Here is a 72,089-nt window from a genome sequence, read left to right on the forward strand (position 1 = left end):
GTATTAAATAGATTTCCAATTTTGTCTGGTTCCAATGGTTTCCTTACATCTTTGTTGCTGGATCTAGTGACATTTTGATTTCGTGGTATATTGATGGTTCCTTGTGGCTTGTTAACATCCAATTTATTTGCATTCTGTGCTACATACTTAGAGGCTAGTACATTCGGAGGATCACTGTTTTTTTGGCCAGATTTTGATTTCGAGTTCGCAATGTAGGGACCCTTTGGACAAAAAGAAAACTCCACATCTTGCGTAGCTTCCACTGTGATAGTTGTCTGTATGTCAACATTGATAGCAATGTTGGTATTTCCAGGAAAGTCCTCATATGATGTTGGACATTCAGAATGCTCATTTGAGCTAGAATTCAATGGAAGGCCATTCTGATTGTTACTTGACATGGATAGTTTTCTTTTTTCCTTGTCTTTTATTATGGGGTCCAGAATAATCGTAAGAAATTTTGTTATGTTTTCTTCCTGCTTATCAGTATTCCCTTGAAGTGCTGAAATGAACCCTTTGACAAAGACCATTTTCGAATGCAACATTGCCAAAAGGGTTGATTGATCTTTTAGTTGATCTGCAATGTTCTCATACAGCTTCATAAATCAATCCATTCTCACTGAAAAAGCTGAGGTCATATTAGCATCAAGTAAGGAATTTGGCGAGGGCTGATTCTCCACCTGCGCCACCGCTAAATCCAGTAGGAGGTCCTCGTCTGATAAGGTAGGATTAGCTGGCAGGTCCTCCTCCTTTTGACTTGTAGTCAATCTGCGACATTTACGGGAGGAATGGAGCCGATCCACTGAGTCCCGTGTTGCATTGTGGTTCGCAGATAAGTCGTAAACGGCAAGTTAATGGTCCTGTCTTGTGTCTGTGTATTATTTGGAATGCTGTCATCTACTTGGTTTTTATCAGGAGCCTGGATTGCCCCTGAAGGGATGCCAAGATCTGCACTTTTGTCGTTGTTCCTCCTGCTATTAATTTTTGACACTCCCTTCACCCAAATGTTTTGTTGTCTGGAACTTCCAGAATTGGTCTTTGGACTGTTTTATGTCGAGTGGTGAGGGATTGTTGTTTGTTTTGTTGGAACAGATTGTTGAATTGACTTTGTTTGCATTACTTGCTGCGACTGGGAAATCAAGGGTGCCTTTCCTTGTTGTTTCTGGATGCGGCCACTCATGTGAGGGCTAATCTCCATGGTGTCAACTTGAGTGCCCAAAATGGACTGAAATGTGTGCCGCAAAAAGTGGAATGTTGCTTGCATTGGAGAGAACTAAAGCTAAAGCACTCTTGGTTTCCATGGTGTACGGCCCAACAATGCACCGTGCAAATTGTGGCATGTAATAGGCTTAATTGATCCAAAAGTGTAGGTCTGCAGTGGAGAGTTCAGATGTCCAGTGTCCTCTTGAGACGTCTTGTTGTTGATCAAGTGATCAATAGCCTCTTGGCACATGTTATTATTGGTCAATGTACTTTCTTGGGAATGAAGAGCATTCGGAGGGTCAATAGGTATTGTTAGAATGTCTATGTCCTCCACTCTGGAAGCCAGTATGTCAATATTTTGAGTTTCCTCCGATATGCTTTGCTGGCTGGTTCAAGACGGGTATCATTTTCCAGCTGGTTTTCCAAGATGTTTATTGATGACATTGTTTTCTGACCAATTTGTACACATGTGTCGATAGGGCAGTAAGAGGCAGTCTCTTCTGGTGATGAGTCATGGCTTCCACTCAATTCATCCGGTTAGTCCATGTTTTTGAAGAACAAACTCTGGAGAGAGGAATCAGAGAGCTGTAGAAGAATGTGTCCCCTATGGGACTAAACGGAGCGGATCACATTTTTTTTTTTTTAACCCTGCAGTCTCCGCTACGTCACATATTTATTAAACTGTCCCAGGGGCACACAATTCCAAGAGACTTGCAATCTCTGCTCTCTGCTCCCACAACAATATCAGGAAATTCAAGGGAATTCAAAGGAATCAAGAAGTTATACATTATCAATGGGTATTGCAGAGAATATTGTGAGTGTTATGAATTTTGCAGGGGGTATAGCACATGGTAAAGGTGTGTTTCGCAAACAGAAGCATTAGATTCTGTTTACGAATCACACCATGCGCTATACCATCAAAATGTCGTACGATTCAGTCCCACAGTTTAACCCAATAGAAGAGTAACTGAATTGCAGATTAATTACAAATAGCAAAGTGGTAGCCCCTCTTTTCTCGTTTTTAGTGTGATCTTGGTCTTCCTCACTCCCCTCGTTCCAATTGGAGAGATTGTCAAATAGTGAATAGTCAGACAATCACAAGCACAGCGAGCGGCACAGCACTTGCCAGTGCCGAGTTTGCCGCTAGCCGCTTGCCGATTACTTTCCGTGACACGTGTAGATTCCAAAAGACTCCAAGGAGAAGCACACTGAACTTGTGAGTCTAGTGAGTCTTTGGCAAACGTGGCGGTTGCGGCACAGCGAGATGAGGGAAATGAGGGCGTGCAAAGCGCATTGAACTTTAAATTGTGATCAAGTAAAGTTTGGAGAAAAACCTGAGAAAATAATTGAGGAGCGGCTCCATTAAAGTTGTTGTTTCCCGTACAGTTTCTCGTTCAATCAAGTACAGTCAAGCAATGGAAAGGCTGCTTACTGCCATATGCAGAATGCAGTATCCGCCCGGCAGCCAGCCAGCAACAGCCAGAGAGCCCACAGAAACACAGCAACACACTCCAAGTCACTCTGCGTCGCTCCGCTAGTGCAAGGGGTTTTTGATGGAAGCAGCCCTGCCTCCTGGCAATGGAAAGGAAAAAAAAGACTAGAATAGCAGAGCTCCCACACGGCAATGCACTTCAAGTCACTCTGAGTAAGAACTTCTGCCAAAGACTGGATCAGAACCTGAATTCTCTGATCAGAAGACTCACTGCCACCCGGTACTTGTGGCCCATCACGGCGAAGACCCTGTAAAACCAGCCTTTCTGTGACAAGCCAACGCAAATCATGAAGAAATATAACCCACGACTGCACACTCAACCTGAGAGGATGGAGTAATGAGGCTATGAGGTAATGAGGATAGAGTAATGAGGCCTCGGTATCCAATAATCAACACTGATGGATAAAATCTGTCAACAAGAAGAAGAAAAAAGCCACATGGCGCCCTGCATTTGGGGCCCAATCCTCCAGGCTTAATCTGTGAGTAAAGTGGCTAGGTCTTCCATTCCCCTTCTCAGGCATTTTTGAGTATATCCAGGGGTGAACTGTCCGACAGGGAATTCTGGAGATTTCCCGGCAGGCCTCTGCACCTTGGCCTCTTTTGGGTTTAATCTATTTTATTTTCATATTTTCTCATAAGAAAAGGGTTGGGCTTGCCGAAAATGTGTAGTATGGGGCCACTTTCAAAATTACTCTGGGCTTTTTTTGGTTCCCAGTCTTCCCTTGAGTATATCGTGTTTACAGAAAAGTATTTTGATTGCCTACCTTTTCTTGTTCTCTTTGAAGGAATTGGGACTTCGCAGCTTTGAATTTCGTTGTCACTGTGCATTAGTGCACGTTAATTGATTTATTTCTTGGCCGAACACACGTTTTTTTATAAGGTACGCCCTTTTTATTTGAGTGCAGACAGGTCACATGGGTTTTGAATTGATTGGCTGATCTTACAGTTTCGTTATCATTTATAGAATGCTGTTTATGTGCTGCCTGGATGAGAAATAATTGCGAACTGAGGTGTCCATTTAAGTAACCGTTAGGTAAGGTTCTCTCGTTTGCAACAGTCTAGAATCTAATGCATGAGCACCTTCTCTAGAACCTGGCGGTGTTCACGGCTCGTACAATAATCCTGCGATGATCCATGGTAGGTCACGTTCTTATGTAGGAAAAGCACTAGGGTAGCCCTGGTAAGTTCAACCCTATATGTACCAATGGGATTGGCAGAAGATCTTCTTGGTCTCATTCAGCAACTTAACCATTCATATGCCCTGACTAAATTTGATGGGTCGACATGTTCACATCGATGATTACGCACATGCCCTTGACATTAGGGAAGCCAGATACAATATGCTGCAATGTAAGACCTGAAGCGTTCCCGTTGGTAATCATAACTTCTCTTTTAGTTTCGCTTTTGTTCTTTTGTGTGTTTTTGTTAAGCTAATTATTCTTTTCTTTTTTAATCCTGGTTGACATTGTCTTGCAACTAAATTTAATATGATTGTACAATTGTTTTTGAATATGTTTGGTGTTCACCATGTATGCTTTTGGAATCTTGTTTTTTCACATGATTTATTTGCATCTTTTGAGCAATCCTGAGGAAGGCCTTTGGAGGCTGAAACATGTGTTGGCTGTGTTAACATCTAAATTTGATTAATCACACTTGCTATAAAGTAATTGAGGAAAAATTACGTTCAGTTTGTTGTTGTAGTTATTTAACTTGACTAATAGCCAGAAGGCCTGTGGTACAATGAATCTCTTTATTGTGTCTGATTGGAACGCATTGAGTGATAGACAAACCCTTTCATATGCCTTTGACAACAACCGTACACCAGAAAGCATAATTTATAATCTCAAATAACCATTGACCTAGGCTGCACATTTGTTATTCAGCTTTTAAACGATTTCTATACTCCTCCTTTAAAATGCAAGTTACCATGTTTGGCTAAAGCTCCTTCTTTAAGGTCATGTTTAATTTAAAATGAGTGACTGTGCACTTAGCATCTAACGAGCAAGCCTCCCAAGGTCCATATTTTGTTTCCTTTTTACAAAAATGACATTTTTGTCTCATTCATTTTAGAGCCTGAATACCCTTTTCAAGTTATATCTCGTAAGCAGTGACTAACAATTGCTGTTTATAACCATAAGGCTTTTAAGTTTTCTGCAGACAACAAATGACTTGTATAGACACTTTACAAATAAATAAATAAATAAATAAATAAATAAATAGACGCTTGTACCGCTTATTACCTCCAGTTCATATAGCTACAGTCGGTGAGGTTCTGCAGTGCTACCTCAATCAGAAATTCCATAACTAGGGATCATCATCACACTGCGCTCCTGCCTTAGCTTCACACGTGGCATTGTTCTCCCATAAATATACCGGCATACTAATGTAATCAATAAAGTAATGCCCTAGTAGAGAATCACACGCCAGTTTTGCCAGTTTATCCTCAAGGAACTGACCATTTATCTGATGCAAGGCATTTCTAGGCCTGAAACCTGTCAGGAGTTTCCATACAGCAGAGGTCTCTTAAGCACTCCAGCAAGTCGTAACTGCTAACGCTTCATCACGACTGATAGTATATTCTGCGTGTAATGCATTTGAGGTAGTAATGTAGCACATAATGTTGAAAATGCCAAACAGTAAACTGGGACGTGAAAGGATTGAAGATGAGCTGTTCAGAGATGAAACCTTTGAGTAATGTCTGTACTTCAATAGAATTGGTTTTAGCAGAAGAGGACAAATCTAACAAAAAGTGAAAGCTAAACAGCTCTGGAAAATCCTCATTTGGGGTGGGGGGTCTGAAATCATAGAACATGGCCAACAACTATGTTTGATAGCATCATGGACACTGTTTCCATAGGGAAGCAGTTGTAAGCTTGGAACTTCTACAATACCGCAGGGAGAAGTATTCACTGGACAACCATACAAATAGAACCAGGGCGATGTATAAATCCCAGTGACCCAACACAAGATATACAACTGCATTTGTTGTGTTGTGATGGAAAATGATCCCACGCAAGTGCAGCATTTATGGAGAATCAAGAACAGGAGAAGAACACAGCTAAAAAGGTATCGAAAATGGCACAAACACAAGCAACAAAGTAGCACATTTAATTGGAATCCACGTTATTTAAGAAGAATAAAACATTCACCTGCATGCAATATACTGTACTTACTGCTGCTGTTTTATAGAGTTGGTCCTATAATATTCTTAATACAAAAACTCTTGAACTCGGAAACACAGTGGAATTTTGATTACATGTAGTTAACATGGATGAAGACATATTGCTTTTACAGTTGCCATTATCTACTTCAAAGGTAGTCAGTAAGACAGCTGCTTGTGGGAAAAGATACCACAAAGGACTATAAATGTGGTCCTGCAAGACCTAGAGAAATGCAACATGATTCTACGCCTGACTTCAAAATGGGTCCAGACAGAGGAGACCCTATAAGGACTCCCCTATTTACAGAGCAAGACTACACTTACTCATGATCATGGCTCACTTTGCTACCTGACTACTCTATGCTAATAGTCCACTTGGCACATATTCCAGAGGTGACCCCCTCATGACTTACATAGGTCACTTGGTCGAGGTCATGTGTTTTTAAAAAAAAATACTTCGAATCAAAGCATGACAGACTGAGAAAAACAGTTCTATCAAGAATATGCTTAGGCAAAGAAAAATCTAAATGATTGAGCTTACAATAGTGCCCTGGAAAAGTACCCTATTAGGCAAAACAAACCTCTAAACTAGATCAACTAATCACTGGTGGTCATAAGGTTAGTGCACCCCAAGCTTAGAAGTGGCTAGCAAAACCATTACAGTCACAATAACCAAACTACCTGAGAGTTTATACCAATCAGCCAGCTTGCTCGATCAGTCTTATATACTCTCTCATTCTAGCCCTTCACTATGACTTCCATGGCCAGTTGTGGTCCATCTTGTAGCAATTGAATGTTATCCACCATTCCCTTTCCTTCTAACCCCAAGCTATTCCTTAGTGGTTTGAGCCTCCTCAGTAACAACCTAGCCCAACAACTTCTCTTCACAAAAGGTCTGAAAGCTGATTTATAAACATCCACTCACAATCTATCCATTCCATCTGCAGATCCCTTCATCCCATCTGTAGATCTCACTCTACGTAGTTCTCTTTTCCAGTCAGTGAACCCTCCTCCTCTATCTTCATAATCTACATAACTGTTACCTTTTCCTCAGCCCTACAATTGTGACCCTTGCATATTCTCTCACAACACAACATTCTGCTTCACTCCTCACATGTCTAAAAATAGCTAATCCATGAGCAGTTCTACATCTTCCCAACCCCACCAAAACAAAGCCTTGTCCTGTCCTCCAGCCACTTCAACATTACTTTCAAGTTGGCCTTTAGCTGTTTATACCCTCTCAAATCCTCCATGCCAAATTCCCCACATTCCCAACAAATAAACACAACAATCATCTTCCTTAATGAAAACACAAAACAGCTCATGCCTTTTGGAATGAGGGTACATATTCTATATGAGATATTTGCAGCTACCAACTACACCTCTTCTATTTAGCAAGTACGTTAAAATCACTTCCAAGTCATTGTAGCCCTCCCCTACACTCAACAAAGCCAAGCATTGTGGACACTGAAATTATTATCATTTGCACCCTGTTCCTTAAAAAACAATTTTTCCCACTCCAATAATAACTTTGCAACCTGTATTTCCACAAAAATAACTACCATCAAGAATCAGCTACCTCCAAACGTATGCATCACCTCAATTGGATTCTATCTTACATGCTCACCTCAGCACCCAACTCACCAATGCTTGTTCTCCTGCTCCCTCACCGTCATTCTCCTTGACCTATCCTCTGCTTTTGACACAGTCAAACACCCCATCCTGCTCAATCGTCTCTGAGACAGCCTGGGTATCCCTGCTCAGGTCTTCGCCTTGTTGACCTCCTTTCTCACTGATCGACCCTCACAGGTCCAACTTGGGTCTTTCCTCTTTTCTATCCCTCTCTATACTTGTGATGTTCACCAGGGGTCTAACCTCTCTCCCTGGCTATTTATCCACTACCTGGCACCTCTGGCTCAGCGCATCTCTAACTTCAGCTCTAACTTTCAGTGTTATGCGGATGACACCCAGCTCTCCTTCAGGCTGCCGTCGGCCTCTATTGCTCCTTCTCTCATACCAGACTTTCTGTCTGCTATTCAGGAATGGTGTGCCTCCAACGATCTCTGTCTTAATGCCAGTAAGATTAAGATCCTCCTCATTGGTACTCCTGCTCCCTCCTTCCCCCTTTCACTCTGGCCGCCCACCCTGGTCCCTCTTCCTGCTCCTTCCAGTGAGGCTAAGAACCATGTGGTCATCTTCAACTCAACCCCTCTCCTTCTCTACTCTCCAACATCCCTATGAAGTCACACTATCAGCTGAACCTCCTCAGAGGTATTTTTCCTTTTCCCACCTTCCCCCAGAAGCTCACTCTCTCCAGAACCCTCTTCCTCTCTATGCTAGACTACTGCAACGTCCTCTTTCTAAATTTGCCTGCCTCTATTCTTCACCCTCTAAAACTTATCCAGGACAGGACTTCAAGACCTGTCCTTGGCTGAAGCACAGGGATTGTATCTCTACAGCCCTGATATCTCTCAACTGGCTCCCTGTGGCTGTGAGGATCAAGTTCAAGACCCCCTGCATCGTCCACAAGGCTTTCTGGTGCCAGGGATCACACTACATCCAACTTTCTCTTCCTAGGCATCTTCCTTCTCGTGTCCTCTGCTCATCCACCTCAACTCTCAGAAGCTTCTAGAGGCAGAGAGTGGGGGGTATATCTCTGTTCTCAGCTGGGATCTCCCTCTGGAACAGCCTCCCTGCCTCTCCCAAACCTGAGCAGGACCACTTAAGGTTTCAGAAGCAACTGAAGACCTTCCTTTTAGCTTCCACTTTCTCTCTCCCTTGCTGATGGCCATACCTGCTGAGCATAATGGTTTCCTGGCCACCCAGTGACTTACGGGACAAGGCTCCTGCATGATCGGTTGCCCTTGCACTGCCTCCGGGCCTCCCAACCACTTAAGGGACTGGATCTGCAACTCTGCAGTCCCCTGATTCTCTGCACGTATGAGACACCGCCCGGCTGCACTTACTAGTTACTTGCACTCTCCCCACCCCCCGGGAACTTCTGCCCCCCTGCACTTGCACGATCTGAATGACACAAGGCCTAGTAAGATCATTGTTTTGTCCTCCTTCTGTCATCCCTTCCTTGTCTTGTTGCACCTAGAATCACTTGTGTACAGGCACATTATAAATGACTTATCATGTCATATCATGTCATGATCCACCATCTCTTAATCAATACAATGAGTTCCCTGGATAGCTTCTTTGCCACTTAAATAATCCAACATTAAGATCATCTCGCACCCAAGAAGTACCCAAAGTATTTTCTTCCTATGCTCTAGAACCCACTCCTCTCCTCTGGCAGTAGGATTTCTCAAACTCAACACACCCTCTGCCGATGCAAAACAACAATCCAGTCTCACTCTTTCACTTTTAAAAACAGTCTTTGAGAATCAAGTCTACATCAAGCTCACCATATATGTGCCCTACATTCAACTCACCAAGATGCAGTCAGGCATCTAAAGAAATCACTTCACAAAGCCTTCAGTCTACCAAAACCTCCCTTTCTCCATTCTAATTCTGCTAGACCTACTAGATGGCTCCATCTAAAGAGAACATATCATGCTTCTTGTACTCATGGTTAGATTAGGTACTGTAAGGTCTAACCTCTCTGGGTTTATTTATTTCGTTATTGTTGATTGGTTTTGGCACCAGCTACATTGTGATATTGTATCGTGACATCCAAAAAGGGAAAGGGACAGCAAGACAACTGTCCGATATTTTAATTTGATCATTCAAAGGACTTGATACATACATTCATATCCGACTTGGTGCAATAGAGGCGACAAGAAGGGAAGTGCAGCCATGTTAGGAAAAGTCATGCTCAACAGGGGCTACAAGGCAAAAAATTGACACATCCATATAAAAAACGAATGAGGGAGGCAAGTCAATGGTTTGCCTGCTGCAGACCAGACGTTCTGTGGTGGCAGGGTCAGGCAGCATCCCCACTGGTCGGAGTGGAAGTTCAGCAGTCTCCTGGGCATGCAGGGGACAGGGTAACAGAAGCCAGAGGTCAATGGTCCAGAAACATTCACCATGCTAATTGGGAACATTTATTGTAGATGAACAATAGAGGTACGTTCTCTGAATGTGCTTAGGTAAGACTTAAATAATGTACACTACCAGTTGAATACCCTTCACAACCTAAGGTAACGATAGCTTCAACCAATGGAAGTGACATGTACAGTGACTGCTGATCCAGGGTTATGTTTCCTTATGTACTCCACAGCCTGACTCCTCACTGACCCTTTTTTTTATTTTTTCATCCTAAAATGATGCTTGTAATTCTGCCTCAGAGAGTGAATCCTGTTAATCAGAATCTGTTTCATGATGCTCCATGATGAAAAGTATAGCACATACATGTAACTGTGCTGGGACTGTCTACTGCCACCCCCAGCAGCTGCCCTATAGATTGACAACACAGCAGTTACAGAGAAAAATGTGCATTTCCGAAAACAGCCTACCAGAACACAACGTTTCAACGTCAAGGTGCTGCCCTTAACTGTGGGTGACCCTGATCCAAATGATATCCAACTGTGCATCTCTAAGGCCTGATAGCAGATTAATACATACATATAATAAAGATCAGGTTTGATATAGTGGCCAATGGTAAACAGCAGTATTCTAGCTAAAACCCCTTAGATTCATGTTTTTCCAACCTGCTTTCTAGTTGTGAATTTAACTGTCAGAGTTTTGTGTACCACTGCCTGGAGATGTGTTTCCCCAGAACAAAACAATGGGGCCAGCCCTAGAAGTTCATGTTCCTCTCTGCTGGGAGAGCATGTCACAATCCCAAGAGAACAGGGTATACACCCAGGGACCAGTGCTTCAAAGGACAGCCCTGCCAGACCAATGGCGGGGTCACGCCAGGGTGGTCATTATTGGAGTCTCTTTTATGTATGCCCAAGAGTGGAGTCCAACCATCTTGGAAGTTCTTAGGACACTCACACTTCTCATGCCCACATCCTGCAGATAGAACACCTTGGCCCTGATGTAAGCAGGCAAATGCAGCCAGGATTGAACCCTTATATAAGGCTTGAACTGAACCAATCCGATTTACTAACTATATACTTACTGTATAAGGGGGTGAGACCATCGCCTTAATTGAATCATCTGTGGACACCAGAAGAGGTTTTCACCTGGAACATTGTTAGGGTGCAGGATGCCTGAAGCCCTCAGACATATAGGTGAAGATAGCTACGCCCAAGGAGGAGCAACATCCTATACTGTATGGATGTCCAATATGAGACTTTAGTTGAACATGGGGCGATCTAGATGCTCTTCATGCTACGGGTGAAATATATTGGTGCTCATTTCACTGTCCTTATTCTTACAAAACTTCTTCCAGTTTTAGTACCTTTATTGTGCTTTGTGATGTTTCATCATATTGCTGCATTTCTCGTGTTATGGCAAGTTTGGGGATAGAGGATTTATTTTCCATATCTTGCATGTATATTCATGAAGGGCTAGTGCCCACAGTTAGTCAGATGTAAAGATCGAGTCAGAGTCTACCAAGTCTACGGGAAAGTGAGGCGAGTGAAGAGAGGGTTTTAAGAAATCCTTGGAGTCAATTCAGGTTAATGTGAACATTTGTCTAAGTAATACAATGCTCCTCTTTCTATAAACCTGGTCCACTGATGCTGATACCAAACAGTGATGAATACAAAGCTTTACATTGACCATAAGCACATACATTGCTCTACACAGGCCAAACATGTCTGGGGCTTGTTTTATTTATATGCACAGGGGATGTTATCTGGCGGTTTGGACTGAAATGCCCCATTAGCGATCGCAACAAGCTTGATTTGCATATGATTGTACATCTTCTATAATGACACAGGCAGACTACAACACACTGGACTGGAAAATGCCCAGAGGAAAGACAGTGGTTATGATTAATTCAAAGTTGTCTACTCATCAGTGTTTGGTGTCTATGTTGAGTCTCTCTTGGTGGGGGTTGGCATGCTCAAATCAGGGTGCCTTTGTGACTGCAGCTAGGGAATTAAACTGCACCTTGCAAATGACGGCACACAAGGCTGAAATGTATTCCAAGTTGATTGTACTGTGGTTCAGATAACTAATTTTTCTACCTGTCCTGTTTCGATGGCATACATGTTTTAGTCGCCATTTATTGATTTCCCATTATCATTTGTTATTTCTAGATTTTGTATGTGTTAGACTCTGGAATTCCATTTTTTTATGTTTGAGCCTCTGGAATACTGGTACGCGGTTAGATATCATACACTTGTTTGGTTTAGACATCCTTTTTACATGAATAAAGAAGCATCACCAATTATATTTTGTATGTTTTGTTTTCTTAGACTTTGCCTTGATAGACTCCTGTCCAAAATACATTGGCTTTTGTTCAGTCTGTTTCGTCATTGTTCATCATGCAGATGGGACATTGCCCAGCAGTTCAGGGAGAACTACTCTCACTGGTGGCAAAGCAAGATTGATTTGCATATGGTTCGTACCGTCCTGTGATGTAACAGAGGAACCCCAACAATTAAATTAATGAATTAATGCTGCCCACAACAACAGCCTTGGTTACAATTAATTCAAAGATTTCCATTCACAGCATTTCATAAAATTGTAACATAATCGTTGGCTACTGTATTCAAGACCCTACACATTGGAATCTACAAGTCGCTAATCCACTATCTCCTGTACCACTCAAGTCCATCCCATCAACTATAACCTCATCACCATGATCATCATATCATATACTCACTGTTTCATTGGTTGGCCGGTTTCATGCTGACAGTGATAAAAAGTCTATATGCCATTGGTTGGCACTTCTTAGGGTGGCCTTGCAAGTTGCATCTCTCAGAGACAATCCAATTAACAATGAATGTGAACAGAGATATTAAAACCTGGCTTCAAGAAAGAAGAAATACTCCCATCTCATTTCCCATGCTTGGTTTCCCAATGATCCCAGACCATCCCCTAACCTTGAATAGCTCATTCTGCAAATCTCGTCTCAATACATGTTGCCAATGCATGTGCACAGTCTTCTAACTAGGTAATGGGATGAATAGCTGTTCTGCAGAAAATATTTTCTCGTATTTATTGGTCTCACCTATACATTCTACCATGGGTGCGATGGCACATACTTATCATTGGAGTGCTGTGTATGCAGCTTAGCTTTGTATCTTTGCTAATGTTACTACATGGATCCTCGTGCACCTCTGTGTATTCATCTAGTTACCGCCTGGAACGATAATAATTGTTGCATATCTAGTTTTTGGTCGTGTAAACAGACGATTCTCAAAGCTTCAGCTAACACCATGCTATCCTCCCTTCTTTCCTGACCATAGCTCTCTGGGGCCAGATTACAGAAACTTTTCAACGGTGCAAGTGCAAAGTTTGCACTTTATTAGAACTAGGGCAAAGCCTATTTTTAAAAACACTGGGACACATTAAAAAACCATTCCACCTTAAAAGCATGTTTTCCCTGGTGCTTTTAATATGCTAAACTGCACTTTCCGAGCTGCAATGTGTCCCAGTGTTTTTAAAAATAGGGCAAACAGTGCAGCATCAAATGGGGATCTTGTCTCAAAATGGAAATAACCTTGCTCAATGTTACAAATAAAACCTAAAAGGAACGTTCTGTTATATACCCAGTTCAGTTACACATGCAACCATTCATTGTTTTCTATATCATCTGTGTTTTCAACAAACAGCAACCTAAGGCTCCCTGAAGTGCAGCAAAACGTGTTCCTTGAAGTGTGGCAACACTAACTCCATTATACTTGTGTCCATGATCTACAAAACAACATGGCAGCTTTTCAAACAACTAAAGGCCTAAAAACCTTTACTAAAAGAGTTTTCTTATTTAATATTTACACTGTTGCTTTGGATGTCTGGGAGGCGGGAGGCTGTGTATGATGTTGCATCTACCCTGCCTGCACCATCAGAATAGAGCAAGACAGACAGGGGTGGTCTACTCATGCCCACGACTTCCACAACTATAACCCTGTGTCTTGGGGATTCAGTCTTGACCAGAAAGCCTTAACATTTAAAAGATATACAATTATATATAAAAATAAACTCAATTACCTCTGCAGCATAATAGGGAGTTTGGAGGGCTCATCAGGCTGCAGAGTGTCTCATGTGAGTCATGAAATGCTGGTCTCAGTAAATGGAGTAATGCTGATGGCCCTAATGACAGGACAAATACCACATTACCATGTTTGGAATTTTTTCTGCTCTTGAATGATAGTAGGATCCACCGAACAATAAAGTTTCAGATTATAGCGAATACACTATTTGAAGCATGTATTCAATTATGTTCAACACATCGCTCCAGATAATGAATACAGTACTTCAAGCATGTACAATAAATCAATCCAGAAAACTAAGCCTCTTGCAGAAGCAATCCCTGACATTGTATAACCCCAATAGACTCCCTTCTGCCTCAAAATGTGATGTCCCTTGACAAAGTACGGTAATATTTACAACTGCACTAGAAATACAGTGTACTGTACATAATACACTATTGATTCACTATAACCATTAGCATCTTTTCTGCTTACCGCCTACACAGCCACCAGAAACATGCTTTCTGCAAAAAGCATCACAGCAACAGCAATACAACGAGGCAGGATGGCTGATCTCCCCGTTGGTCTGCCTTCTAACCCACCACCCTAGTCTATCACTCCGCTTCATCCCAGCAGAAATTAAAATATAAAGAAAAAGGTTGAAAAATGACCAAATACTCGAAACGTTTGTCTAGTGCCACATTCCCTTCTATTGAACTGTGACATCATATTTGAGATTGGAAACCTCTGGCTAATATCCTGCAGTATTTATCCTCTAACATAAAGGCGACTGGTGTTACACGACTACAGTAAAGCACTTACCCGATAAGACTGTGTCTAGGATAACCTCAGCTTCATTCACCAATGAAAGAATGAGAGCCATCAATTAAAAAATAAATTTCTCTGGCAGTTGTTTCAAGACAAGAAAGAATAACATTAACCATTACAATACAACAGATAACTGTTCGAACTCCAAATTGACAGGGGTCTAGCATTTTCCATCATGGGTGCTACAGGGGATCTTCTCCAGCAGGTCACCGTAATTCATTCACTAGTGGCACAAAGAGAATAGGGACTCACCCCAACCCGGCATAGGTGTTATTTGGCACGTGTTGGGATATAGTCACTATGTAGAAGGTGTACTGTAAAATCTTTATTTCTTGAGCCTAATTTCTTCCAATTCTGGCTACACATCTATCATCTTTCTATTTTTTCTCACCTTGGCCCTTCTTCCCAATTTTCAGGCAGATTCATGGAATAAATGTGTGCCGAAAATCTCTGCGCAAGCGTTTGAAAGCATGCAAATCGCAGCGCAAGTGCAAAAATCGCAGTGCAAGCATGCAAAATCCGCGCACATCGTTTCATGGAAGTCCGTGCGCGTGTAAAATCCGGGATGCGCGCTAAAATTCTGCGTGGCGCACGCGGGCGCACACGTCATCAAACGGCGTGCGCTATGCGCACAGCGAAAGCGCACATAGCGAGGCGCACACAACAAAAGTAGGCGTAAAATGGGGCGTAACACGTGTGAAAATGTGGGCGTTACAGGGGAAGTACAGGAAGCAAATACGCAGAATGCCCACACGCGCGCCTACAACACGTATTCATGGAATCGAACAGGGCAAACGCGTGTGTCTAAACAGACGTGCTAATCCGGAAACAAGTACGCCAGCAGGAAGCAGGTGTATGCGGACCCGCGCAGCATAAAAGTGCACGCAAACAACAAACAAGCTCAGACTCTACAATGAATATACCGTTCCTCGCAGCAGTGGTCGTGGGACACCGCAGGAGGAGGAGGATAGTCAGGGCCAGAATTTTTACACCGAGGACCAGCCTTTTTGGGATGCCTGATGACCAGGTGTATGGGAGGTACAGGTTTACACCTCACATAATACTGGACCTGGTGAGAGAGTGGGAGGATGACCTCACATCACCTACCCTGTGCCCCCAAGCACTGAGCCCCTTGGAAAAGGTGCTCAATGTACTGCACTTCTTGGGCACTGGTTCATTTCAGCGGACAAGTGCCATAGTGGGGGGGGTTTCACAGGCCATGCAGTCACGCTGCCTGCACCAGGTGTTGGCCATCATGACTGCACGCCCATCAGTCCGCAGGCGCATATACCTGCTCAGAACACCTGCAGAAAGGCAGGCTGCCATCCAGGATTTTTACGGGGTGGCACACTTCCCCAAAGTGCTAGGTGCCATTGATTGCACCCATGTGGCTCGACGTCCTCCCAGGGCAACTGAGCACAGCTATAGAAACCGCAAGCACTGGCATTCCATCAACGTGCAGGTAGTATTTGATGCCAAGGGAATCATCAACTAGTATATGCCAACTATCCAGGGTCCACCCATGCCAGTTTCATCTACAGAATGTCAACCCTAAACCGGGACCTAGAAGCTGGGCGGCATGGCGATACATGGCTGCTTGGTGAGTATAAATGTTGCTACACATGCATGCATGTCAGATACTGAGTAATGTCGCAACCCCACTAATGATACCCATCATCACCTCCCCAGGGGACAGTGCCTACCCTCTGAGCACCCACATGATGACGCCAATTCGGAACCCCACCACACCACCCGAGGTAAGATATAACACAGCCCATATTGCAACCCGGGGCATAGTGGAGCACATATTCGGAGTGCTCAAGTCACGCTTTCGCTCCCTTGACCGCTCTGGTGGGCAGCTGCTATACGCGCCCCCAGTAGTGTGCAGGATCATAGTGGCAGCACGTGTCCTGCACAACGTTGCAACCCGTCGGGGCCTGCCAGTGGATATGGTGGTGCCCCCACATCTCCAACCACATGAACGCTCGCTGTTGTGCATGGGAGGGGAAAGGGCATGTAGTGAGGCAGCCCGTACGCAGCTGGTGGCTAATTACTTCACCTAAAATCACACCCCTGTGGAGTGCACACAGCCCTGGCACAGACCAGCTGAAAATCAATGATGATGACATAAGGGACAGTCAACTGTCACAACCATACCAGCCTGTGATTGGTCACCTGGAAGTGTTACATTGTGTGCATCCCTACCTACCGAATGACAACCAATGCTGTGTCACAAAATGACACACATTTATGCTGCATGAATGACTACCCCCTTGCAAAATACAACATGAAAATAGCACCATGTCACCCAACCCCTCCCCATGTCCACCACCCAACACACCATGGCACGTCATGCAATGTGAAAGCAGACAAAGGAATGCACAACACATGACACAAGTGTCACAAAGTGTACTGTCCCAAATGGAAAGAGGCCACAGACAATATGCTCCCAGTAATCAATAACAAACAGCACACATGACCGAATACTTACCAGCAACACAATACAGCAACACAGCATGAAACATTGCCAAAATATGACAGTACAAACTCAAAGTAGTGCAAGTCTTACAACCTGAATATTCCAGAACATCCACCCCTTCCAACTGCAGATTGTTGCTGTCAGGCAAATATGTCAGTGTACTGCATACAACATGAACTGCATCTGCAAAGGAGACGGCCTTGTGAAGACATGAAGAAGGTACCTGCAAATAAGGAGAAAGACATGGATGCACAAGCACATATCAATACACCATGCAGTGTTCAATACAAAAACAAATCCCACTAGGGATGTCCACACAGTTATGACTACATGGACCAATGTCACTGTGTAAGTCACTGTCACTTGGTCACACCCTTTGCAAGCCCATGGAAACGGGAAGCAGGAGGGGTGTGTGTGTCAGGAACCCAAGCATCTAACCCAAACACAGGACAAGCCTTCATGTGCCCAGCTGGAATACACAGTGGATGCCCACGGGAGCCACACAAGGCAACACACTGTAAAAAAAAACTTCAAAAAAAAATCAAAAATGGCCATGTGGGGGCCGGGGGTGGAGGGGTGGCCACCCAGGAGGTTCGAGGACAGGGTGCACACCAACAGCCACCTGCATGGAGTTTGCGAGAAAAAAAATACCTCAATGAGCTCATGGCCTGCACGGCTACGCTAGTGTGGGAGGAATGCTGCTGTCGCTTTCATCACCCTCTGCTGCTGCATCAGGATGTGGTGGTGCTATGGGAGGCAGCCCACGCAAAGCCCTGGTATGGTCCTCCATGGGAGCAAGCATGCGGGTGTGGAAGGTCTCGTTTTGGAGGATGATAGTACGGAGATCCCCATGCAGCACCTGACGGGTTGCCTGCATTTCTGCACGCATGGCCTCCCGTGGTGCCCGGATCTCCTCCCGAGTTGCCTGCAGCTCAGCTGACAGCGAACGTGTGAGCTGCTCCAGCTGCTGTTCTGACCTTAAATTTCGGGAAGCCTCAAGATCACCCATAGTCTCCCTGAGCTTATGGAGTTCTACCTCAGGGCTTCCCTGTGGCCCTGTGACTCTATAGATATGGCTTCGCACAGAGTCTCCAGTGCCGCCCATCGGTCCCTGTTGGATGCCAACATGTCTTCCCTGTGTGATTGGCAAATGGAGTTTGTTGCCTGCTGCTGACGCTCCATCTGCCTTTCAGGGGGGAGAATGGAAGGGGCCACCCTATCCATTGCCTGAAACATCAATTAAAACGATGCTCCCTGTTGGGCTGCTATACTGTAAATGGAGTTTTCCCATACAGTATTGCCTGGTGGCGTACGGCCACCGCGTCGGCGGGCACCACACATGTTCGGGGGAAGGCGATCTGCACCTTGCTGTGCTGGCACTGCCTAAGGCTGCAGAACTGCATTCCCCCTTTGATCTGCTGGCCCAGGAACAGGATCAGATGTTGTGGAGTGTGACCCTGCATCCGTAACCACCAAAGGCAGATTTACCAACACTGACATCCCCATAGAGGGTTCTACCCCTGGTGCAGGTGGGTTGGATAGAACAGAAAATCCCTGTCAGAAACACTCACCTGCGACTGCACATAAGTCTCATCATCCGATTCAGCACCTGAATAGAGGTCTGGGGAGGTGCACACAGAGACACCCCTGGACAGTATAGTAAGATTGGGTTTTCACCCACCACCACACCATGTCCCCCACTGGTGCCCGGTCGTGCCTGAGATTCCTCCTGGGTCTGCACCATCTCCTCAACCTCAACAGCATCAAGTGCGTCATCACCTGCAAAAACATGAAAGACAAAAAATGGAAACAGGCATGAGCACCATAGCACACACAAAGGCTTGACAAGCCAGAGATCCAGTACATGATTTACACATGTCCCAAATGACTATAACCCTGGCATGCATGCACTGTCAATGAGTTGGAAGGGGAGGTAGAAAGCAGACACTGAGGACACCAAGATGGAAAAGCAACACATTTGCTGCATGCTGGGTAGCACTGGCATCACACATTAGCCTGTGAGTGGCATGTCCAATACACATACATGACACATGCCAGCACACAGATGGTACATTTGACAAGTACAGCCATATGTCAGTGAATGAGTACTGTCACCCATCCATGTGAGATGGACATGATGAGATGAAAAATGCTACATAGTGTGACAAAATACGCATGTGCCACACACTGCAACACATCCAGTGTACAATAATACAGTGATGGCAGGCAGATGTACACATCAATGGTTGGTCACTTCAACATGATAGGAAACAACTATCATGTACCACATTCAAACAGGCCCCAAAAATGTATGTGAGCAGGCCAATACTCAATCAGCCTGAATGGTCTAATCATTCACATAACAAGGTAACAAATGTGGGCCAATGTGGGGTGTAATCAATGACAGAAGCATGTCACATATGTGGCATTAGGGCTGATAAATGTGTTGCAAAAATGGAAGAATTGAAACAATCAGCCTGAATGAACCCTGAAAAAATCTGAACAATGTTGTTGCAAGATGACAGTTCAAGGGCAACTGCAGTAATGTTGCGCTAATTGGTTACTGTGGGCAGAAGAGATACTGTCATACCCAAATTCAAGGCCGGTGAATGTTTTGGAGGAAGCACATGGGTGATCCATACCACTCAGGAGTACACACCCTCATCTGGCACTCAATCAGAACCCGTCACCCAAACAACATACACATGGATTACACACACATGCATGAGCACTCACCGGACAATGCGTTGTAATCTGGTAGGTCTCCCACGCCTTGCATCTGTTCCTCTGCAACAGACTCATGTTCAGTTAGTTGGTTGTCCTCTGGTGGAAACCCACCGCCAGTCACCAGAGTAGAGGCCAGCTTGTTCTTTGCTCTGCGCTTCGGTCATTCCACCACTTGTAGCAATCATCACAAATCCAAGGGCACTAATGATGTCCGCGATGGTCTGCCAGTGTGCCTTACGTTGACCAGGTGTGGTCTTGCACTCTGCAGTCACCACCATTTCGTGGCTACGTGCCGAAACATAGGCCACAAGTGCATCAAGTTCAGCGTCATTAAAGCTAGGCTTCCTTGACGTGCCGGAGTGTGTAGCCATGTCTGGGGTCTCAGCCTGTAGTGCCAGAGCACCCTTCTTCTTCTTTTTCAAAGGTGGTGCAGATCCTGAGTGGCTTACGCCACTCTAGTCAGTAGGGGCAGAAGCGCCGGTGGACTGGGTACTAGGAGTGTGCGAATGCACAATGACCATAGGTCTTGGTGCAGGCATTGGCTGCATGGTGATGTTGGCAGGGCCAACGTCGGTTTGATGGACCTAGACCGACACTGTCCCTGCTGGGAGACTCAGAGCTGGGGTGGATAGAGCTGCAGCTGCCCCTGCAGCCTCCCCACCCTGTCTACTTGGGGCAGCAGATGACATTGCTGCCCCAGATCCACGTGGCCTGGTGACAGCAACTTGCACTGCCACATGTGGCTTAGACTTGCTGACCTGGAAGTCAGCCTGGGAGTCAATCTGTGCCGGTTCAGGTGCCAAAATGGGCTGGTCCAACAAGGGCTGAGCTGGGATGGTGTCAGCTACGTTTCCCACAACCATGGGGGAGGGGGCATGGGTGTCCCTGATTGGTCCTCCACACACGGGGGTCTAGGGGCACCCTGCAAATCCTGGCCACGTCCCCTACCGCGCCCACCACACCCACCTTTTGGAGGTCGGCCACCTTTGCCTCCCTTACCACTTGGTCACCTCCCAACCATGGCACTGATGTTGTTGTGCATATGGGAGTAGCAGTAAACTATTGCCCTGGGCAATTGGGGGTGAAAGGGGTAGAGTACTAGATGTAATTCGTACCCTAGTGCTCTAGCAAGGCTGTCTGTGACCCCTGGGGGAAGATGACGGGTCACGCAATGCACAGGCACCCCGAAAACAAAAATGAACGTGCATGCAACCCCTCGTAGACCACGTGCGTGGAAAAATGAACCCGCACTATGCTGTGGCACCAGGAAACACAAAAATAAGCATACGCATAATACACGCAGCCTACAATGACCTCTGAAGGGGTACGCGACACACGGGCAAGAACAGTTGGTAAATACGTGCGCGACTCACCGTAGGCCTGGAAAAAGAACGCAAAAAAGATGCGTTGGCAACACCCCTGCCAAAAGAAGAATTGTACGCTGTCTGAGGAAACAGGACAAAAGAAGAAGTGAACGCTGTTTGAGGAAACAGGCCAAAATAAGAATTGAACGCTGTCAGAGGTAACAGGGAGTACGAACTTGAACCGTTGTGAAGTCATCGCGTGTGAACTGACTAGAAGTACAAAATTCACCCACTCGCTCTCCACGAAAAGCACGTACACGAAAATGGCGTCCTACATGTACCTTTTCAACCGGCCCACACATACAATGTCACTTACGCGTGTACGTGCTAAGGCCCTTTCCTCCAATTACACGAGCTGACACTCGGACGTGCAGTTTTTGCACGTGTACAATGAACATGCACCTGTGTTGAGGGAATCGCCCTTGCACGTCACGTCACAGACGCGCTTACGCGCTAAGGGCCTTTCCTCAAATTACACGCTGACGTGCAATTTTTTCACATGCCATATCACTCTGTAGCAAGCTGGCCACGCGACAACACACGGAAGACCAGGTTCCTGCCCATAAAGGCCAAATTACTGCCCCCAAGAGCCCCGAGCAAACAGCCACCTGCCACCTGCTGCTGCCTGCCTGCTGCCCACGTGCCCTGCTATTTGCTGCCTGCACGTCAGCCAGGGGTGCAGTTGATGTGACCACCCCACTGGAACCGAAGACTCCCGACTGGGATACCATCGCTCCACAACCCAGCCCCAGGACTCAATTGCCCACCCACATCTGCCTCTTTGGTTGCCATGTCGGGCACAACACCACCTGGCACCACTGGCAACCCCCAGCCAGAGAGGCAGAGGGCCACCAGCTTCAGTGCCAGGGAAGTTGGTGTCCTGGTGGAGCAAGTCCTGGGGCAGTATGATGCCCTTTTTGGAAGTTTGTGCGCCGACAATGAAGGACGGACCAGGATCTGGATGGACATCGTGACTGCCATCAACGAGGAGGGGGTGGCAGTCTGCGACATCAAACATGTCCGGAAGCGCTGGGAGGACTTCAGGTCCAGGACCCTCGACAAGGCCCAGCGCCTCTTGAAGGCAGCGGATGCCAAGGGGCGCTGGGGCCAGCTGTCAGACCACCAAATGAGGGTCCTGGAACGCATACGCCCAGCGCTCCATGTCCAGGTCCTCGAGAGGCAGACCCGTCTGGAGTCGAGCAGTAAGTGTACATGCATACTGATTGGACGCTGCGTGTTGTGGTGTGCCAGTAGTGTGCAGGTTATACATGTGTTTTTGTAGGGCCATGTATGGATGTGTATGTACAGGGGTGTGAGGCTGACACATGTGAGTCCTCTCATGTGTGAGACACATGGATGGTGTATGTGTTGGTAAGCATGCAGGCCAAATGCAGGTGTGGGAGCACACAAGTTTGCATTGCTGTGTATGTACGTTGGCATGGTTGTGGTGTCACACATGGATGGTGGTTCCAGCTGCATGTATCTGCACTGTGTGCATGTGTGTGTATTTGACAAGTGTGCAACTGTGATGCAACATGGATGTATGTGGCACTGACATGTAGAAGGCTGAATGTCAGATGTGACATGGATGGCGATCTCATCACTGTATCCATAATATGAAAATAGAACGAAAAGGGCAGGTCAATGAGAAAGAAAACTGTTTACATATTTTAATAATACAATCACATATATAAAAAATGTTAAATGAGATACATTCAGAATATAATTTTCTAATATAAAGCCAATTCATAGGCTACACCTCAATTTGGAGCAAAGACAGAAGGCAAAAAAATGATACATTATGTTTCACAATCATTAAACACTTTTACAATAGATGTCTCTAGTATCTCTCTGTTATTCCACAGAGATAACTCATCTCGACATGTTTCAGTTCTTAATGTCTTTTATACAGAACTTTCGTCAGGAGAAAAAAGTGTGCATCTAGTTCCTATTGTGCGTCCCGTTTGAGTAGAGATAAAACTACATACAATACACAACCTGTCCAAAGTTAAAAGAAAAGGAGAACTCGTGAGCTATTATTGCTACAATCAGTCTCAAAACGTTCACCAATGAACACAGAATCCTCCACCTAAGATTACCAAATTACCTCAGGGGGTTCATGCGGGGGCTCACAATCCCTTTATTGAATTGAAGGAGGGCACAGAACTCTACCCTCTCAGTGGCTGCTCTAAAACCAAGCGTAAGATCTAAATTAGCCACTCGTAAAACATGAAAACAGTGGCAAGCTCAGGGCATAAACAGGAAGGCCACATAACAACTAGTAGGAACCAAACCCACCAGTGTTCAGTCTCAAAACACCATGGAGTGTCGAAAGGTGGACAGCTAAATATTCCAATCCCTCTCCGGGGCCGGTGTCTCCCAGTTAAGGTCACAGAAGTGTCAGAAGACCCGTGGCTTCACCTTTTGGGCTCACCGTAGTCTAAAAGATAGAGAACAACGTACGAATTAGCCTGCTATCATTGGGGATTCCCCACACATAGGTAATCAGGCTACTACTAAAAGCCCCAGCCACCTCAACCATATTAGTGTCAAAAGGTGACTTCAACATCAGTACCCAAACTCACTACCTCGGGGCATCGACAAAGATAAACATCCTCCACCACCAATTACCTGAAACGATTAAATCCCCAGACTGCCTGTTGACAGTAGGCACGGACGAAGACACTGTGTCACGGCAGGAACGCCACTCCTCCTAGACAACAGAAATGTAAAAAAGTGTCCCTCAGTGTTTGTAGAGCTAGACCCCTACAGGGAAAACCTGAAATTAAGCCGCACATCACACACAGCGCAGCAGGGTGACAACAAATGTATCCAGGGCAAAAGTACCCACGGGCCCAAACCGTCCAGCTGTCTCAAGAAAACGGTCTGGTTTCAATAGTCATTCGCTCCCTTCACCCGGCGCACATACCATTGAAATGTACCCTCTCGCCCCATCAGCCAAAGATGTACGTTTACTATGGTATTTAACAAAGGTACTCAGAACAGTAACGCGACTCCGGATCAGGACAAAAGTACCTCCATTTGATCACCAAGGAAATGAGTGGTAAACCCATTACCTGCACAAACTCTCAGGTCCCTTTGAACAGAAACAGCTGCTGCACTGTGCCGCCCAACGCTGAGTCCGAAAACTTTACTCGCGTAAGGAAAAACAGAAAACAGACTAGTGTTTATACGCTGCCGTGCACAATGACGGCATCCTGGCAACTAAGGAGTCACGCAAACTGGAATCTAACGCAGGGGTCTAGGTAACTAAGGTTACATCCAACCGGATTAGTATGTCCACAGTTATGTCGTATCAGTGCGCGTGCTCCTGGGAAAGAGAAACGCCTGATAAAGTGGAGCAGGCCGCCCCTCGGGAGTATAAAGCCCGGAGAATCCTTCTGCATAACCCCTGAAAGCGAGGAGAAACTAAACAAATCGGGGAGACTCAACTCAGGTGAAGGAAAACAAGTAAAGAGCTAAATAAGGTCACTAATAAAGACCCATGGACCCATAGTGCCCACAAACCCAAAACTAACCAACCTATGCTGATTGTAATGTGGTTCACCTCACAACGTGGGGCACACTCTAGGAAGCAGAGGCACGCTCCACAACCGCCAGTTTTTAAATACAATCATGGTAATGCATATTCTGTGACCTGCATTTTCAAAACCAAGGATCACCTCCATATTCAACAGGTAGATAAAAACTAAATTATATTACACCTCGCTTGTTCCCCTTACCGCCTTGATATATATATCCCTCTCTTACACGTATCCCTGGAAAATAGGTATTCTCAATCCTGTTCGTCCCCATCCATAAAAAAGAAATACATCTTCAATAGGAACGTTACAGTCAAACCTTGCTAGATGGAAAGTAAAGGGGACCAGGACTGGGGGAAGCAAGGGCAAACCCGAAGTGGAAACCAAAACACTCCTACATTCAATTCTTAGAGAGTGGGCGTGATGGGAGAGGGGAGAGAGAAGGAAGGAAAGGGGAGGGGGGTGGAATCGGAAGGAGGAGGAAGGAGGACAGGGGATGGCGGGCAAAAGGGAAAAAGGGAAAAAGGGAAGACTCCGAGAGCAAAGTCTCAACATTCATTCTGGTGTCTAAAAGATATTAGGTGAAGAATGACACTCCCTTGTCTTTTGAGGAACCTCAATTTTTTAACTTATTCCACTCTATACATTCGTTAAGGCCTCGTAGGTCACTCCTCATTCTGAAGATCATCTCTTGTTCCAATCTAAACAGCTTGGAGTCGTTGATGGTAGAACCTCCTCCGACTGACTGTAAGATTGTCCATGTAAAATCTTCGTATCCATGTTTCATCGAGCGAAAATGTTGAACCATCGGTGCATTTTCTGTGCTGTTTTTTAAACAGCTTCTATGTTCCATAATTCTTATTTTGATTTTCCTCGTCGTTTTCCCTACATACGGCAACCCACACTTACATCTGATCAGATAAATTACATGGTCCGTATTGCAATTTGTCATGGTTTTCTGTTGCCAGGGTCTTCCAGTCCCTATGTCCACTTCTGTTGTTTTTTTGGGTGGTCAGTCAAAATGTCGAAAATAAAATGTAGAATGACAAAAATGTCGAAAAATAAATGTAGAAAAAAAAATGTTGAATTCCCTTTTTTTAAATTATATATTTATTTCGGGGTCTGGGAATAAAAAAAAATAGGTAAAACTAAAAAAAAAGAAAAAAAAGGGAGTTGGGGGGAACCCCCCATTTCGAATAAAAAACGTCATAAAATAAAATTCAACATTTTTTTTCTAAATTTATTTTTCGACATTTTGACTTTCTACATTTTGTCTTTCGACATTATCACTATAAACCATTTTTTTGGTCAATTTACAAACTCCACAGGAGCCACATGGATAGTGACCAACAACTGGATTCAGTCCCACAGGGCTCTGATACTGGGTTGTATGTAGTTGATGGACATGTACACATGCATGTAAGTGTGTTGGTGTGTGTGCATGTGTTGTGCACTCCCCGTGTTTCATATGATGTCAGGTTCACCTTCGGATGCTGATGCTGTTGTATGTGTATGGATGGTGCTGCCTGGTGAAATATTGCTGTGGAATTGCTCATGTGTATGAGTAGAAATGACATGTGTGTTAGGGAGTGTGATGCCATGTCTGAAGTTTGACACTGCCCCTCATGTACAACTGTCATGTGTGTATCAGTCCATTGTACAGTGCCCAGATGCCTGTGCTCTATCTCTCCCTGTCTGCAGTGTCAACTGATGAAGAGGGCGGAGAGGGTGCTGTGGAGCAAAGTGGCAGGGATCGCACCACCACCCGGAGAAGCAAGGCCCGGCTCCCCTCCCAGATTGTCATCTCTTCAGGGAGTGAGGAGTCTGGTGCCATGTCCCAGGCCGCAGCTGCCGAGGGTAGGTCCAAGAGGGCGAGGTCAGAGATGGACTCCTCGGGAGCAGAAGGGGCAGCTGAGACCCCACAGGGTCCGACGGAGGAAGATGGCATGGAGTCATCCACTGTGGTGGGGGGTTTGGTGGAGGAGGAGGCCGTGGAAGGGACACACACGGGGTCTGGAGGTGGGGATTCCACTGGTGCTAGAGGTGCAGTGCAGGGGCAGGGACAGGAGGCAGCACAGGCCGCCGCGGAGGTGCCTGTGTGTAATCTTGTCCCTGATCTTGTGACTGCATCATGCGGTACCAGCAGGGATGCCTACGTCCAGACCCGTTTTCAGGGAGGGGATGGGCGCACAACAACTGGCCTTCCTCTCCCTGCGAACGTGGCTATCCAGGACTGGGTTGAGCCTGTCCTGGCTGGTATAGCATTGCGTCAACGGGGCATGCAAGGTGACCTGCAGTGTTTTCGTGAAGACACTGCACGTCATCTCGGATGCCTCTTTGACCGCGTTGACCTACTGAGACAGGTCACCAGTGCTGGATTCCTCTGTGTGCTGGACCTTCTGTGACCCCCTCCTCACCTGAACCCCCTACGTGCCAGTCGTCCTCCATGCCATCTTCCCACCCATGTATCACCTGGGTACCCTGTGGAGCTGCCTCTGACCCAGCGGCCAGGCTGGTGGAGGACACATTACTGCCACAGTCGGGAGTCGGACGTCCAGCCGGGGTGGCCACCACGACAACTGCACCCCAGCCGGAGGAGGACGTGCAGGCAGCAAGAGCCAGGGTGCAGGCACAGGCACAGCAGCAGCAGCAACATGGTGGGAGCAATGATGGCTCGGGGCCTTCAACATCGGAGGGGCAGGCATCAGCCAGAGGGCAGGAGGACCCAGAATTACAAGTGTTTTCCATGTGGCAGCGGTTGGGCTACGCCATAGATGCGGAGCGGCAGCTGGCGGAAGAGGCACGGCTCACAATGGTCAGGGCAGAGAACTCCATGCGGAGGGTACTGAGGCGGGCCGAGTGCCTCGAGGCAATTTGCAGGGAGTTGGAAGTCAACATGTCATCATCCCTGTGAACCCTCGAGGCCATGGAAGAGGACCACCTGCAGGACATTGAGCGGGAGTTCGATGATGCCCTGTCCCGGGACATCAAAAAGTGAGCCATCGGACTAGCCCGCTGCCATTGTAAATAGTTAGTTAGTTAGTGTTAGGTTTCATTTTTGTTTTCATTTTTTTTGGCGCGCATGGACAATACCCCACATTTTTGTATATAGTTCTTCATTAGTTAGTGTATTTTTGTAGGTTTAATTTGGACAGTTGGGCTCATTGACCCACGATTTCATCCTTGTAAATAGTTGGAGTGTGGATTTGTCAGCATTTTCTTTTTTGATTTTTCCATGGAGCAATGGATTTTACTTTTTCATTTCTGTTTGGATTTGCTTTGTTGGAGGGAGACTTTGGAGACATTTTTGATTTCATATATTTTGGATTCTGATTTCCTTTTTTCATCATTATGTGACATTCTGCATTTTTTTCCTTATGTCCATTGTTTGGTGTTTAAATTTGTTTCACCACATTTTTTGTTCAATACATTTTTTCCCGTACTTCAATGTGTGTTATTCTCTCATTGGTTTCATGCATGTCACGATGTGGGTTTTCACATTCACTGGCACCCATTGTGTGTGTGTGACGGACATGTGTTGATGTACATACATGCCATTTGGGTTGTTTCATGTAATAGCCATTTCAATGTGGGGTGTATGTTATGCTTGGTTGGTTATTTGGGCAGGGGTGGCGTGCAGTGGGATTTGGGTGGCCATGAGGGCCATGATTGTGGGTCATGTTGACGTGTTGGGGGGGACACGAGTGGGGGCCTGCTGGCAGGTGCCCTTCACCGCTGGGTGGGTGGGGGGACATGAGTGGGGGCCTGCTGGTAAGTGCCCTTCACTGCTGGGTGGGTGGGGGACATGAGTGGGGGCATGCTGGTAGGTGCCCTTCACTGCTGGGTGGGTGGGTGGGTGCGGGACATGAGTGAGGGCCTGCTGGCAGGTGCCCTTCACTGCTGGGTGGGTGGGGGGACATGAGTGGGGGCCTGCTGGCAGGTGCCCTTCACTAGTGGGTGGGTGGGGGGACATGAGTGGGGCCTGCTGGCAGGTGTCCTTCACTGCTGGGTGGGTGGGGGAAAATGAGGGGGGCCCTGCTGGCAGGTGCCCTTCACTGCCGGGTGGGTGGGGGGACATGAGTGGGGGCATGCTGGCAGGTGCCCTTCACTGCTGGGTGGGTGGGTGGATGTTTGTGGGGACATGAGTGGGGACCTGCTGGCAGGTGCCCTTCACTGCTGGGTGGATAGGTGAGTGGGGGGACATGAGTGGGGCCTGCTGGCAGGTGTCCTTCACTGCTGGGTGGGTGGGGGAAAATGAGGGGGGCCCTGCTGGCAGGTGCCCTTCACTGCTGGGTGGGTGGGGGGACATGAGTGGGGGCATGCTGGCAGGTGCCCTTCACTGCTGGTTGGGTGGGTGGATGTTTGTGGGGACATGAGTGGGGACCTGCTGGCAGGTGCCCTTCAATGCTGGGTGGGTGGGTGAGTGGGGGGACATGAGTGGGGGCCTGCTGGCAGGTGCCCTTCAAGGGTGGGTGGGTGGGGGGACATGGTTGGGTGTTGCTGGCAGGTGCCCTTCACTGCAGGGTGGGTGGGTGGGTTTATGGGTGGGGGGACATTAATCAGTGCTCACTTGTGCGTGGTGACATGTGGACTGGCTAGGGAGCTTCGCCAAGGTGGAGGGGCTGCCTGTGGGGCATGGCCAGGGGTGCAGTGTGTTCACCTGTGTTGTGGTCTGCCTGCAGGCCCTGGGGAGGGGTGTGAGGGCACACCTGGGAGGTCACACACTGCCAATTAGTTTCGGCACCCCAGAAATACATGTGCCCCTCTCGCACAGGGCCTACCGCGTGCGAAACTCCCCACGAACCCCAGTAATACACGTACCCCGCTCGCACAGGGCCTACTGCGTGTGAAACTCCCTTCGAACCCCAGTAATACACGTGCCCCACTCGCCCAAGGTCTATTGCGTGTGTAACTTCCCGCGAACCCCAGTAATACATGTACCCCGCTCGCACAGGGCCTACCGCGTGTGAAACCCCCTGCGAACCCCAGTAATACATGTACCCCGCTCGCACAGGGCCTACCGCGTGTGAAACTCCCCGTGAACCTCAGAAATACACGTGCCCCGCTCGCGCTAGGCCTATTGCGTGTGAAACTTCCCACAAATGTGTGGGGTACGTGTATTCCGAGTGGTGCGCAGGGAGTTTTACATGCGATTGGCCTAGCGCAAGCAGGGTACGTGTATTCCGAGGTGTGCGTGGGGAGTTTTACACGCGATTGGCCTAGCGCAAGCAGGGTATGTGTATTTCGAGAGGCAGACCCGTCTGGAGTCGAGCAGTAAGTGTACATGCATACTGATTGGACGCTGCGTGTTGTGGTGTGCCAGTAGTGTGCAGGTTATACATGTGTTTTTGTAGGGCCATGTATGGATGTGTATGTACAGGGGTGTGAGGCTGACACATGTGAGTCCTCTCATGTGTGAGACACATGGATGGTGTATGTGTTGGTAAGCATGCAGGCCAAATGCAGGTGTGGGAGCACACAAGTTTGCATTGCTGTGTATGTACGTTGGCATGGTTGTGGTGTCACACATGGATGGTGGTTCCAGCTGCATGTATCTGCACTGTGTGCATGTGTGTGTATTTGACAAGTGTGCAACTGTGATGCAACATGGATGTATGTGGCACTGACATGTAGAAGGCTGAATGTCAGATGTGACATGGATGGCGATCTCATCACTGTATCCATAATATGAAAATAGAACGAAAAGGGCAGGTCAATGAGAAAGAAAACTGTTTACATATTTTAATAATACAATCACATATATAAAAAATGTTAAATGAGATACATTCAGAATATAATTTTCTAATATAAAGCCAATTCATAGGCTACACCTCAATTTGGAGCAAAGACAGAAGGCAAAAAAATGATACATTATGTTTCACAATCATTAAACACTTTTACAATAGATGTCTCTAGTATCTCTCTGTTATTCCACAGAGATAACTCATCTCGACATGTTTCAGTTCTTAATGTCTTTTATACAGAACTTTCGTCAGGAGAAAAAAGTGTGCATCTAGTTCCTATTGTGCGTCCCGTTTGAGTAGAGATAAAACTACATACAATACACAACCTGTCCAAAGTTAAAAGAAAAGGAGAACTCGTGAGCTATTATTGCTACAATCAGTCTCAAAACGTTCACCAATGAACACAGAATCCTCCACCTAAGATTACCAAATTACCTCAGGGGGTTCATGCGGGGGCTCACAATCCCTTTATTGAATTGAAGGAGGGCACAGAACTCTACCCTCTCAGTGGCTGCTCTAAAACCAAGCGTAAGATCTAAATTAGCCACTCGTAAAACATGAAAACAGTGGCAAGCTCAGGGCATAAACAGGAAGGCCACATAACAACTAGTAGGAACCAAACCCACCAGTGTTCAGTCTCAAAACACCATGGAGTGTCGAAAGGTGGACAGCTAAATATTCCAATCCCTCTCCGGGGCCGGTGTCTCCCAGTTAAGGTCACAGAAGTGTCAGAAGACCCGTGGCTTCACCTTTTGGGCTCACCGTAGTCTAAAAGATAGAGAACAACGTACGAATTAGCCTGCTATCATTGGGGATTCCCCACACATAGGTAATCAGGCTACTACTAAAAGCCCCAGCCACCTCAACCATATTAGTGTCAAAAGGTGACTTCAACATCAGTACCCAAACTCACTACCTCGGGGCATCGACAAAGATAAACATCCTCCACCACCAATTACCTGAAACGATTAAATCCCCAGACTGCCTGTTGACAGTAGGCACGGACGAAGACACTGTGTCACGGCAGGAACGCCACTCCTCCTAGACAACAGAAATGTTAAAAAGTGTCCCTCAGTGTTTGTAGAGCTAGACCCCTACAGGGAAAACCTGAAATTAAGCCGCACATCACACACAGCGCAGCAGGGTGACAACAAATGTATCCAGGGCAAAAGTACCCACGGGCCCAAACCGTCCAGCTGTCTCAAGAAAACGGTCTGGTTTCAATAGTCATTCGCTCCCTTCACCCGGCGCACATACCATTGAAATGTACCCTCTCGCCCCATCAGCCAAAGATGTACGTTTACTATGGTATTTAACAAAGGTACTCAGAACAGTAACGCGACTCCGGATCAGGACAAAAGTACCTCCATTTGATCACCAAGGAAATGAGTGGTAAACCCATTACCTGCACAAACTCTCAGGTCCCTTTGAACAGAAACAGCTGCTGCACTGTGCCGCCCAACGCTGAGTCCGAAAACTTTACTCGCGTAAGGAAAAACAGAAAACAGACTAGTGTTTATACGCTGCCGTGCACAATGACGGCATCCTGGCAACTAAGGAGTCACGCAAACTGGAATCTAACGCAGGGGTCTAGGTAACTAAGGTTACATCCAACCGGATTAGTATGTCCACAGTTATGTCGTATCAGTGCGCGTGCTCCTGGGAAAGAGAAACGCCTGATAAAGTGGAGCAGGCCGCCCCTCGGGAGTATAAAGCCCGGAGAATCCTTCTGCATAACCCCTGAAAGCGAGGAGAAACTAAACAAATCGGGGAGACTCAACTCAGGTGAAGGAAAACAAGTAAAGAGCTAAATAAGGTCACTAATAAAGACCCATGGACCCATAGTGCCCACAAACCCAAAACTAACCAACCTATGCTGATTGTAATGTGGTTCACCTCACAACGTGGGGCACACTCTAGGAAGCAGAGGCACGCTCCACAACCGCCAGTTTTTAAATACAATCATGGTAATGCATATTCTGTGACCTGCATTTTCAAAACCAAGGATCACCTCCATATTCAACAGGTAGATAAAAACTAAATTATATTACACCTCGCTTGTTCCCCTTACCGCCTTGATATATATATCCCTCTCTTACACGTATCCCTGGAAAATAGGTATTCTCAATCCTGTTCGTCCCCATCCATAAAAAAGAAATACATCTTCAATAGGAAAGTTACAGTCAAACCTTGCTAGATGGAAAGTAAAGGGGACCAGGACTGGGGGAAGCAAGGGCAAACCCGAAGTGGAAACCAAAACACTCCTACATTCAATTCTTAGAGAGTGGGCGTGATGGGAGAGGGGAGAGAGAAGGAAGGAAAGGGGAGGGGGGTGGAATCGGAAGGAGGAGGAAGGAGGACAGGGGATGGCGGGCAAAAGGGAAAAAGGGAAAAAGGGAAGACTCCGAGAGCAAAGTCTCAACATTCATTCTGGTGTCTAAAAGATATTAGGTGAAGAATGACACTCCCTTGTCTTTTGAGGAACCTCAATTTTTTAACTTATTCCACTCTATACATTCGTTAAGGCCTCGTAGGTCACTCCTCATTCTGAAGATCATCTCTTGTTCCAATCTAAACAGCTTGGAGTCGTTGATGGTAGAACCTCCTCCGACTGACTGTAAGATTGTCCATGTAAAATCTTCGTATCCATGTTTCATCGAGCGAAAATGTTGAACCATCGGTGCATTTTCTGTGCTGTTTTTTAAACAGCTTCTATGTTCCATAATTCTTATTTTGATTTTCCTCGTCGTTTTCCCTACATACGGCAACCCACACTTACATCTGATCAGATAAATTACATGGTCCGTATTGCAATTTGTCATGGTTTTCTGTTGCCAGGGTCTTCCAGTCCCTATGTCCACTTCTGTTGTTTTTTTGGGTGGTCAGTCAAAATGTCGAAAATAAAATGTAGAATGACAAAAATGTCGAAAAATAAATGTAGAAAAAAAAATGTTGAATTCCCTTTTTTTAAATTATATATTTATTTCGGGGTCTGGGAATAAAAAAAAATAGGTAAAACTAAAAAAAAAGAAAAAAAAGGGAGTTGGGGGGAACCCCCCATTTCGAATAAAAAACGTCATAAAATAAAATTCAACATTTTTTTTCTAAATTTATTTTTCGACATTTTGACTTTCTACATTTTGTCTTTCGACATTATCACTATAAACCATTTTTTTGGTCAATTTACAAACTCCACAGGAGCCACATGGATAGTGACCAACAACTGGATTCAGTCCCACAGGGCTCTGATACTGGGTTGTATGTAGTTGATGGACATGTACACATGCATGTAAGTGTGTTGGTGTGTGTGCATGTGTTGTGCACTCCCCGTGTTTCATATGATGTCAGGTTCACCTTCGGATGCTGATGCTGTTGTATGTGTATGGATGGTGCTGCCTGGTGAAATATTGCTGTGGAATTGCTCATGTGTATGAGTAGAAATGACATGTGTGTTAGGGAGTGTGATGCCATGTCTGAAGTTTGACACTGCCCCTCATGTACAACTGTCATGTGTGTATCAGTCCATTGTACAGTGCCCAGATGCCTGTGCTCTATCTCTCCCTGTCTGCAGTGTCAACTGATGAAGAGGGCGGAGAGGGTGCTGTGGAGCAAAGTGGCAGGGATCGCACCACCACCCGGAGAAGCAAGGCCCGGCTCCCCTCCCAGATTGTCATCTCTTCAGGGAGTGAGGAGTCTGGTGCCATGTCCCAGGCCGCAGCTGCCGAGGGTAGGTCCAAGAGGGCGAGGTCAGAGATGGACTCCTCGGGAGCAGAAGGGGCAGCTGAGACCCCACAGGGTCCGACGGAGGAAGATGGCATGGAGTCATCCACTGTGGTGGGGGGTTTGGTGGAGGAGGAGGCCGTGGAAGGGACACACACGGGGTCTGGAGGTGGGGATTCCACTGGTGCTAGAGGTGCAGTGCAGGGGCAGGGACAGGAGGCAGCACAGGCCGCCGCGGAGGTGCCTGTGTGTAATCTTGTCCCTGATCTTGTGACTGCATCATGCGGTACCAGCAGGGATGCCTACGTCCAGACCCGTTTTCAGGGAGGGGATGGGCGCACAACAACTGGCCTTCCTCTCCCTGCGAACGTGGCTATCCAGGACTGGGTTGAGCCTGTCCTGGCTGGTATAGCATTGCGTCAACGGGGCATGCAAGGTGACCTGCAGTGTTTTCGTGAAGACACTGCACGTCATCTCGGATGCCTCTTTGACCGCGTTGACCTACTGAGACAGGTCACCAGTGCTGGATTCCTCTGTGTGCTGGACCTTCTGTGACCCCCTCCTCACCTGAACCCCCTACGTGCCAGTCGTCCTCCATGCCATCTTCCCACCCATGTATCACCTGGGTACCCTGTGGAGCTGCCTCTGACCCAGCGGCCAGGCTGGTGGAGGACACATTACTGCCACAGTCGGGAGTCGGACGTCCAGCCGGGGTGGCCACCACGACAACTGCACCCCAGCCGGAGGAGGACGTGCAGGCAGCAAGAGCCAGGGTGCAGGCACAGGCACAGCAGCAGCAGCAACATGGTGGGAGCAATGATGGCTCGGGGCCTTCAACATCGGAGGGGCAGGCATCAGCCAGAGGGCAGGAGGACCCAGAATTACAAGTGTTTTCCATGTGGCAGCGGTTGGGCTACGCCATAGATGCGGAGCGGCAGCTGGCGGAAGAGGCACGGCTCACAATGGTCAGGGCAGAGAACTCCATGCGGAGGGTACTGAGGCGGGCCGAGTGCCTCGAGGCAATTTGCAGGGAGTTGGAAGTCAACATGTCATCATCCCTGTGAACCCTCGAGGCCATGGAAGAGGACCACCTGCAGGACATTGAGCGGGAGTTCGATGATGCCCTGTCCCGGGACATCAAAAAGTGAGCCATCGGACTAGCCCGCTGCCATTGTAAATAGTTAGTTAGTTAGTGTTAGGTTTCATTTTTGTTTTCATTTTTTTTGGCGCGCATGGACAATACCCCACATTTTTGTATATAGTTCTTCATTAGTTAGTGTATTTTTGTAGGTTTAATTTGGACAGTTGGGCTCATTGACCCACGATTTCATCCTTGTAAATAGTTGGAGTGTGGATTTGTCAGCATTTTCTTTTTTGATTTTTCCATGGAGCAATGGATTTTACTTTTTCATTTCTGTTTGGATTTGCTTTGTTGGAGGGAGACTTTGGAGACATTTTTGATTTCATATATTTTGGATTCTGATTTCCTTTTTTCATCATTATGTGACATTCTGCATTTTTTTCCTTATGTCCATTGTTTGGTGTTTAAATTTGTTTCACCACATTTTTTGTTCAATACATTTTTTCCCGTACTTCAATGTGTGTTATTCTCTCATTGGTTTCATGCATGTCACGATGTGGGTTTTCACATTCACTGGCACCCATTGTGTGTGTGTGACGGACATGTGTTGATGTACATACATGCCATTTGGGTTGTTTCATGTAATAGCCATTTCAATGTGGGGTGTATGTTATGCTTGGTTGGTTATTTGGGCAGGGGTGGCGTGCAGTGGGATTTGGGTGGCCATGAGGGCCATGATTGTGGGTCATGTTGACGTGTTGGGGGGGACACGAGTGGGGGCCTGCTGGCAGGTGCCCTTCACCGCTGGGTGGGTGGGGGGACATGAGTGGGGGCCTGCTGGTAAGTGCCCTTCACTGCTGGGTGGGTGGGGGACATGAGTGGGGGCATGCTGGTAGGTGCCCTTCACTGCTGGGTGGGTGGGTGGGTGCGGGACATGAGTGAGGGCCTGCTGGCAGGTGCCCTTCACTGCTGGGTGGGTGGGGGGACATGAGTGGGGGCCTGCTGGCAGGTGCCCTTCACTAGTGGGTGGGTGGGGGGACATGAGTGGGGCCTGCTGGCAGGTGTCCTTCACTGCTGGGTGGGTGGGGGAAAATGAGGGGGGCCCTGCTGGCAGGTGCCCTTCACTGCTGGGTGGGTGGGGGGACATGAGTGGGGGCATGCTGGCAGGTGCCCTTCACTGCTGGGTGGGTGGGTGGATGTTTGTGGGGACATGAGTGGGGACCTGCTGGCAGGTGCCCTTCACTGCTGGGTGGATAGGTGAGTGGGGGGACATGAGTGGGGCCTGCTGGCAGGTGTCCTTCACTGCTGGGTGGGTGGGGGAAAATGAGGGGGGCCCTGCTGGCAGGTGCCCTTCACTGCTGGGTGGGTGGGGGGACATGAGTGGGGGCATGCTGGCAGGTGCCCTTCACTGCTGGTTGGGTGGGTGGATGTTTGTGGGGACATGAGTGGGGACCTGCTGGCAGGTGCCCTTCAATGCTGGGTGGGTGGGTGAGTGGGGGGACATGAGTGGGGGCCTGCTGGCAGGTGCCCTTCAAGGGTGGGTGGGTGGGGGGACATGGTTGGGTGTTGCTGGCAGGTGCCCTTCACTGCAGGGTGGGTGGGTGGGTTTATGGGTGGGGGGACATTAATCAGTGCTCACTTGTGCGTGGTGACATGTGGACTGGCTAGGGAGCTTCGCCAAGGTGGAGGGGCTGCCTGTGGGGCATGGCCAGGGGTGCAGTGTGTTCACCTGTGTTGTGGTCTGCCTGCAGGCCCTGGGGAGGGGTGTGAGGGCACACCTGGGAGGTCACACACTGCCAATTAGTTTCGGCACCCCAGAAATACATGTGCCCCTCTCGCACAGGGCCTACCGCGTGCGAAACTCCCCACGAACCCCAGTAATACACGTACCCCGCTCGCACAGGGCCTACTGCGTGTGAAACTCCCTTCGAACCCCAGTAATACACGTGCCCCACTCGCCCAAGGTCTATTGCGTGTGTAACTTCCCGCGAACCCCAGTAATACATGTACCCCGCTCGCACAGGGCCTACCGCGTGTGAAACCCCCTGCGAACCCCAGTAATACATGTACCCCGCTCGCACAGGGCCTACCGCGTGTGAAACTCCCCGTGAACCTCAGAAATACACGTGCCCCGCTCGCGCTAGGCCTATTGCGTGTGAAACTTCCCACAAATGTGTGGGGTACGTGTATTCCGAGTGGTGCGCAGGGAGTTTTACATGCGATTGGCCTAGCGCAAGCAGGGTACGTGTATTCCGAGGTGTGCGTGGGGAGTTTTACACGCGATTGGCCTAGCGCAAGCAGGGTATGTGTATTTCTGGGGAACAGGGAGTTTTACATGCATTTTCGTGGTTGGGGGGCTGTATGCTGGTCCATTGGCCTGTGCGCCATGTACTGGATTTGTGCGCTGTTCATGGCGCACGGGCGGGGTGGGGGCGTAACTGGCGCTGCTGCAGGGTCGCTGTGCCACTCTGCGCCACAGCTGCTCGAGGATGTTAAAATCCATGAATACGCTGTGCGCCAAAATGGGTTTTGGCGCACGCGGGTGGCGCAGACTGCCACACGCGCACACTGTGCGCCAGCCGCGTGCGCCACTTGTGCGCTGAATTCTATGAATTACCCCCTTAATGAATGCTATATTCCTTGCCTCTTTACGCAGCCATCTAATTTCCCTCTTTCAGGGGCGAAGGAGTTCCGGGTAGTAAGCTCCCAAATGTTATGTTGCAAGCAAGTGGTTTTTGGTGGTTGTGTCCAGGGAGAGGGATCTATGTGATCACTGCGCAGCCCGTTTTACCGAATCCAAAAATGTTGAATCAGAAAATCCCAGCGTGCAGTGAGCACATGGATCACACTGTGCCACTTAGCCCCTACCCGCAACCCCCGCTCCCTACTTACATTTGCCTCCTCCTCCGCACCTTCACTCCAAGCTGATCTGCGTCCCTCCCATCTCTCTGCGACGTAAGTCTGGTATCCCAAATTGGGTAGGGACGTCCGTGGAAGGGTCCTTTTTTTGTCTTTTATGTTCCTCCACTTTATTTCCTCTAGTGCAGGTTTCTTTTCAATGTAAGCAGGGGACATCCCTGCAGCCCTGAACCCATTTTTCCATAAATAGGGAGCGGGGAACCACCCAGCAACCCCCGCTCCCCTTGTTCGGTATTTTGGGATTCAATATTTTCGACCCAGCCGAATGTGCATTAAAAGTATATTCTGCACTTTATTTTCGAAATATTTTGACAATAACGGTTCCTTGGACTTACCTTTTAGAAAAGGCAGCAGCACAAATATAGCTTTGATGATATTCAAAATAATACACAGGTGTTTTGAGGCTGGATGCATAGATGCAATTAACACGTGTGAGTGAGCTACAGCCCTTGCATGTTGGGCCTGACCTCCCTCCGCACCTCAGGAACTGCAGGAACTCCGGGAATACTGGGAATCTTACACTTCCCCACTCACTTGCTGGTACCCACCGACATTCCCTATCACAAAAGTACGGGGCAAAATCGCCCATTTACAAGTGCCGAATCTAAGAAGGCAGCCAGAATAGGTCATGTGAGGGCTCATAAAAAGCCCAACTCTATATGGCCGCCACAAATGACAGTGAGCACGGGCTGCTGGGTAATGTAATCTCCACAGCAAGCCCCTCCTCCATCGTCCTACGACTCATGATGACACGCTACAGCCATGCCATGGAAGTCACTGAGATTGGTACATATAGCGCTGGATCCAGCCAGTAAGAGACAGGCTAAGGGGGTGGGAACGCATCATACTCAATGCATACTCATTGCATACTCAGCGGGATTGTCTGAAGACCGCTAGCATTTCTGGCGGCTCCACATCCTTGTTGGCACTGAACGCCCACTCACACCGGACAGTAAAGCCTCAGGGAAGATACAGAACCACACTGTGAAATTGTCTAGTATGCAAATAAGGAAACAACAAGCAGAGTGAAGAGATCAACATATCTCAGTGTCCATGCAGTGGCATCTGTGCTGTGGGGCCAATGAAAGGTACTTAGATTTGCCATTACACAATGGAATTTAGGCATAATACAATAGAGCAAACTACCTAAAGGGATTATGTGTAGCTCCATGGATCCCCAACAGCACATGTGCTGTTTGTGGCATTCTGCACAGGGCATACTTCTTCTATAGGGATTTTATAAAGGTGAGGAAAATGAAGTTGTGCTTTCATAAGTATCATTTACATTATTTCAGAAGACAATGCCATACACGTATTCACATTAAAATGCATCAATATGCATACATATCGTACATTTTAGTGAACTATTTAGTTCATGTGGGATCACAGTTCATTTTGTATACCATAATATGAAAAGTTAAAATTCCATATATATCACCCTAAAGTACTAGATCATATTTGTTTCAAAACAGCGTTAATGTAAATTATCAAAATTCCTCAAATTCTAGATAGCCATCAACTGTACCCTTTCGGTCATTCTGAAGCTGTTTGCAATCTCTTAGCATAATATTATTAGGCTCTACCAACCTATCTAATTGCTGGGTCTACAACACCTAGTCCAAGCATAGTAGCAACCGCATCAAGGTTAAAAAAAGTGCATATGAATAATAAACCATGAAGCATAAAATACTAAGTCAATGGAATTTTCAGAGGTCCACCACAAAGAATGAATTGCAAAGCTAGAATTTTTAAATGATTGCTATTTAGGATAAATCATCTAAGTAAATCGAAATAATATTCGAATTTCATAATTTTATGAATCTATTATGTTTGGACGAAGCATAATATAAAAATTGCACACTGCAAATGTCACATCTGGGAAGATCCTACTTTTACACCAGACCTCAGCACTCGTCAGATCAAGGAAGAAGACAGCTAGTAAAGTTCCTCTGCCTTATATTTGTATATGCTGGACGTATGAACAAAAAATACCTGTCTTCCAGCCTGAACACTAGCCAACGGAAGCGTTTTAAGATACAAGGATCTCTTTTGGTTTAAAATTAGGTACTTTTCAATACCTACATCATGTTTCACTGATATGTATGTTAGACCCGTTGCAAGTATCAATCAGCTCCCACTCTTTATATTCCTATGCCATTCATTGACAGCTTTAGTTACCCTAAGTTTGCACTTCTTGGTGTTGTATTAGGGCGTAGCCAGATTTCCTCCATATTCAACTATTGTAATTGATGTGAGGGAAGGGGGAAAGGTGGGGAGTTTTATACATTTAAATACTCAGATAGGCTTCTCACTGTCACCCTCTAGAGGTCGTGGCCCCAGTTACCAAGCATCCCTAAGTGGCGTAGTCGATCTGCTGCCTCCACCTTTTTGGGTGAAGTCCTGCTGGTGTTGCCTTTATCCCTGCAGGTTCACATAAATAGGTGAGATCCTGTCCTGATCTTCCATGGCTCCCAGAAGGTCCGCTGCTCTGGCTCCTGATCCTATCAAGTAAATCAGGTAGGCAACAGAGGTGGGCTTTGCACGCCACCAGTTATGATGGCTCTGTCCTCTTCCTCATTTGGCCTCGAGCTGGGGCCACCTGGCCTGATGCGCTCTGGGCAGCAGCTGTAGAAGGAAACAGCCAAAGACAGTTGCACCCTTTACCGCAGCAGGCTTTGCTGCAAGGGAGACCCGCCACGAGTTATAAATGCTCCTTCCTCTTCCTCGTTTGGCATTGGTTTGGGACCTCCTGGCCTGATGTGCTCTGGGCAGCAACAGGTTAAGGGAACAGCAAAAGACAGTGACACCCTTTACCTTTGCCGCAAGGGAGAACCCCCATGCGTTAGAATGGCTCCTTCCTCTTCCTCGTTTGGCATTGGTTTGGGACCTCCTGGCCTGATGTGCTCTGGGCAGCAACAGGTTAAGGGAACAGCAAAAGACAGTGACACCTTTACCTTTCCCGTAAGGGAGAACCCCCATGCGTTAGATTGGCTCCTTCCTCTTCCTCATTCGGCATGGCGTGGGGCCTCCTCGGCTGAAGCGCTCTGGGCAGCAGCAGTGGAAGGGAGCAGCCACAGACAGTGGAGCCCTTTAACATGGTGAGATTTTATATTGTGCTTCATGCCAGAGACCACCCTGTAAGTGCAGGATTGGGATGCAAACCTGTGACGATCTACATTGTCTTGCTTCCAAGACAAACCTGTTGCCCTGAATTAGCTAATATTGTTGTGCAATGTGGAATAACCTCTCTGCAGAGTTGGTTCAATTGTCCGGCAGAATCTATTATTTCATTTGAAACCGCTATTGTACTGGGTACATATCCCTGGCGCCCCTTCCATATCCAAGTACATAATTGCCCGGCAAGATGTTACGGCACCAAAATGGCATCCTGAGCTGTTGTTTCATCTGAGTTCAATTGATAAAAACCACTAAAGAGATAGTGAAACTTGAATTTACGTTGAAGGAAGAAGAGCATATTTTCAATGATATAGTAAATTCTGTGCAAAATCACCTCTTACTTGGAAATTAAATCCCTGATTATGTAATACCAGTCTTTGAACAATCTCCCTATAGGAGGGATGCATCCAAGTTTGATATATGCCCTCACTGCCAAAATGACAAAAGAATAGGTATGCCATTTTATGCTAATTTGCCCTTTATATGATAGGCTGGTTTAGGAAATTATGCCTAAAGCCTATGTTCATTGTGCATATTAGATGGCGACTTATGGAGGCATTGAATCTATGCAGAGGGGCCGAGGATCCAGCACTTATTTGTACTGTTGCAAATGCATACATAGAGAATGGCTACCCAGTAAGATTCGCTTAGGTATAAGCCCTTGAATGTTTAGCACAAATAATTTCAAAGAGCATTAACACACTATCAGATTATACAGAGCCACAATATGATTGTCACATGACTATGGTTAATAATCGTGTTGTTGTACTTTAAGCTTTTGTATAAACTGCTTACAATTATATCGAATGTATCTTGCATGCACTGGATTAATGCATTGTGTTTGCATAACTAATGATTTTATATCGAATAAAGGTATTTTAACTGACACGACTTTCTATTTAAGCACTGCGATGCAGAGCACCCTGAAATCAGGGAAGATGAGCAAAGACAAACATTTACAAATCCTTGCATGTATGAACATTTTGACTTGCTGATTTTATAGTGAGTGGAGAAAGATCTTTAATGAGAACCCCAGCACTGCACTTGCTTGTTGTGTAAATCCTAGATGGCATCCATACTTCTTAGGTCCATGGACAAAAGGTGGGCAAGGACAGGGCATTCAATGCAGACAGAAGACTATGCACAAGTTAATGATAACCAATCCAATTGACAAAGAAAAAGTAAAGCGTATGCACACCTGAAAAGAGTTGACAGGGCAGACGCCAAGGATGGGGCCCTCATACAGGAAGCCAGTGGCAGCAGCGTGGTGTGGGAGTCGAGAAAGATTGGGGGTGTGTTGCATGAGCAGTTTGGAGACAGAAGGAGTTGAAGCATTTAGGATGAGGTCTATGTGGAAAGGCAGAAGAGTGGAAAATGTGCAGTAGAAAGGGAGTAGAGGAGGTTGGAGAAAGAAAGTTGGAGAGGAAGGTGGGTTACTGGGGAGAAGGTGATGCATCAGGAGACAGTAACACAGGAGGAGGAGGTGACTAAGATATGGTTGAAGTTGGAGGAGAGAGAAGGCTGGAGATAGGATTTTGGTAAGAAGGGTGAAGACGCAAGGGAGGAAGTGATGGTAACAAATGAGGAAGAGCAAGGAGGAACTAAGGAGTTTGAGGAGACATGAGAATAGGAAATTGTGGAAGGATCAAGAAGGGAAGAAGAACACAATAATGGGAAGAAATAAGAGAAAGAGAAAGGAGGGGAGAGACGAATAGTGGAGTTAAGAGACATCCCGGAGAGGCTTAGACGAGAGGACAAGAGCAATAGAGAAAGAGAGAGGTAGACCACAGGAAAGCTAAATGCCTGGTGGATGAGAGTGGTGTAGGGGAGAAGACATGAGTACTTAGCTGGACTGGAAGGAAGCATTGGGACAAGGTAGCAAGGACCAATGGAGAAGGATGGGGAGATGCAAAGTAGAGAGGATCTCCAAAGGAACCATATAATAATCAATGGTTGAGAAGGGAGAGGAAGAGAGGGGTATGAGAACCAGTGTCAGGCAACCTAGGCCAGGAGCTGGGGTCACAAACTCTGCCAGCATACTGATCAGTCTTCAGGGCTGATTCCTTGGTGGACGCTGTGGGATTGAGTTTGGTGGCTCCCAACCTCCTCTCTGCTATTGCTAACGAGGACATTGAGTGGCCTGAGGCCTTTTGGAGAGGCCTCTCACAAATTCAAACCCTCTTTAGCCAAAGCAGAAGAGGATTTAGAAAGTCATGTAAAGAAATGAAGGGGACAATTAAACCACCCCAGAATGTGAGTGACTGAGGACGATCAAGGATTAACATGAGGGGAGGGAGCCTGGATTGCAGAATGTTTGTAATCCCATACCGTTTTGATTGTTGCGGCCCAAGCAACAGGCATCATTAAATTATTCTACCCTATGCTATTCCAATAAACATATGCTTGTTTTAACTCCACACTTCTAATGTGTGCCTCTCTTTGATCGCCTTTTGTCTTTGTGAACACTTTCCATCATTTAATTACTGTTTAATTGTCTAACTTCTCCTCCAGTAAATCATATATGAATTGTCAACCTGCCTGTCAACAAAATACATTTGCCAATTTCAGTGTCTCCCCAACCGTATTATATCAACGTTCTGCTTTTGCCTACAACCCTAACCATAAACTACAACTGTCCATGTCTTATATAAGCTTGGAACCTGAACTCACTTAAACCAGCTCGCCCAATGTTCGGTTTAGCTGAATCAGACAAAATTCAGGATATTCTACATATAGCTGAATATGTTGGCCTTGCTTGGTCCTAGTATAGTCTTGAACTTCTTCTCTTTTTTTCCTCTTATCTGACTTCTTCCTGGCATGCCCATCTATTCAATTTGCATTGTTTTGTCCAATACCTACCCACCATATATTATTCAGTGCTATATAGTAAGGGTGCAGAAGGAGGAGACAGATACACAGGTGGCATGGTGACTTCTATAAACTTTTATTTGAAATGAAAGTACATCTCCCTACATCTATGAGTGGTTGTCCTGCTCAACTAAAATACTAATGCGTCTGTCAGGGTATTTTATTAACTGAAAAGAGTCCACTGTCCTGTGTCAAAATGTCCCTATCTCAGCACCTTACACTTGTGACAAACTAAACAGTTGTACCAAAGTTCTTGGCACATTCCCTCCTGCTGGACTAGGTGGTACAGTTATGCCCGAAAGTTCTCCAGCAGAAGAGATGGTTCCCCTGATTCCAGTACTTCACAACCAAGCAAAAAGAATGCAGATCCTCCAACACACTTTATCACAAAGTTAAAATACTTTATATAACAGAGGGAAGGACTCCCTTCTCCTGGTCTTCGTTTGTTTTGCTTTCCTGGCTCACAACACCAGAGGGACTGCCTCGCGTCCCCTGGTCTTCCTTAGAGTTTATTTCACAGTTCACAACACCAGAGGGACTGCCTCCCTTCCCTTGGACTTCCTTAGACCGTATTTCACAGTTTACAACACCATAGGGAATGACTCCCTTCCCTTGGCCTTTTTTAGGCTCTATTTCACAGTTCACAGCACCAGGGGGAATGACTCCCTTCCTCTGGCCTTTCTTAGGCTCTATTTCACAGTTCACAACACCAGGTGAAATGACTCCCTTCCCCAGACATTTCTTAGTGAGCAAACACCCAATTGTGATACTTTTCATTGACCCTGGTTTCTCTTCTTTCTCCTGGTATACTTGGTGCACTCTCCTGCCTTAGTACTCCAATGTGAACAGATGTTTGTAACCTTCTCTTGTGGGTGCGGGTCCTACACCTGTACTTCTCTGTGACTTGATTTTGGCAGACCTGATTCACTCTCCTGCCAGGTACTGCCACAAAGAAAACAACTTTCAATGTAGTCTCTGTCACTCTTTACTTTGGGAGTGGTTTGTGACCAACCACTGTGCCGAGGAAGACAATTTCCGATACACTCTTTCTCACTCTCATTTGCAATAATGGTCTGAGACCAACCATTGCGCTGAGGAAGATGATTCCTGTGGCACTCTTTCTCACTCTTATTCTCAATAGTTGTTTGCGACCAAACACTGTGTCGAGGAAGATGATTCCTGTTGCACTCTTTATCTTTCTTAACTATGGCTCCCACACCCAGTCTCCCCATCCGGACTTCCTTTCTCTTCTGTTACTTCTTTCCTGGGAGCTCTTCACTGGATATCTGTGGCGCAGCAGGTCCTGGTTTGTGGTGTGTTTCTCTGCTCGAGGTGTTACTGCACGGCGCTGCTGCAGGATAACGTTGGCGGCTAACGGTGTTGTTTCTGAACTTGTGGTCTGCCTGCTCCAGGTCACGCCGCTGCCCTCCAGCTCTGCCTTTGAGTAACTCCACAATACCAGGACTAGGGTTGCCCTATCCAGCCTCCAAGCTTGCCCTGCCATCCTCTCGTCAAACTTCATGGGCTGGACTGCCTCTCCTGCTGATTGGCTGGCTCTGTTCATAGAGTCCTTTGTCTGTTTTTGGACCAGCTGGTTGGCAATGGTTGGCAATATATTTGAAGTCCCTTGGCATTGACTTTCATCCTTCAATCTTTATTCTGCTATGCCTACTCCTCATCCCAGTACTTCTATTGTTACTCTCCCTTGGGTAGACTGTGTTCTTCCTTGTCTCAGTAGAGGTCAAGTCTCTAGACCTACATAAATACATCAGTTAGTTAGGTATATTACTAGGGTTTACTAGGTGGCGAGGTGTACAGGATGATGGGTGAGGGTTTTTATACAACATCTTCCTTGAATATGGGTCATTGTGCCTAGAAGGTGTTTCTAGCCCCAAGCAATGTTCCCGCTCAGTACCACCACCAGAGAGACTCTTGGGAACAGCCTCACCTCCCTGGCTTCATGGGAAGGGGTTCCCTCTCGGGGAGCTGCAACGACACCCAAGTCAAAAAACATTTTGTTTTGATTAACAAGCAAATATGTAGCAGACTAATGTCCATATGAATATACTTTGTATCATCAGAATAAACATCTAAATATTGATGAAATATGCTATTACATGTACAATATGTTAATAGTTGAATTTCTGCCATTTTGAAAAACACTTTCAAAAAGTATATATGTGCAGGGTTATGTCTATTGCAGGTATTAATTTAAGTTCTAAACTAAAATGGTGCCAATAACCTATGTTTATCAGTAGAAGTAACACAAGTCGTACTAGCACAACCATGTAAACCATATATCTGGACTGTAATGGATAATGACTACCTATAGCAGTGACTTGAGTTGATAATTAATTTAGAAATGGTTATAATTAAAATGTAGATGCATGTATACATACCTACTACCTGATATTTGGAATGAAAATAACCACAATAACATTTCACCTGTATTGCAGAACTTCAGTGTGATACTGTTTGAGATACCTGTGTTTGGAGCGCTGAAGTATGTTTGGCAAACCCCATCAATGATACAGTGCTTTTAAAAATACTTGAAAACCCTTTTACCTGAAATGTGAAAGTAGAACAGTTTATGTTACCTACAGTACTGCCAACACTATAAGGTAACCTCCATCTTAGAGCCACTGAGAGATTCATTGTGGGTATGCAAATTAGCTGAAAATCAAGCATCGTTTCTCCATATAATTGTTTTTGTCTTATAGGGCAGTGATATTTTAGACACAGCCTTATTAACGGACGATATAGATATCTCAAGAATGCAGACTATCACATGCACAGTTCAGCCTCATTAGGGATCACCAGTGTGGTTCATGTGGCATGTGTTGATTGTTAGCTTGAACAATGATCTATTCTTATCTTGTATTTTTTAAACCCACCAATAGATTGATTGTGTTTGCTATACGTACCCCAATGCTCGAAGCACAAGGATGTCAGCGAGTACTACACTGATGATCCTTAATGAGGGTGAAACGCACATGTAGTTGACCAATGTGGGCAAGGCTGTGTCCCTGAATAATATTCGGTAAACATTATAACACTAGTCAACATTCACTTAAAACACGTGACAATCAAGCAGTACTCTTCATGACTTCACAGATGTATATGGAAAACAAGCAAATCTCTACATACCCTCAAAGTTCCATGCGTCCCAGACATTCTGAAGTGACACAACCTCTTGTGAAACTTTGCAAAGATTTGTAGACCCATTGTAAAAAAGTCCCTTCAAATCAAAGCATACATTTCACAACTGCCAGTAGCGATGACGCTCGTGGTGCCAGATCGATTATTAAACCTTATTTAATGAAATATCTGATCCCCTTTTAAACCGAAAAACTGTCCACAAGTATAAAACCCTAGTCTAATGCTTCAAAAGAAATCTACTACACAATCTACACAGAATGTTCCACGCTAAGAGTTGAGTTCTAAATTCACTTAAAACATGTGTGGCCCCCAATTGGGATATGTGTTGTTTTAAAGTGTATACATTCACTTCTACATACTCAGAAATGTTCTTTGTTCTAAGTGCTCATAACACTTAGTGAGTTCTGGAACAAACATGCACAAACTATTTCTTAAAGCTTCAGAAAAGGGAAGCAAGATTAGGGGAAAAGGAGGGGTCAGGTGAGGCTGGGTGGGGAGGAAATGGAGTCCAGTGCATCTATGAATGCTATCCAACTAGGCCAACACAATGAGCGTTGCAGAAGTTTCCAGGTTTGAATCTGAATAAAAAACCTTTCGTCCTTCTGAAGTAGATCGAATTCATCATCATCACCCCAGTACTTTATTTCAGCTCAAAGGCCATAAAAGGAACATATAAAGCCAATAATGCTGTTATAGTATACATTATGTAGATGTTTATTTATACCAATAATACACACATTTAAACATACAAAACAATACTCACTATTTCATCCTTGGACAAATCTAAATCATTGTTTTTAATCAATTGATAATTTGCATTAAAAAAACCCATAAAAACTATACCTGTTATTTCTCCAGATGAACCCGAACTATATACATCATTGAAGCTCATATTTAATTTATTTACTAAACTCATTGGCTTGTTAATTTATTAGCCCATTTAGTTGTTGCTTTCCTGTTAGCCGTTTTGTCACAATATCATTTGAGACTGCATGAACCGCATCAGGTAGGTATGACATTTTACAAAGATCTTCTGCTGTGCTCAAAGTTTTTATGTTGCGGTTCAGACAAGGTCCAAAGATTTGGTCATCTGTACTGACCCCCTTTGTAAAACCTGCCTGCAAGTGACTAATACAGCTGATCTAATTGTCAAGCCTAGTGAAGAGCACATAACCATAGATTTTCTCCACTGAATTCAACACTCCTTTTTGTAGACGTTGTACAAATTGAGTGAGGAAGAGATTTACATTCAGTATTAAGGGTAGAAGCCCTGATGAGGACATTTTTGAGAAGGTCAAAACACGTATCAGCAAACCAGTAAAAGAGCATATGTGCAATCAACTGAATTTGCCAGCTTCTGTGAAATCATTATTTAGAAAACTAATAGTATATGAATAAGGTGTGGCACAAGTGGTCTTGTGTTCTGTTCAATTTTGTATGTGTAGATATCGGGTTAGTGTCACTTCATTGGACCATTGCTAGCCTGTACCTTCAAATTAGAACTAATACAGTGTTGAGACTAATTAAAATGAACAATTTTTTAACCATTGAGAGGAAGAAGCTCAGTGGAGTACATACCCACTTTACCTTGAATTTTATTATAAATATAATAACCACTGATTGGTCCTAGTACCATATAAAGTCACTATTACAGGGAAACCCCCAGCTGGCCCTGCGGCCTATGACCCTTAGGCAAAGGGCAGCTCCTACAGCAGCAGCTCTAGGACGTGGTTGCCTGTGTTTGCCGGTGGAGCATGCCGCACAGCTGTCAATCAGCAGTGACTGACAAGGTAAGAGATGTGTGGGCAGGGGGAACAGCCATTACTGCTCCCTATTAAACTGTCCCAACTCTCACATTTCTCCATTTACCAATGCTTTAGGCTGCTGCACTTCACCCACAATTGGATGTTGTCCAAATTGGGCGCTTAGGCCCTATCCAGGAATCTCGCATCTAGTTGTTTTTGCTTTTTCTGCTGTGTGTTGAACCGCAGGCTTTTTCCCTCTTCCAGGAATCTACTATTTAGGTGTTTTGGCTTTTTCTGCTGCATGTTAATACAGATCTATGTGATTACTGCGCAGCACGAAATACCAAATCCAAAAAAGCAGAATTTGAAAATTGTGCCATGCAGTGATCACATAGATCACTTTCTCCTGCATCCCGCATCCCCCGACCTCTTCCCCCTACCCCCTACTTAACTTTTTCGGCAGCAGACTTCTGGGTGTGCTGCCGACTCCACTATATCCCTACAGCGTCAGTTCCATCCTACTAACATGGGTCGGAGCTGGCGCTGCAGGGTCCTTTCTTCTTTTTTCCCTTTTTTTCTTTTTTACTTTATAGTCTCCTGCTTTCAATCTCATGGAAGCGGGGGAAACCCCTGTAACCCCCACTCCCCTTGTGGGCTTTGTTTTTTTTCTCATGACGAATGTGCAGTAAATGAGCATTCAGCATATTATATTCGACCCATTTTAGACTTGAGATACTTTAACAAGTTCCACAGGAAAGACAGATTCAAAATGGTTACTCTTTCTCAAATCCTTCAGGCACTCAAGCTCTAGGATTGGATGATATCATTGGATAATCAGGATGCTTGCTTTCATGTGCCTATTCATCACAAGCACAGGAAGTACCTAAGGTTTCGCCATTGGCAGTTCTCACTATCAGCTTCAGGTTCTGCCATTAAGGCTCACCTCCACCAAGAGGGTTTTCACCAAGTTGATGGTGGTAGTGGCAGCAAGTCTCAGGAGGGGGGATTCACATCAACCCCTACCTGGATGATTGGCTGATCAGGGCCCGTTCACCCAAACAGGTCTTGGATCATCTGAGCATCACCTGCCACTCTCTCCATAGACTGGGCTTCTCCCTCAATTTCAAGAGGTCCCACATGATTCCTTCTCAAGAGCTTGAATTCATTGGAGCAGTCCTGGATGCTTCCTCAGGGAAAGCCTTCCCACACGAGGTGAGAGCGTAACTCATTTGGCAGATGGTCGACAAGTTCCAGAATGCACAACATCTTCCCACCTTTGATTTTTGAGGTTGCTCAGTCTCACCGCATCCTGCATTTTCCTGGTGCCAGAAGCTCATCTGAGAATGAGGTCTTTTCAATGGGCACTCAGGTCCCATTGGTCTCAGTTCTCTGGAAGAATGCAGACCTTCTTCAGGTCCCGAGCAAGGTCACGCAGGATCTCTTGTGGTTGGCCTCTGAGGAGAACGTGGTGAAAGGGGAACCTTTCTCGCAACCATGGCTGGAGATACCAGTAGTTACGTACGCCTCCTTCACGGGTTGGGGAGCCCACACCAATAATTTGACCATCAGCGTTCATTGGTCTCCATCGGAATCCAAACTACACATCAAACTTTTGGAGCTGAGGGCAACCAGACTAGCGCTGATGGCCTTCATGCCCACTGTACGGGGAAACAATGTGCTGATAATGGAGGATAACACAATGGCCATGTACTACCCCAACAAGAGAGAATGTGTAGGGTCACTACCACTGTGCAGAAAGGCAATGAAGCTCCACCTTTGATTTTTTAGGTTGCTCGGCCTCATGGCATCCTGCATTTTCCTGGTGCCATAAACTCATCTGAGAATGAGGTCTTTTCAATAGGCACTCAGGTCCCAGTGGCCGCAGTTCTCTGGCAGAATGGTGGACTTTCTTCAGGTCCCGATCAAGGTCACGCAGGATCTACTGTGGTGGGCCTGTGAGGAGAACGTGCTGAAAGGGGAACCTTTCTCGCAACCATGGCTGGAGATAACAGTAGTTACAGACACCTCCCTCAGGGGTTGGGGAGCCCACACCAATGATTTGACCATCAGCAGTCATTGGTCTCCATCGGAATCCAAACTACACATCAAACTTTTGGAGCTGAGGGCAACCAGACTAGCGCTGATGGCCTTTCATGCCCTCTGTATGGGAAAAGAACTTCCTGATAATGAAGGACAACACAGTGGCCATGTACTACCCCAACAAGAGAGAAGGTACAGTCTACCACTGTACAGAGATGCAATGCAGCTCTGCTTCTGGGCACTACAAGAAGGAATCTCTCTCACAGCCTTTCACCTTGCTGGAGAAGAGAACATGGCAGTGGATGCTCTGAGCTTGCAAAGCACAGTCTCCCACGAGTGGGGACTAGCTCATGATCAGGAAGTCCTTGAAGAGATCTTCACCCTTTGGGCAACCCCTGAAGTGGATCTGTTCGCATCCTGTGTCGACAGGAAGTGCAACCTATTCTGCTCCAGGGAATTTCCTCCGAGAGGAGCTCAGGGTTTCCACTCCTGGATGCTTTTCCCCCAGTCCCTGTCATTCCTCACGTCATGAGGCAGTTAAGGAAGTTCGGGAAAAGCATGATCCTCATTTCTCCGGATTGGGCTAGTAGGACGTGGTACCTAACTTTCTGGACATGTCTCAGGAGGATAGTTTAGGGGCAACATGCTCGCCTTGGAAGCAAGACGACACAAAGCAACACAGGTTCAATCCCCGGGTCCGTGCTTAGAAACCTCTGGGTATTAAGCGCGTTATAAATAACCTATCAAATCAAATCAAATGTCCATCTGCCCTCCAATTCATCTTCCCCAAAGAGAAGAACTTCTCTCGCAAGAGGGAGGCCACACTCCTCACCAAGAGATCAGGACTCTCATTCTTCACGCCTGGTTTCTTAGAAGACATAATGGAAGTGCTGCTAGAAGAACAGCAACTAAGCCTTTGTACTGCTGCCATTGGAATACGTTTTGCAGCTGGTGCAGAGATAAGAATGTAGATCCTTTTCTTTGTGATACACCAAGGTGTTATCCTTTCTGCTTCATTTGGCCTATCAGGAGCTCCAGGTTGACATTGTAAACCAGTGCCTGGTGGCACTTTCCATTTTAAAGCACGCTCCAGAGCAGCGATCTTATTTCAAAATCCCTATAGAAGTCCAATTCTTAAAATGGCTCAGTAATGTCTTCCATCCAGTTCCTTTTATTGTACCTGTTTGGGATTTGAACCTAGTACTCAAGTACCTCATGTCTTCTCCTTTCAATTGCTTCATTCATGTCCTTTAAGGATGCTAAATATCAAAACGTTTTCCTCACGGCCATTACATCAGTGCATAGATTCAATGAACTCCAGTTTCTTTTGTGTAAGCTACCTTTTACCACCTTTTTTAAGGAAAAGGTTGTTTGAGAGTCCATCCCACCTTCCTTCCAAAGGTAGTTTCAGAGTTTCATCTTGCTCATAAAATTGCCCTTTCTACCTTTTATCCTCCACCTCATCCATCTAAGGAGGAAAGACTGCATCGTCTTGACCCTAAGAGAGCCTTGTGTTTTTACTTCTCTTTGATGGCAAACCTTAGGCAAGATGACCAATTGTTCGTTGGTTACACTGGACACAAGCTACGACTGTGTGTGACCAAGCAAACCTTGTCCCGCTGGATTATACTTTGTGTTACAGAATGCTATAATTTAGCAGGTAAAGGCACTCCTTTTGGCATACGAGTGCATTCTACCAGGGGTGTGGCCACTTCATTGGCTTTACATAGAGGGGTACTAGTACAAGATATTTATGCTGCTGCCACTTGGTCCTCTCTGCATACAGTTTCAACACATTACTGCATGGGCTCTGCATTGGGAGAGGAAGCAAGATTTAGGAAGTCTGTACTTCACAGCATTATTGACAAATAGAACTCTTGCTCCCACCTCCTACACATACTGCTTTGAGAGTGTATCAAAGATGAGGAATACATGGGAGGACACAACCCATTCAAAGAACAAATGACTAACCATTCGTAATGTTCTTTCGACTGGATATTCCTCCTACATATTCCTCATTGCTGCTCCCATCCTAGCCCTCAGTAGAATTTCTGTGTATTACACCTTCCTCTCTTTACCGTCTGGTTGTTTTGACCTCACAAAATTCCTGTGCTCCTTAAAGAGGGGGAAAAACTAGAACTGAAGTAAGAGCGCTATATGTACTGTTGGTGATGTCATGCTGGAGAGGGGACGGAGGACGTCGAGGCACATTGAGTCGATTATGCACAGCACCCTCTACAGAGGAAATCATTCTGAAGCAGCTGACTGGAAGGAGATTATCAACGATGAGGAATGTGTGGGAGGAGCATTCAGTCGAAAGAACATTGGGGTAAGTAAATTACTTACTGGGGTAAGTAATTTGTTCTTCTATTTCCAGCTCTTTTCCAACTCCAACATCTTCTGAACAGCCTCGCTCTTCTCCTCCAAACTCTCCTGCACCACCAGGCATTCATCCACTCTTCCACTTGCTACTCTTCCACTCTAAATGACCTCCTGATTTCTATAAAGCTTTTTATACATTCTGGCACTAAGCTAAAATCAAGTGTTGCCATTTATCTAGTATTGTCAATTTTAGCACAGTATTGGCTCTGAGCATAGTTCTTAGTGAAATCAGTAATGGGTATTGTTAGGCTCTGCAAAAGGTGGGCTGATCATTCAAGAGGATGGTCCACCATCTTGGTTCTTTCATTGGTGTTGATGAAGGGCATACTTTAAGCTCAAGAGCAGGGTCAGCACTCATCACGCTAAGCCTTTTCCTTGTTTACCGTTTCGGGGACCTGTGGGTGTGTTTTTTCGCAATATTTGATGTAACATAATAATAATTTGGAGTCCACATGGTCTGGTCTGCTGGGTCAGTGGCAAGAAGAATTTTGATCTGGCTCAATTCTTAAATAGTTAGCACCACATAGGGTTCCCGTGTAATGAGTAGCTGCCACTTGCCCACAGTTCTGTGGGGATGGCCACAGCATACTCTGCATACCACCTCTAGCACCCCACATCACAAAGAGGGTCGTGGTGTATATCTTCTTAAACTACCCCCGCACACAGTCACAGGGTTATGCAGGGGACATCATCATACCAACCACTGGACATCTAACTGTGAATAAGTTTTGAAAGTGGCTTGACATATATTTTAAATACAATGGGACTAAGCACGAACCATGATGCACTCCACAGGAAGTCGGAAACCATGTAGTTATACAAATGCCAATCGCCATGGACTGTTGACAGTTTGTTAGATTGTGATAACTGTATATTGGAGCCCCTGGAAGAGCTTAGAATTGTCCACAGCAACAAATGCTGTTGAGGGATCTAGCAGCAGAAGTGATGATATACCACCACCATGGACCACTCTGCCAGCCAGTGAAATTCTTTAAGTAGTAAAGAATGCATGAACATCAACGAGACAGCAGCTTGCCTGATAACATAGTGAGTAGATCTAAATATATAGTGCAGCTACAATGTTACTGATTTAGCCATTAACTTGGTACCAAAGGGAACTTATGAAACAGGGCATACATTGGGAGGCTTAGAGGGATTTAGGGTGGGATTTTTCATCAGAGGTTTAATTTTGACTTGCTCAAAACGTCTAGAAATCAGAATTCAGGGTCAGGGTAGGTGCCACTATGGTTGCGTGTTCATGGAGTATCCTGGGGACAAGCATTTGATGCTGAGGATCCAGACCAAATTGTCAGAAATGGTAACGGGATGAAAATCAGTAATGTTAGGGAGAACTAAACTAACAATTGTAGGCCTCCTGCATTACAGACTAGTAGCCGTCATTCACATGTAATATGGGATTGAATCATCTGAATTTGTTTACAAAGAATGATGCTATTTAGTCGCATACCTGATTGAAAACAGAAATTGAATTTGATAGAGCGAGAGTCATAGCTACGTCTCCTTCTATGTCAAATATCTCTTTTCAAGATCGGATGAATGAGCAGGACAATCCACGCAAAATGTTTGTTTCGCAGTGAAAATAGATTTTTTATAGAGTCCAGTTTGGGATCCATAAACCTTTTTGATTCCTCTTTATAGTTAACCGTCCATGTGCTTTCCAAGTCCCTCCTCTGTTTTTTTTTGTTTTTATAAATCTAAGTTTTGATTAGAGCCATTTGCAGGGTTTAACATAGATAAGTTGGGGGTGGCTGTGGCTTGCTGCTGCTGAAGTATGACCTAGTCCTCGTGGGTCCCAGTGAACACTAGCTGAAATCCTGAATTTCATCCTGTATGAAGATGTTACGGAGCATTGTGAGTTGTGGCATGATTTGGGATAGGGTTCTGCCGAGACTACAGTGTTTCCCAAGCATCCAGGCCCCCCAAAGAGCTGGTATTGGTTACGACAAAGCTTAAGCAGGCTACCGAGAACATTGAGTGTTCCCCAAGATGGTGCATGATGAACCAGGTCAAGTTCTTGGTGGACATGGAGCAGTGATTGTGGCCTGGTACACAGGAGTTGAGGCTGACCCTGGGCCTTGGGGCATGGTAGGAGGGGGCTCACCTGTCTTCTTCTTCTCCGTTCACTTCTCTGGTGAGCGGGCATCCCCTGAATTAAGTTAGTCAGGTGAGTCTACATGAATATAAGATGGCTTCCAGTGCTGGTAACTTGAAACGGCAGTTCCCTTCATAATAGAGTCTTCAGCACTGTCTATTGAGATATGAAAATCATCAGATTCCAGTATTGACCCTCCCCCTTTTTGGTTCTGAGCTACAGGCAGCTGGAACTGGGCCTATTTTCCAGTGGTGGTTGTAGCTGGTGGTGACTGTGAGCAAGACATGGATATATACAACTAAGCCAGGGGCTAAAGGCAAACATTGTGGGGCACAGAAACCCAAAATTCACAAATTCACTCTGTCATCCACTAGGCCACAGTTGGAAGGGAACAGGTGTATTCCAATGACAGGGGCCAAACAGATCCAAGCGAGTCCAAAAGATAGGATTGCAGAGCTCCTGAGTGTGATTCAAAATTCTTGTGCAGCGTTGGAGTTGAAGAAGTTAATCTCTTGAGGGTTGATGTTCACAACATTGCTAAAAAACTGAAAACAGCAGAGGGACTTGCATGGAAATGGAGATATCTGAGATGAAAACGCAAGTAACTTCTTTACTGCACTCTACACAATTATTGGAGTAGAGGGCTGAAGATGTGGAAGGCCGTTCGAGAAGAAACAGCATACATGTGGTCGGCCTTCTGGACAGGATTGAAGGTGGGTCCTCTGAATTGTTCCTGGAACAGTTGCTTAAAGATTCAATTGGTACAAAAGACCTATCTATCTGGTTCTCAGAGGAAAGGGCACACAGGGTAGTGGCGCATAGACCACCTGCAGGGAGCAAGACCCAGACCGATGGTGGCCCGGATCTTCAATTTCAGAGATTGTGATGCAATACTACAAGCTGCTAGGTGTCTAATCGTAGTAGGCAACGCCAAGGTGCTGGTATTCCTGGATGATACCAGGCGAACACAACAGCTATGTCAAAGCTTTGAAGAGGTGTTTACCTCATCAAATAAGTAAATTTAAGAGCGGTTACATGCTGATACACCCTGCAAAACTAGAGATTATTCATGGAGGCCGGCATTGGTACTACAACCTTCTCCAGGAGGTTTTGGAGTGGTACGAGTCCAAGGGGAGCTGGAGCTCTACTATGAAAACAAGGTTGAGAACTGGGAGAAACAATGGATGGCAGAACTCAAGGAATTGTTTGGAGGCTGCTGTGGAAACATAGTCAGGATGTCAACCAAGTTCTGAGAAAATCCTGCTTGCTGAGGACAGCACTTTGGAATTGGTGGGGGCTGATGCAATGGGCATACCACCTTCTGACTTCTCTGGTTTGGTTCCAGAAGGTGGTGGCCTTCTGAAACTTATAACTCTGTCTGGGAAGGATGGAGAAGACTGCATTTATGGCAGTGGCACATGTAATGTATTTTGAGTTGATCCCTCTGTTATCCGGGAGTCAATGAGGGATGGCTGTGGGAGGATGCATCTCTTCTGTTGTCTGTGTTGGGAGGTTGGGTAGAGGCCTGCACCCTCTACAGAATATGGTTGCCCTGGGCCTGCCAAAATGCCAAAGCCATGTGCAGCTTACCTCACACATTGAAGGTATTGACCCGGTTGCTCATGTACATGTTGCTATAGGTTGTTCAGGTAGAAGGGGCTGGCTGGAAATAGGGAGTTGGGGGGTTAAATTGAGGTGGGAGGGGCACGAAAAACCTTGAATTACACACAAACCCTGTTTTTGGATATACAGATAAAGTTGTGTAGTAAAGGTGAACTGCATGTTTTACAGTGAGGTAGTGTGAGTATGTTAGTTTTGAATATCCTTCAATGGAGAATATTAATATAATGTGGATTGTTAGGTGCCTGGCTGGCCCAGCATAGAAGAGTAAGATAGAAGATAGAAGCATGTATCAAGAAATTGAGGATTTAAATTGCCTTTCTCCAAGAGTCACATTTCCTTGCTGAGGGCCTGGATAAGATCAGGACTAACTGTGGTGTTAGTGTAGCACAACATTTTCCTCATTCGCTAGGTGAGTTCTTACTTGGGTATCCAGAATTATGAAAGATGAGGGTAGGATCCTAATACTAGAAGTAACTCAAGATGGGAAGGAAGTGTGCCTAATTAATAACTATGCTCCAAATATGGATGACAGCACACACTTTCCCTATGTCCAGGATTCAATGAGAGCAGCGGATATGTGGGTATTATTTGGGGCAGAGACTTTACCTGTCTGTTGGTTTCGGTCCTTCATAGGTCCGACACAGCAGAAAAGCACAAGACTATGGCATTGCAGGCCTTGACTCGGGTGGGTGAGGCGTTAGGGCTGGTGGAAGTGTGGACGGAATGAGAGGGAGTTTTTCAGGGTTCTCCTTTTACTTGCATTCACATAACATGTATTCGAGAATCGGTTACATGTTCACAAATTGTAAATTGTTTAATTGCTTCCAGGGAATTGAGTATTTGGGGAGGATCTTGTCAGATCATTTGCCACTGACCACTGGGTTCAGTAGGGGTACAACTGTTGCCAAGATTACACCTGGAGACTAACGGCTGAATGGGGCACACAGGGTCACAGTCAAAGAGGCAACAGAGGATTATTTTGCCTTCAATGCTGAATCAATGGATAACAACAGGATACTCTGGGAAGCCTTCAAGGTTATGATAAGGGGGATTGTATTGCCATCTCCTCGAGGGTTAGATCAGTGCTGCACATGGCACTTAAAACTTCCTAGACATTAAGATATTGGAAGGGGAGATAGTGAAGGGTAATCAACAGGGAGCAGAGCAGATTAAGGAGCTCTTTACTCACAGAAAAACTATGGAGATATTGGGTCATCATGATTATTCCTATTAATCTGGTAGAATACATGGGGAAAGGGATAAGGCTTGGAGATTACTGGCTTGGCTACTGTGAAGAGAGACACCGCATAAAACAATCACTCAAATTGGAAGGACAGATGGCTAATTAGAGGTTACGCAAAAAGGTATCAATGATATTTTCCTGCAATATCTTTCCCTGCTGTAGGGTATGGGTGGGGTTAACTCTGAGGCAGATGTTTTTTGACCAAGCCAACCTCTTTAAACTGCCCAGGTCAACTCGGATGGAATCGCTGTAATACAAGTGATGATAGAGTACATGGACAGGGGAAGACCCCTGGTTACGATGCACTACTTGCAGAATTAGGTAAAGCATATGGAGATATTCTGGTGCCCTGGCTCAAACAGGTTTGAGATTACGCCTTTCAGACAGGGATCCTAGCTTCATCTATGAGGGAAGCCATAATAGTGGTTCTTCAGGAGAAGGATAAGGAACCCAAATAATGTGATTCTTATCGCCTGATTTCTTTGTTGAACCTTGATGTGGATAAGATAGTGGTGGCTAGGATGCTTAGGGTGGCCCCTTACATGGAACATACGGATCAATGCATATTTATTCTAGGCAGGAATACAACCATGAATATCAGGAGACTTCATCACATGGTGGCAGCAACACAGGGGGAGATGCGGAAATGGCCTTGCTATCATTAGACCCAGCCAAAACGTTTGACTCCGTCGAGTGGCAGTGGTTATACACACTCCTTGACAGGTATGGGCTTGGGGGAAACATGTTGACTTGGATTAAATTACTCTGCAACGACCCTAGAGCCAGAGTAAACATGGGGCAGGAAGTCTCTGATAGTTGGCAACTGAGTAGAGGCACACATCAGGGGTGTCCTTTGTCACCAGTATCATTTGCTCTGGCCCTGGAACCTCTTGCATGTATCTTCCAGAGCGAGTTTGCTGTGGCTGGTAATATGGTGTAGGGCCGCAATCATATTATTTTGCTTTATGCAGATTCTGTATTACTGTATATTCCCGACCCGTTTACATATATACCATACATATTGGAAATTTTAGAGAAATTTAGTGAGCTGTCCGGATTTAGGGTGAATAGGGCAAAATCTGTCTTTTTTCCTTTGGCAAAACTCTCAGCGAAAGCACTGGAAGAACTTCCTGACATGGAGATCCAATGGAAAGGTTATTCCTTTAGCTACCTGGGTATCCCGATACAGCACTCGATGTCCAACAATTTCTTGTACAATATGGGTAGGGCCCTTACATTTATTGAACACCGTTGCCTTTTGGAACATTTTACCATTATCCCTAATGGGATGATTGGCTCTTTGTGAAATGTTGATTCTTCTGAGACATCTGTACCTGTTCACTAATATCCAGTATTAGCCAGTCCTTCTTTCAGAGATTAAATGGTATACTCTCTGGATTTTTATGGAGCATTGGTAAACGCAAGGTGGCGCTATCAATGCAATTCATTGGCGATGCAGCTGAAATTCACAACCAGGTTGGGCCAGCCTTGTGACACAGCAGATGGAAGGTTGTTGGGGAGGAAATAGCCCTGGATAGGAGTGGGCTGGAGCTAAATTAGCGATAAGTAGGCAGCATTGGGTCCAACAGGCATGCATCACTGGAAGTAAAGGAGCCATACAGCCCAGGCAACCCTCCAAGAGCATTTCTGCTATTGGCAACAGCAATGGAAGATATGTTGGACATGGCCAAAGCTAAACTGGGGCTTCTGCAGAGGTGGGATTTTTTTGAAAGGAGCTCAACTGCTGTCATTCTCTGACTGGAAGACGAGGCACGGGGTGGACAGGGGCAATTCCTGAATTATGCAAGGATGGTTAGGGGTCTGGATTCAGAATGGGACATGATACAGGAGAAAACTCAAGTGTTCCTCCTGTTACATTGAATTCTTAACATGGCCGGGATGAAACACAAAATATTTGAGTTATACAAAGGTCTCCTTGATAGTGTTGCAGTTTCATGACTTAATGTGAAGAAGAGATGGGAACAGGACCTTTGGGTAGGAGGAGTGGTGCAAGATTTGTGTGCAAGTCAAGTCAGTGGGCCTCATTACGACCTTGGCGCTAAGTGAAAAACGATGGCGGTAAATGGTTACCGCCATCGTTTTCCGCCAGGGACGATTATGACCCGTGACCGTTAACTACGATGCCATTAGCGCCATCGTAGTTAACGCTGCCGCTAACTGCACCAAGGGAGCGCGCACGCGACCTCCCACACCGTACTTAGCGCCATGGCGGTAAGGTACGCGAATGCCGACCCAAGCGGACATGCACCTAACGCCATCACCCAGGCCGTTAAGTACCTTACCGCCATGGTGCTAATTACGCCATCGCGAACCAACCGTAAAGGGACATGTAAAGTAAATGCAGCTGCCACAGGTGCACAGAAACAGCACAGGTGAAGGCAATACAGACTCAGGAAGTACAAAAAGTGCACACCCCACCCCTTCCCACACCCAGTCACACTCCACAATGATACCAATACGACTAGCAATGTTGGGGCTGGAGGACCTGATAGCAATGCGATTGCTACAACTGCAGCAACAACAACAACAACAACAACAACAACAACAACAACAGGCTGCACGGAGGAGACGCAGGAGGAGAAGGAGGGCAAGGCAGGGCCAGCTAGCCCCACCAGCACAGCCAGTGGGACCACGCAGGCAGCCCCCAATCCCACGCATCAGAGCCAGTCCATTCAACCTCACTGCAGAGCAGATCCATACCCTGTACCGTTTGGACCGGGACACCATTACCGCCATCGTAGACATGACACACAACAACATCGTCAGCATGATAGAAAGTCCAACCGCCATCCCACCCCTACTGAAGGTAGTGTCTGTACTCCACTTCCTGGCCACAGGCACCTATCAGCACACAGTGGGGCACTTGCATGGAATCTCACAACCATTATTCTCACGTACGCTCATCCAAGTGCTCAATGCCCTCCTCAAGCACACAGATGACCACATCTCATTACCACGGACTGCCCAGGAGATTGCAAACACCAAAGTGGGATTCCATGCACTAGCAGGCATACCTGGTTGCATTGGTGCCATCGACTGCACCCATGTGGAATTGGTTGTTCCACGTGCCATGGAGGTACCGTACCGCAACCGGAAACAGTACCACTCAATTAACGTGCAAATGGTCTGTGACTCCAACAAGATCATCACACATTGTCGTGCCCGATTCCCGGATCAACCCATGACGCAATGGACCCGAGGAACTCCACAATACCACGCTACATGGAGCGACATGCAGGCCCAAGATCCTGGCTACTCGGTGAGTCCAATGTCATGACCATGGAAATGTGAAGTGGGTAGGTGAATGACGTACCGATGCATACTCCACCTGGCTGAAAGGGGGGGGAGAATGATGCATACTCCACCTGGCTGTGAGTAGCAGAGAGAACGGAGATAGATGATACCCTAGAGCAACCCAGACTCCACCCAACGCCAGTAAAGCCAATACCCAATGTATGCAGCCCTCCCCTGTGAATGAGGTCGTGCCCCAACCATGACACAACCATCTGCATGTGCATTTTACCAAATCAGACCCCATTGCCAACAATGAAGAACACCTAAATGCACCAAACACCATCAACCGACAGGCCTGCCCCCCACAACTGACCACGAAGGAGGCACATGACGGACAGAAACATCAACACACCATTACACAGACAGCAGGGCCCCCAAAATGGCCCTGTCCACATCACCATCGCTCACTGGGGCCATGATGAGGTGCACAGAAATGTTGCAATGATGTGCGCATTGCCATTACAGGACATGTGCCAGGCCAACTAACCAAATGGCATGAACGGACACAGTGGATGGGCACTCACAATGCACTCCACCCCACTGCATACATTGGGTGATGGCATGCAAGACAGGCCATGGGAGACATGAGCATATACTTGTTGCATTGTGTGAATTGATCAGTGCATGTAGGAGTGATCCAAAGTAACAGTTGGATACAAGCCATGGTGGCACATCATGTTTTTTGTCATACGTCATGACTGACACATACAATCTCGCCCAAATACAGGTGATGCAGGCTATCCCCTGAAGAGGTGGCTCCTTACACCAGTCCGGAACCCGCAGAACCAGCACGAGGAGGACTTCAACCGTGCACATACACGTACCCGTGTGGTCATAGAGCAAACATTTGGCCTATTGAAGGCACGGTTCCGATGCCTCAGCAGGTCTGGTGGTGCACTCCTGTACCGCCATGAGAAGGTGGCAAAGATCGTCATGTCATGTGTCATGCTACACAATATGTGCGTCAGACGGAATGTGCCCCTGCCCCCTGACGCAGAACTGCAACCACCTGACGATGAGGATGAGGAGGGTGCAGATGGGGCGGCACCCTATGGAGGAGGCGATGCCCAGGAGGGCCGTGCAATGCGCCAAACTATCATCGACCACTGCTTCTAACACACACGGCTGGTGTGTACCACATGGAGACTGCACTTGGGCCACTGTGTGTTCCTGGGACATGCACACTGTGGACTGTACACCAATAAAGCACACATATGCAATGAAAAAGTCGACACAATTCATTTTGGAGAAGCAAAAAGTGTATTTCGGAGATAACATGTCGTGGCACACCCCCTCCCCCCTCCCCCCTGAATACCCCAACACACCCACTCCCCCCTCCCCCCTCCCCCCTGAATACCCCAACACACCCACTCCACCCTCCCCCCTGAATACCCCAACACCCCCTGTGATCAAGTGGCTGATGTATTATTGCACCGGGCAGGCACTATTGGCAGCCCCCTCTCCCAGACCCCGGGGCACCCCTGCCTGTGCTCCGCAGGTTCCTGCCTGATCGGCGGACGGGGCTGCTCGGGGTGGAACTGGCAGCGGAGGATGTGCTTGGCTGCTCAGTTGGATGCATGTCCCGAATTGAGCGTGCAAGCTCAGACAGCACGCACCGCATGGCAGCGAGTTCGGCACAAATGTCCTTTGTGGAGGACTGCATGTCAGCCCTCAGGGTCTCGGAGGTTTGCACCATCGCTGCCCTCAGGGTCTCGGTGCTTTGCACCATCGCTGCCCTCAGGGTCTCGGTGCAGTGTTCCATTGATGCCCTTGCATCCCCACATTCCGTGACATGCTCATTAAGGAGCAAGGAGAGTTGCTGCTGGCAAGTTATGGTCTCCTCCAGGCTCTGTCGTTCCCTCTGTGCCATGCCTATTGCCTGTGGTGTGTCCATGGGGCTGCTCCCCTCCTGCAGACTTACAACAGGGCTTGGGGGGGATGGCCAATCGTCATCATCGATTTGCACCTGTGTGGCATCCTCATGTGGGCTGCTTTGGGACAGGGTGGGGGATTGGAGGTGGGCAGTGGGGGGTCCCACATCAGTATCCTCTGCATCCCCTGCATCACTGTCTGAGCAAGCTGGCATGGCAGCAGTTACCCCCATAGTGCTGCTTCCTGCTGAACCTGTCCCCTCTGTGGGAACCATTTGGGGGATGTTTACTGCTTCTGCTGCAGCTACCTTGCTACCTGCTGGGGTGCCGGTCAGTGGCCTGTCCTGTTGTCTGGCACCGGCTTTTGGCTGCTGTGGTGTTTCTTTAGCTGCAGCAGAGGTGGAGGGTTGTAGTGTTGGCCCTGTGGTCCTGGCCCTCTTGACAGGTGTGGTGTCAGGTGTGTCCTCATCATCGGGTTCTGAGTTTGAGCCTGTGGTGGAGCAAAGGAGGAAGAGTGTTATTGATGGGTCTGCGTACATTGCGCGTGCATCGTGATGGATGACATCATTTGGGTTACTAGATGCGGCACATTTGAGGCAGGGGCATACAGGTTGTCTCACTTTTGCGTGGAAGTAGCATGGAGGTATGTGGGTGCCTGCAGTTAGGGTGTGCATACTGCATGCGTACTGGGTGGAGGTCAGATGTGGCTCTAGGCAGTGCCCTGCTGATGTGTTGCATTTACACTATAGGGTAACATTGGGCTTCACATGAATGGACTTCAGTGACTCTAGCATGGCTTCATTTGAGGCACCTACCTGCATCGCCTGATGCCGGTGCTCCTCGCTCCATCCCTCCTACCCCTTCAATGGACTCCATCCCGATTGTTGAGGCGCATATTTCTTCCCAGGGCTGTAGTTTGATTGGGGACTCAGATCCTCCCCCGGTCGCCATGCCCATGTTGCGGTTCGCCGAGAGGATGCTCCTGACGCGGAGCCGGAGATCGTCCCAGCGCTTCCGGCACTGCCTTGCGTTGCGGGGGACGGTCCCTACCGCACTAACCCGCTGGGCAACTAAGGCCCATATGGCCTTCTTCTTCACAATAGCCGGCCGGGTCATCTGTGTGGAAAAGACCACAGCGGAATTCTCCTGTAGGGTCTCAGCAAGTATGTTGAGCTCCTCCCTTGTGAACCGGTCTTGCCGCTGCCGGTCACAGGCTTTTCGGACAGATTTAGGCATTTTCGAGCAGGGAAATGGGTAGGTATTGGTTTTTGCAGGGTCTCAGGGTCAGATGTCGAGTGGTTGCGGAGGATGCCGATGGATTGTGTTTTTCAAGATGGCCGCCGTGCTCTTTCCCGTTCCGGCGCGATGGCGCTACTTCCGGTTCCGCTTATTTACGGTGACCGTAAAGTACGTTGACCGCTAATTACGGTCACCGCTAAGTACGGTGACCGCTAAGATGGATGGCGGAAGTGTACCTAGCGCGGCAGACGACGCCGGTGAGTGCCGTTTTGGGGTCATTTCCGCCATCGCGTACTTTACATTACCGCCATGGCGTAATGCTCGTGCCCGATGGGTCGGAATGAGCCGCACTTTACGCCATCGGGCAAAGCCGTAAACGCTATTTACGCCATGGCGGTAATGTCCGATACTTACCGCCAAGGTCATAATGAGGCCCAGTGTCTCGCAACGCGAGATTTAAACTGACCTGATTTAACTTCATACATAGGGTGAACTTGACTCCTAAATAAATGGGAAAATCACCCTGAAGTACCCAATGTATTTGCATGACAATGTTGGTTATTGGCATATGATATGTTCATGCCACGTTATCGAAATGTATTGATGGAAACTGGTGGATAAGTCAAACATACCGGTAAAGGGGGCCTTTAATTGTGATTCAAAGGTGTGTTTGTGTTAGGCCTATCAGCGGGCGGGGAGGGGTGGTGGATGTAAGAAGAATGAGAGCCATGAATAATCTTGCTACTATTGACTGGCAGATGGTTGGCTATTTCTTGGAAATGCCAGTGAGGTCTTCTGATGGTGCAGTGCTTGAGCGATATGAAATGGTGGGTGAAGTCGGAAAGTTGGGTGTTGCACCAGCAGCATCGGAGAGATGACACAGACAAGTTGTCTCTGGTGTGGGGCCTGCATTTGGTCAATGTTTCATCCTTCCCAGGTAACAAACCCTCTTGAAAGACTCTGGAATTACAATGTCTCAGATTTGGAGGTCAGAGCTTGGAACTATGCCACGGGTTTGCTTGGACTACATTTTTAGGGAATCTAGATCTGATACAGTGCTGGACCTCTGTAATTATGGAAAATCTCTGAAGTGTTGTGGTTTATGACACGTTGGTTAGAGTGTGGATAACCTTGGTCTTGTATGTGAGTGGGGAGGTGGATTGGGATTGGGAAGAGGTTGGGTTATAGTTGGGCTTAATGGGTGTTTTCAGCATTATGTTATCCTATATTTGAATAAATACATTTAAATAAAAAAAATATGTTGCCTGGAATCACATATTGGACCATAGACTTGAATGCTTCTAATATAAAGGAATTACCGAGATCAGAAGCCAATGAGGAATTGTGATCTGGAAGTGGTCTTCTAAAGTCAATCAACCTTTTTACCAGCAGTTCATTGGTATTATCAATGGTATAATGTCTACCATCACAAAAGCAAGCAGAACAGCAGGGCACTCTAAATTAAAAATGCACTGCACCATGATTGGGCAAAATTAGCTGGAGGATGGAAGTCACTTTAATCAAGTCTATGCTTGAGATGAGGAAATGGGGCTCGAAATATGCTCAGCCACATGTGTAGGTCCCAAAACACACTGATAGAGGACTGTATGTTCTAGGTTGTGTGATGAATCCCAGGATGTCATCCATGCTTCCCTGGGCGAGAACCTTCCCATGGGGCCATGGAAGTGAGGCCATTACCTGAATTTTCCCCCGAAGGTGCTACTCAGTGGGAGGATCACATGGGGAGGGATAGCCCCTATGGGTTCAGGGATGATTACACGGGGAGAATATGGTATGTACACTCTCCACCCCAACTTACCTCATCCCCCTACACAAACCTCTGTAGTTCCCAACACTTCCATATGTTTTTGTAAAATAGACAACCCCATCCTCGTGAAACATACTGAGATGAAGAAGATTAGGGACTACCCATGTGGAATGCATGAGAAAACAGAGACGAGGAAGAATCCACCTAACCCAGTAGAGAGAAGTCATGTCTCTTACCGGAACAAAGAAGAACTGTGGTGGAATGAGGAATGCACTGCAGAACCAAAGTACATGTTCCAGTCAGTATGAACACTCTGAAGATACTAAAGAGAAGAAGGACTGCACACGTTGTCCGATCCCCCCTGGATGTACCGTGAGAACCAGCACTGTCCAGGAAGCAGGAAAGCGCTCCAGGATGCTGAGAAGGTAGCAGGAAGGTCCAGAGCCAGTCCAGAGTGGGAGAACCGCTTGACAACCCTGGAGAGAGATGCTCCAGGCATTCCTAAAGCATGGTGAGTGCGAGTAGGGAGAACCATGCTGCCCAAAGAAAGCTTGCAACAGCGGAGCAGCCACAGACTGAAAGAAGACAACGAGATGTGGGGAAGCCCCATGGCTGGTCGCAAGCATCAAGACCCAGGACAATCACAGACCACAAGAAAAGTCAGGCACATTGCTGGGAAGGCTCTAGGGCCCTGAGAAGGCAGTGGAAAGCTCAGATGGGAGAAAGAAGCTAAGAATACAGGGTGTGGGTCCCTGACCAAGGGGGAGAGACGTAGTCATACCTCAGGTCACACAATAGTACTTGGCAGGAGCATGAACCAGGTCTATGAAGGTGGAAAGCCAAGCAAGAAAGGTGAGTCTGGGACCCGCACCCATGAGAGGAAGAAAGATCATCATCATTCTTCATAGTCAGAAGACCTGGCAGGGTAGTGAACTAGGTTGACTGTGCCTAACAAAAGCTGAGAAAAACCGGGGATGAAGTAATTCCCTCTCACACTGTACACTGCCAAGAGGCCTGAGAAAGGCCAAGGGAAGAGGGGGTTTCCCCCAACAATCATTGTGTTGTCTGAGAAGCCTGATTAAGGCCAGGGGAAGGGTGCATACCCCCACCAATCATTGTGTTGTCCGACAAATCTAAGAAAGGCCAGGGGAAGGGAGACATTTCCCCCACCAATATTAAACTGTCTGAGAAGCCTAAGCAAGGATAGGGGAAGGGAGACATTTCCCCCTCAATCATTGTGTTGCCTGAGAAGCCTGAGAAAGGCTAGGGGAAGCAAGACATTTCCCCTAGAGAGACTTGAGTTACCAAACACCTGAGCAAGGTTACAGAGTGGGAGGCGCCCCCCTGACATTGTGAACTGTGCGCCAGAGGGAAGGCAGATATCCCCATGGTCAGGAAGAGTAAGTTATATCCCAGGTATACCATAGTGAAAACAACTATGAACAATAAGGGACATTTCTTGTGTGCTGCACTTTGAGAATCTGGCGAACCTGGAACTTTATGTTGTTGCAGAAGGACACTGTAACCTGGGGATTAGAGGCATTGCCTCAAAACGCAGTCTCGGTTTGGAACTATTGAAAACCCCTCAGTTATTTAGTTTAATTCTTAATGCAATGGAAGGAAAAAGGTTTTTGCCACAGGATGGTGGACCCTATACCTTGAACATTCTGACAGATTCCATGGTACCTTTAGTTGAGAAAGGGAAACTCTATGAATATGGCAAGATATGTTTTCTTTTCTTTACTTTTATACAACAATAAAAGTCTTTACCAATCACCTTGCCACCATTGTGTCAGACTCATACTTCTGCACCCTTACAGTTGTCGCCAATATGAAAAGTAGTAGGAGTAAATACATCCCTGCACCGAACATTCAAGTAACCAGAAATAAGAAAAGAACATGAATAGACCAAGGAATGTGCAACAGATTCTGCAACTGAGGAAAATGAAGGTCCACTCAAGGGGGGGACATATGTAATAGAGCATTTAGGAGTACTGCTGAGGCATGTTATGGACCATGCTACTTGTAAATGGCATAATGAGGGCATGGAGACAGCTAAATATTAAACATATATTTTGATTATAACCACACTATCCACTGTTGCGATGATTGGTGCTCATTCATTCATAGCTATCATGAAATGCTGCTGTTAAATCAGGGTCAGACATGACAATAACCAAGACTTGGTAACAAATGCTCAGTCATAGGCTGATGTAGTTATTAATTCAAAGATTTTTAGTCTGTGATCTAGCGAGTATTAATTAAAATGCATGGCAGTGATCATTTAATAATCACAGAGGGGACCTGAGACATTGTTGAAATCATGGAATTGGAAGAAGACTTCCCTACCTCCAGAGCTAATAAAGCTATTCTTTGTCCTGCTCCATCACACAGTGTAACGATGAAGTTGAACCAGAGGGCTAGTAATTCCACACATGATTACAAATATTGATACATGTTTGGGGCTTACAAAGTCACCATCTCGAGGTTGACTGAGGATTTTCTACATGTTTGCATCGTGCAAAACTGAGGTGTGCGTGGCAACAATATCCAAAATCAAAGTGAAAAATGTTGAGAACTGAGTTATAAATAGTACATTTTGCATACTTTATGGAAAGCTCCTTAGGAAAATGAGATTTCTTTCAGCAGTCTTCGTCCGCATGAAAATGTTGATGAAATCTTTCTTAATTTGGCATCAGTGTTCAGATTTGGCCAGATATGTGGCCTGTGAAATTTGGCTGACTTTTATGGAAGGACAAAAGTGAAGGTTACTACTTATAAAAACTTAAAATTGTATAAACATTGGAAACGCCAATTTTAATGGCTTATCTATAAATATAAAAGAAGAAGTCCTAACTGACTGACTCATCAATGCCAAGCTAAAACCATTGAATCTAGGAACGGGACATTTGGAAGGTACATTGTTTGCATGACCTAGGTACCCACTGAGGAAGGAATTCTTGAAATTCCATCTCTAAGGGGGCGAAAAGTGGGTTGGGGGTGAATGTTTATATGAGGATACCTACATCTAAAAAACTGAAGATGTTACAGATGTGAAAATTGGTATTTAGATTCTTCTTCAAAAATAGAGAAAAACAGGTTTTACCATTTTCCAAAAATCCAGTTAAGGGAGGTGGAAAAGGGGTTGGGGTGAATGTTTTTTTAAGGATACCCATATCTTACAAACTGAAGAGAATTGAGATTTAAAATCTTCATTATAAAGTAAGTGTGCCTGCCTAATTCCTTGCTCCTGAGGTTAGTAGTTCTCAAGATATGGATATCACTTAAAAAATGAATACTCAGAGTAAAGAAGGATCATGCATTGCGAAGGGTATACACTGTACACCCTAATAACACAGAATGTTATCACATCCGCCTGCTTCTACATGAAGTGCGTGGTCCAACATCCTTCTCTGATTTGAAAACTGTTAACTGTGTCCTACATCCCACTTACCTGTCAGTATGTCAGGCACTCGGCTTCCTGGAGGATGACACACATTGGGATACTACCTTAGACGATGCTGCTCTCTGTGTTTCTCTTCATAAATTCCAGGAGCACTTTTCAGTAATGTTGGTGTTTTGTCAACTCTCCAATTCCTGGAGTTTTTTTTCAGAGAAGTATAAAAACAGTCTTGCTGAGGACATCACACGGCAGATAGTGAGAGAGTTACAAGACAATGCACTGCATGTGATGAACATGGTGTATGACATGTGCCTGTTAATGATCAAGGGGTTGGTGTTAGCTTTGGGAGGGCAAGTGTTATCACAGTATAGTCTGCTATATCCATCAAGGTCTGGGGGAGATTTGGGTAACACAGACTATTTAAGAGAGACCAGGTATGATATGAACTCTTTAGCACAAGAAGTCTTGACTAACGAAGGTTCCTTGACAGATGAGCAGCTAACTGTCTATAAGCAGGTCCTTAAGATCATTGACACATGATCTGGTAAAGTGTTTTTTTTAGATGCTCCCGGGGCAACACGGGGAAAACCTTTATCATTGACCTGCTATTAGCGAAAGTGAGGAGTAATGGTGGGATAGCCTTAGCTGTCGCATCATCTGACATTGCTGCAACGTTGTCGAAGGGTGGTAAAACGGCTCATGCTGCCTTTATACCTAATACACACAGAAACTCCTCTGCACAATAATTCAAAACTAAGCAACATGGCCCACATGCTCTGGGATTGCAAACTCATTGTTTGGGACAAGAGCACTATGGCGCATAAGGGAAGCTTTGTGGCCACACGCAGAACCCTTAAAGACATTAGGTGAAATAATGGGCTGCTTGGAGGTGTCACCGTGCTACTAGCTGTGGACATTTGGCAGACTTTGCCTGTAGTGCCCAGAGGAACGCGAGCTGATGAAGTAAAGGCATGCTTCAAATCATCCTATGTATGGGCAGTTGTACAAAACATTTCTCTCAAGAAGAACATGGGGGTTCATTTGCAAAATCACATTTCTGCAGGTCAGTTCTCCGAAGTGCTTCTTAAAATTCATAACAGAGAGTATCCTGTATTTGAGAGCAAAATTAGCATCCCTTCCGACCTAGGCACATTCGTCAATTCCCTAGTAGACCTCAATTAAAAAATGTACCCTGACATAAAAATTGTAGTGGAGAACTCTACAGAATGGTTATGTGAGTGTGCTATTTTAATGCCAAAGAACAGCATGGCTGCCGTAATCAATAAGATACTTATTTATTCTTTTGGAGGAGTACAAATGGAGTATAAATCTGTAAACTCAGTGTTTCAAAGTGATGACCGAGTCCACTTCCCCATTCAGTTCTTGAACACTTTAAATCCCCCTGGTCTTCCCAAACTCAAACTTCTTCTCAAAGTGGGAGCACCTCTGATATTATTGCGGAACCTCAAGCCACCTAAGCTCTGTAATGGCACCAGACTGCGAGTGAAAGCTCTCCATAGAAATGTGATTGAGGCTATGGTTCTAACCGGTTGTGGCCAGTGGGAGTCTGTGTTCATACCACAAATACCACTTAGACCGTCAGAATATCAGTTTGAAGTCGAAAGACTTCAATTCCCCTTAAAAGTTTGTTTCGTCATCACCATCAACAAATATCAGGGGCAGACTTTAAAGGTTCTCACACAGCCAGTTTTACATGGCCTGTTCCAGAGTGAGCTCACCTAACTCTCTGGTAATCCTAGCACCTGAGGGGAGAGCCACTAATGTAGTTTACAAAGAAGTACTCAAATATTTCTTTTTGTTTTGTAGGTTGCTGATGCCAAATAAGTAATT

Source organism: Ambystoma mexicanum, chromosome 12 (assembly GCF_040938575.1).
Source record: "Ambystoma mexicanum isolate Mex_15411 chromosome 12, UKY_AmexF1_1, whole genome shotgun sequence".
NCBI classification, from domain to species: domain Eukaryota; kingdom Metazoa; phylum Chordata; class Amphibia; order Caudata; family Ambystomatidae; genus Ambystoma; species Ambystoma mexicanum.